At 35.7% G+C, this 59,172-nt stretch overlaps 2 protein-coding genes across 4 annotated transcripts; one reads left to right on the forward strand and one right to left on the reverse strand.

Moving 5' to 3' along the window:
* Positions 1-2,555: 2,555 nt before the first annotated feature.
* LOC123877521 lies at positions 2,556-14,543 on the reverse strand. Its single transcript, XM_045924324.1, has 4 exons — positions 14,485-14,543; positions 13,874-14,083; positions 10,559-10,674; positions 2,556-2,753 (listed from the first exon to the last, which is right to left on the reverse strand). The coding sequence occupies exons 2-4, from the start codon at positions 13,998-14,000 to the stop codon at positions 2,556-2,558; spliced, it is 441 nt and encodes a 146-aa protein (XP_045780280.1). The 5' UTR covers positions 14,001-14,083; positions 14,485-14,543.
* Positions 14,544-25,120: 10,577 nt separating this feature from the next.
* LOC123877546 lies at positions 25,121-54,308 on the forward strand. Of its 3 annotated transcripts, XM_045924358.1 has the most exons (5): positions 25,121-25,610; positions 38,955-39,074; positions 47,068-47,263; positions 51,914-52,167; positions 54,092-54,308. In XM_045924358.1, exons 1-5 carry the CDS (start codon positions 25,274-25,276, stop codon positions 54,169-54,171), a joined length of 987 nt encoding a protein of 328 aa, XP_045780314.1. In that variant the 5' UTR covers positions 25,121-25,273; the 3' UTR covers positions 54,172-54,308. The 3 variants fall into 3 exon arrangements, with proteins under 3 accessions (XP_045780314.1, XP_045780312.1, XP_045780313.1); XM_045924356.1 differs by lacking the exon at positions 54,092-54,308 and having other exon boundaries at positions 51,914-53,404; XM_045924357.1 differs by lacking the exons at positions 25,121-25,610; positions 54,092-54,308 and adding an exon at positions 35,977-36,059 and having other exon boundaries at positions 51,914-53,404.
* Positions 54,309-59,172: the final 4,864 nt, after the last annotated feature.

Below are 59,172 nucleotides of genomic sequence, written 5' to 3' on the forward strand. Positions count from 1 at the left end.
TAGTGAATAAAGAGGACATTTTTATCGAACTAAGCTGCTAGTATGTAAATAAATCACAGTCACTTAATTCTATATTATTTACTGCACAATGAAAAAAATAATTTTCATTTTAAAAAATATAATAATAATAATAAATAATCGGTTTTTCTAAAATATCCCATTTTACAACCCGCAGATAAAGTTTATTTTACGAAAAAGACCTTATGATAGTTTTTGTACTGGGAACCTGTCAAAATGTCAAAATTTTCCTTAGACAAAGTTTATCAGGCGGTTGCCACCTAATTAACTTAATAATATTTTTTTATTAGCTGGGGACCTCAATATTGTAACTAATTAGGATCTAGGGATCATTAAGGATCAATCTATATTAATGCATTCCAATTTTAAATGCCTACGAAATATTTCAATACCCTATTGAGGTTCCTAAGTTATTACTTTTTTCCCAACGGTACCCGGATGCGTCACGATTGGCCTTGTTAGAAACTCTATATGAGCAATCACTACTTTTTATACAACTTACTTGTGTCATATACTTATTACTTACTCTCTTCAATGCAAAATGTTATTTTTTGCAACCTATCTACATATTATTACGGTTCACTAGATACAGCCCGCTCACAGACAGACGGACGGACGAATGGACGGACAGCGGAGTCTTAGTAGGGTTGGCATCCTTTGGGTACAAAACCCTAAAAAGCTAAACTTGTGATCTAGTCTCTCACATACTGTCATCTATGTCCATCAGTATGAACTACTTTGTTATATACGACTTTCGCCATCTATGTTACGTGCTATATACTTCTTTAAAACTTTTTGTGAATTGTTCAAGCTTGTTTCACACAAGCACAGAAATTACACAGCTCGATCTAAGAACGTGCGTTTAAATACTGCAGTTTTCTGCTTACCTAATTTAAATTACAAAAAATCCTTAGTTCTCAATAAATTATTTAATTATAATATTTATAACAGAATATAATTTACGTTATTTAATTTTAATTCAAGGTTATCTTTTATTATTACCGCCATCTATATAATAAGGAGCGAACTTCTTGACAACTTTGTATGAACTGATTTAAACAAAGTTACATAGATGGCAGCATACGTTACTAAGGTTTTCACCGCTGAGTTTTTTTTTTTTTTTTTTTTTCTTTAAATCTGGCTTTACTCTGATTAGCCAATGTCAAGTTTGTGATATTTTCAAGTTATTCACCGCTGAGTTTTCTATTTGAACACATTCTTGGGCAAGGCAATTTTCAGTTTTTCTCCAAAATTCTTCAATTGTTCAATTCTAATTTTAAGTTGAACTATCCATTGTACTAGCTTATTAAGTACTTCTAGCTAACTGCCCGCGACTTCTTCCGTATATATTTTTTTAAAGATTACATTTTTTAGAATTCTCGGGCTATATAATCAAGGAATTTTTAATTATATCTATATTTCGACGATTTAGAATGTGTGTTGCCTGCCAGTCAGTCACAGTACCTATTTATATTTTACTTTAGTCAATAGATGTTTTAAGTTTGTCTAATCCATAAAAATGAATCCCTATAATTTCCCTTAGTCACGCCATAACTTTAGAACTTCTGGATCAATTGGATGACTCTTTTTTGTTACGTTTGTACCTAATTGATACCTCCCCCGTTCACACACTGCCCGTGTGGCATGGGAAGGAGCGAGGAACGGAGGCAGAGACGTAGTATGGCCGCGTTACTCGCGTGTTCCTCGTTCATGCCCATCGCTCCCTATTTTGTCGGTAAGTATGCAATAACGCGCACGCTGCCACAGTTTCGACGTCCATCGCGTTGCAAAGGCAAGTGACCTAGTGCGGCGGAGTAGCGATTGATTACGCGAGTAGAGCAGTGTGTGGACGGGGGGTTAGGACAAGGTTTCCATGGGGAAAGACAGTTCCCGGACGCGGACGAAGTCGCGGGAAACTGACAGTAATATTGTAAATACGAAAATGTATCTGTCTGTCTTCTAATTTTTCCCGGCCCATCCGTTTAACAAAAGCTACAAGAAAGCTTGCAGAATCCCAAAGACGGAACTTGGCTACTTATTATTCAAACCCCTAAATGCACGTGAACGAAGTCGCGGGACATCAACAGAACTATCTGGCGCAGAGATAGCTTACATACTGGAAATGTAGAATGTACACTAGCTTCTCCTTTCGGCAAAGGTTGCCTGGTAGAGATTGCTCTAAGCAATAAGGCCGCCTTTGCACACGATTGTTTTTTTTTTGGTTTTTTTTCCTTTTATGTTGTGTTCCTGTTTATGTTATTGTGTGCAATAAATATTGCATATATCTATCTATCTATCATCTATGTACCTATAATACATAGTAGACAAATTATATGCCGCAAAATCAAAAAGTTCCCACATGGTTAAACCCACACATCATAATATTAAATTGCTTGATAATAATGAGGTAAGTACATATAAATGATCTTATTAGAACAGAATATTTTTCAGAATTAAATAGGTTAAAAGAAATACGTAAATGCACAATAAATATTTATTTACACAATAAATTAAAAATTAATAACAATTTGATACATCTAATCCCGTTTCTTCACATCCACCCATCCTTGGTATGGCAGCGCCTGGTAAGGTAGTGGTGTATCCCGTCTTCGCCTGTGGGAGCCGTGGTGACCCGCGTAGATGACCTGGTGATCCTCGTGGTCATCGTGAGAGGTCAACTTCTTGACCCCCACTATCGCAGACAGCATAAGCGCCAGTGCAGATACCGCTAGGGCCTGAAATTTGAGATTTAGACATGTTAGATTATTTTTATTTGGTACTATCTGTGCCCGCGACTTCGTTCGCGTGGAATAGTGACTTTTCGCGCTTTATATAGCCACGGACGCTCAGGCGCGAGGTGCCGTGATTCTTTAAATTGACATAACTTTTTTATTTATGAACCGATTGACATGAAATAAACACTAAATGTTAATTGAAGCTTACTACAATATATTAGTGAAAACCGTATCTAAATCGAATAAGCCGTTTCTGATATTAGCGTGCAAAAACACACAGACAAACAGACAAACAGACAAAAAAAAATTAATTACAATTTCGGGTTCGGCATCGATATAATAACAACCCCTGCTCCTTTTTTTTATATATTTCCATTGTACAGACACCACTTTTCTACAATTTTATTATATGTATAGATCAAATTCAAAATATTTATAACGGTAGAACAATCATCACACTAATGTAATAAGTAAATGTGAAAGTGTGTTGGTTTATTTGTCTTTCAATCACGTTAAAACGGAGCAACGCGAACGCCATAATACAACGGAACAACAGATCAGATCAGTTGCCTGGAGAGGAGTGACAATAAGGACATAGGCTACGTTTTATCCCGGAAAATCAAAGACTTCCCACGGGGTCCTTCAAGGCCCTCCATTTAACCGATTTATATGGCTACATAGTAGCTTGCTTCCCACAAATTGACATAGGCACTAGGCAACTTTTTATCCCGGAATATCAAAGAGTTCCCACGGGATTTTTAAGAAACCTAAATCCACGTGGACGAAGTCGCGGGCACCATCTAGTAATTGATAAATTGGAAAATTACAGGGTAATAAGAAATAACTGTTATTAAGTAATTAACAGCTAATACGTTTACTACGAAAATTCCGTGTGGCAGGGATCTCTCCGTCACTCGTTTCATACAATCGTAGTTCCAGTTTCATTTGAATATTAAGCAACCAAAGATCATGAAATTTTGCAGACATATTCTAGAAACTAATATCTGTATCTGTGGTGTTTTAGATTTTTCTAAAAATATGTAGTTTTAAAATTACAGGGGCTCAAAGATTTGTATGAAAATTTTTAAGACCGTGTAACTTTGAAACCGAATATTTTAACAGAAATCTGGAAAACCACAGACATAGATATTAGTTTCTAGAATAGGTCTGCAAAATATCACGGACTTTGGTTGCTTAATATTCAAATGAAATTGGAACTACGATTGTATGAAACGAGTGACGGAGAGAGCTCTCTGTGGTTTTTGCGTGAAGTGTGGACAAGTAAACACATCGACAGTAGTACAATTATATACTAAAGAAGACATTAATGTAGGTAGTATTTTGTCCAGCGTTTTATAGCTGTAGGTATCTAATTATTGTAGTTTCAAAGTCGTAAAAGGTGTTCCTCATTCGCAACAAACTTGGTTTGATAGTCTGATTCGTAGACGTAATGGCAGTCGTAAAAGACACGGCACTACAAATTGTTTGAACCTTCCGTTAGACTATGAGCGAAAAAATCTTGTAGCAAGCATAGGTAGGCACGTACATGAAATGACAAAGCTTTATTTAGGTCAACTCAATATGCACTTAGGCACGTAAGTGGGGGCGGAGATATGCTGAGGCATTAACAGGGCTCTCTCCGTCACTTACTCCATACAATCGTAGTCCCGATTTCATTTGAATATTAAACGACCAAAGTCCATGAAATTTTGCAGACATATTCTAGAAACTAATATCTGTGACTGTGGTGTTTTATATTTTTCTTAAAATATGTAGTTTTAAAATTACAGGGGCTCAAAGATTTGTATGTGAATTTTTAAGACCGCATAATTTTGAAACCGAATATTTTAACGGAAATCTGGAAAACCACAGGCATAGATATTAGTTCCCGGAACGTTTCTACAAAATTCCATTGAGTATGATTGGTTAGTATCCAATGAGAGACGAACTACGTTTGTATGGAGCGAGTGACGGAGAGACCTCTCTTAAGACAAATACAAAAAACAAAGGTGTGTAAAGTCTGTCAATCCGCACTTAGCAAGCGTGGTAAACTATGGCCAAACATAGTATGCTGAGGCATTCAGACAAATACAAAAAACAAAACCGATTTCGTGTGTGAGCTATACACGAAAACGATTATGTTTTTTTGCATTTTCTAACTCGTAGTTGTAAGTTTAGTTTAAATATTGGAGTTTTTAACATCTTTTGTATTTTTATTGTTTATTATTCTGTGAGCTAAATAAACCTTTAAATATTAAAAAATAATGTAAATTATTTCGCCTCTTCCTTTTCTGATCGGAGTTCCGTGCTTAGTAGTGAGCTGGTGATGGACATTATTCTATTGAAGTTGACCAAGTCTTTTAGCATTATAGGCTGATTAAATCTATTCATAGCTTTTGAGTAGAATTATTAATTATATATTTTATAGCATCGCTTGGACAATACGACAGGTTACGAATGTTGATTTTCTGTGTACGTATTTAAATGAAGATCGTAAAGGAGATCCATGTTTGTGGAATCGTGTCTATTTGTTGATTTTCCTCTTCCTAAGGGTATTTTTAGCTTCTTCCTAGCTTCGACCGATCGCCGGCCCACTACTGAGAACCTGTAGTCTCTAAGTCAGAGTAATAATAGCAGGCCTCGCTGGCTAATGTGAATTGGAAGACTTCATACACCTTATTATGGACAATTCTCAGGCATGCCGGTTTCCTACTTTTCGGTTAACCACTTCGGCTATCACGCTATTTTTCTGTAGTTTATAATTGGAAAGGGGTCGCAACCCTCAGTAATGAGAAATACCTACTAGGCGCAGGGTCAGGGTTGATATTTTTTATTTCATAGGTACTAAAGTCTATGAGTAGTACATACAAATGCTTATTTAATATCCGGGTTTATTCAGAGAAAACAATAGGTAATAATAATATGATGTTTTGTATCAATGAAAATTGGAACTGTTTCAGGAAAAATGTTTCGATCAACCGGTGACCCCGCCGTACAAACGAAGGAAGCACAACTATCGACCCACTATCGACCAAATCTCTGTAATTACACGTCACGCACACAAACTCAACATAAATTCTACGAAACTGGTCACTTAACACCTTCCGATACGCATTTGACACAACGTAGTGATTATATTTTTTTGTTTGACACTTCAATGAAATAATTTAATTTTAAATCGTATCGTAATCGTGCTGTGCAAATTACACAACTTCAAATTGAAGTCTAGGGTTGTCAGAAAATAAATGGGGTAATTTTGCCTAAAAATGAGCAATTTTTTTTTCATTATATTTAGACAAATTTATATTTTATTTTTGATGACAATCATAATATAACTAAGCGAAAAAGGCTGTTTTGTTAATTAAAAGATTTTAAATTGATATTGAAATTTAACTAAAACAAAACTTATTACTAAATTGTAGTACATTTAATATACCAGTCTCCGTCATAATAGCTGCATGCCAAATTTATCATGAAGTACCTAGGTACCTACGTAATTGGTGTACGTACGTTGGACAGATAAAAACATACGTTTTTATCTGTCCAACGTACTTACCATGTTGTCTTCTATGTTTTTTGTAAATGTATATGTTTGTGTGTGCAATAAAGAAATAAATAAATAGGTAATCAAAATCTTACTACATTAATAATATTATTTAGTTATAGTTAGTCCATGATAGGTTGTTTTGGTAGGCACCCACCAAAACAACCTTAGCGACGAACGGAGGACTCGTCACGCGTGATGTGGTCAAAGATGGGACGCTATACGGATAGCTAGAATATTTATCTTTATTTAGGTATTTTTTAAGGTCATAAATGTCAGAAAACACAAGACAAATAAAATATGAACCCATTTTGAATAAATAACTTTGAATTTGGCTTAGAGAAAAAAAAAACCGCTACCCAAGAGCCGCTTTGTGTAATTTGGTAAGAGATCTACGATATAGGGATGTAAACTTGCCCGGTGTATAACACCAAAAGTAGTGAATAGTCTACTAACCCTGCGAGATACGCTAAATAAAATCGCTAACTGGTACATACTTGGATTATTATTAAATATTTTTAGTGAATATATTGCGTTTTTATATTTGACTTTTTAACTTTTTTATTTTTAACTGTCAGGATACGATTATATAGTAAACATGGTGATGGGCACCCTGTTAAGCAGAGATTTTCAATAAGGCCAGAGGCCCTATACTGTAATTAATCAAAATTATGTAAAAACAGAGTAGGTAAATTTTAATACGTTGCAATCGATAAATTATTATTTTCTAGCATCGAACATCCATCGATTTGTAACTATCATAATAAAGACTAATCTAATGAGATCTCATTTTTTAATAATCATCGTGAAAGGGAAAAATAGGAAAATAGGCAAATTTTCATATGTGAATGGTATCATTCCATAACGCACACATACTCATCAACTGACAGTTCCCCTGCTTCATTTGACTTTTCGGAGCATACCATCCTGAGTATTTATTCATCCAAGGTTTCGATATGAAACGCTTTGAAGTAGCATTTGCAGGTAACTACCTACTGAAATATATTTACCTGGGACTAAATAATATTGCATCGAGTTTAAATTTAAATTGAGTCTGCATTTTCTTCATCCCTGTATTTTATGAATTGCACTGAAAACGGAATGCATACTAATGAATTGGAGTGATAGAAGGAAAAATACATAGTGTATTTTTTTAAAACTTGAAACTGTGATTTTTCATGTTTGACTTATGATTCTTTTGCTTTAGACGGACAGACACCAATTACCGAGATGATTCCTAAATTAATATGTTATTTTTTTTTTGAGAATGGTTTTTTTAGATTCCGACTTAAAATCTTAAAACAGTTTAAGTAAAAACTTATAGAATCTTTATTTTGTGCTTTATCGAGGCAAAAAGATGCTTTTTAGAATGACTCTACACTTAAACCCATTCTAAAAATGGAACACAAATTACTTCACACTTCAGATAAGTTAGGATTAAGGATTAAGGAGATGAAATCAAATGTAGCTGGCTGGAAAAAATCGAATTATCTCTAAACATGTAGAATACCTATTATCATAAGTGGCTTTGAAATCGGTCATCTTTCGTTTTTTCCCCAAAATCATATAAAATACGCTTTCGTTATAATAAAACAAAATTATACAATTTCAACAATATTTTCATTCGTTTTCTTTTCGGATTGAATGAATATACTTTTTTTGTACACCACAAAAACTCAATAACGGTAAAGGAAAACATTGTAAGGAAATCTGTGTGTCTTAGAGTTCTCCTAATGCTGTGAAGACTGCTAATCCGCACTTAGCCAGCGCGGCGTGCCCTGGCTATAGTCTAAGGCTAGATCTATAGAGTGAACTTTGTCTTTGCAGACTTAAGACACTGTTAAAACGAGACAGTGTTATACCGCTGGCATAAATCTGTCTCGTTTTATGAAACTTAAGTCTAAGCAAAGTCAAAGTGCACTCTATAGATTTCAACCGAAACCTCTCTTATTCTAAGTTGGGACCCGTGGTGAGTATTTGATGATAATGGATTGAGGTGATGATGTATTTTTTAACCCCCGACCCAAAAAGAGGGGTGTTATAAGTTTGACGTGTGTATCTGTGTATCTGTCTGTGGCATCGTAGCGCCTAAACGAATAAACCGATTTTAATTTAGTTTTTTTTTGTTTGAAAGGTGGCTTGATCGAGAGTGTTCTTAGCTATCATCCAAGAAAATCGGTTCAGCCGTTTGAAAGTTATCAGCTTTTTTCTAGTTACCTTCACTTGTCGGGGGTGTTATAAATTTTTAATTTACACTTGTTAATTGAACCAATTAAATAGGCTTTCGTTCAATTACGACAGTTAATACTATTGTCATGAATTCAACAAATACTATTATTCATCGTGAAAGAAACTCTAACGGTTTCAGAGTTCCGTACCGGAAGGATGCCAACGGGACCTTATTACTAAGCCTCCGCTGTACGACTGTTTGTCAGTGAGAGTTAAATTTCATGAACGTAGAGAGTTAAATTTTTCACAGAATGTGTATTCCTATTGCCGCCGTAACAACAAAATAATAACAAGATATAGTCAAAAACTAAAACCCGACTACGGTCGTCTTAATAAACGCTGAAACATTAAAGTAAAATTGTTTTTCTATCGCTTGGTATATTTTAATGTTGTTCTTATTTATATCTATGAGCTCAGAATTTTTTCCTCTTTCATTTGATACCTCACTCGAAACAATAGCAAAAAAAAATTTTTTTTGGAGACCCCCCTTATGTAACATCCGTTGGTCAATTTTTTTTGTATAAAATATAGTCTATGTCAACCGGACCTTTACAACGAATGAATTGACATCTCATTCATCAAAATCGCCCCAGTACTTTAGGCGGAACACACAGAATCTGGATACAAACACAACCCTTCCTTTTGGCTTTGCCGTAGTCTGGTAAAAATTTCAAAATGGCCGCTATGAAACTTTAAAAAATAAAAAGTTTTAAGTGTTTCTTGTGCCATCCATCCATACCATTCGAATAACGTACGTTGTACGCTTGTACGGATGGTACGGAACCTTTTATGTTCGCACTTGGCCGGTTTTTTTTTGTCGCCGGTCGGTAAAACAATTTTCCATTAAACAATTCGTTACGCGTGCGAGCAAAGAGGTTTCCACAAGCATTCACTCTTTCCAATTATTATCGACGCTATCCAATTAGGTAGGTATCAATTGAATTTAAAACCATATACTTAATTGTATTGACAACTAGCTGTGCCCGCGACTTCGTCCGCGTGGAATAGTGACTTTCGGCAGCATTTTTAATTTTTAGGCTAATTATTTAGCAAATAAAACACACACATACGTTACAATAAGCTATTTACAGTATTTTACTTCGAATAGCTTATTTGTTCTATATTTTTATTTTCTAGACCGTAAGCTTTTTTGCCGACGTGAAATTTTTTTACAAACTTTGAATGTCGTATTTATTTATACCTAATTAAAAGCTTAAAAATAAGTTTCGAGCTTCTAGCTTTATCATGTATTAGCTGATGCCCGCGACTTCGTTCGCGTGGATGTAGGTTTTTTAAAAATCCCGTGGGAATTCTTTGATTTTCCGGGATAAAAAGTAGCCTATGTGCTAATCCAGGGAATAATCTATCTCTATTCTAAATTTCAGCCCAATCCGTCCAGTAGTTTTTGCGTGAAGGAGTAGCAAACATACACACACACATACACACAAACTTTCGCCTATACAATATTAGTGTGATTTCCATACAAACTTTCATCCCCCTTTTTTATCCCTGAAGGACACGCACAGATAGAGTTACTTTTGCATTTATAATATTAGTAAGGATTATTTATTTGTTCTGATTCTCACTAGCTTCGCAGGGGAGGCCTTCCGCCTTTTACACTTTTTTCATCGTACCTATTCGAAAAACGAAAATTGACACAAAAAAGAGTACAAAATTCCGTTTTGTTCTCATGAGAGTTACTCATGGGTAGTGATGAAAGATAGTGTGTGTCCCTCGGGGCCAAAATATTTTGTTTTCGGATGGTGTATATATTATACTGAATTCCTATACTTATTGAATATTGATATTCTCCAAACCGTTTGGGGCCATGGTGTACTGGCCGCGCCGCGCAGTTACCTCAGTCGTCAATCAAACGGTAGAGCTGGGTATACATTGGAAGTAATATTTGAAGGTACAGTCAACAGCCGTAAGTCGTTTAGCACCATAATGATAATATTCGCGTGGCACGGTGACAGGCTTTTGATGCAATAGTTTCACGGAATTGCTACTCGAATTCTGAGGGTGACCGTACCTTCATCGTAAGAAGTCCCAAGCCTCCGATACCAGCTGCTCCCAAGGTCTTGGCGAACATCAAGCCAAGCAGCGCCAGGGAGCCGCCGCCATCTCCTTTGCTGCCTCGTCCGGTTACTGAAAAAAAAAACAGACACTGAATTGCCTCCGCCTTGTTGGAATTGCTTAAAAATATTGTGCAATTTGTCTTCAATTACACTATAGGTAAGAGAAAATAGTTTTTCATCCTTTTTTTATTTGTTATTGAACCGCCCACAGAATTACACTTAAATTACATACATATATTATGTATTATTCCTTGAGTTCTATAGGTATCATAACGCACTCGGCCAATATTCAGCGAACGCCAAACATGTACAGATCCATTTGGCACCCATTAATTGTCGTATGTGGCCGTTGGCTTATGCTGACCTTTTTAGATTTTTCAACTCTGAAAAGTTACAGGTGCGTGCCCGAGATCGAACCCACGACCTCCCGAAGAAGAGGCGAGGAGGCCGATGTCTTAACCAATAGGCTATCGCCGCTGTATCAACACAAATCCTAATCACACTTCACACTAGTCACACTTTCACACTAATTCACACTATATAATATTATAAAGGCGAAAGTTTGTGTGTGTGTGTTTGAGTGTGTGTGTGTGTATGTTTGTTACTCCTTCACAGAAAAACTACTGGACGGATTGGGCTGAAATTTAGAATGGAAATAGATTATACCCTGGATTAGCACATAGGCTTTTTATCCCGGAAAATCAAAGAGTTCCCACGGGATTTTTAGAAAACCTACATCCACGCGAACGAAGTCGCGGGCATCACCTAGTAAGATTTTCTAATTCCCGGAAGGACGGACACGCATCGGCGGTACCTCTGGTGCTGCAAAAGTTCATGGGCGGCGGTGATCACTTAACATCAGATGACTCGCCTGCTCGTTCGCTCGCTATATAACCCTTCAGTAATGGTAATGAGTACTAATGGGCCTTCTGCCACAAACTGGACAGTTACTTTGTTGGCGAGCCTATTGAAAAAGGTGTGAAAGCTTATCGCCTTCGTCACTTTCCATCGTGCGATTGTAGTCAAGCGTTAGTCAACAAAAAATACAATAAAATAAATCGATAACAGCTCGAGTAAACTAGAGTGAAAGGAATGATAGAGCAATCGAATATAATCGAGATTGATCGAGATACGCAGCGATATCGATTATATTCGTTTCTCAAATCAATATTTAGAAAGGAGTAGGCTTTTCAATTTTTACACGACTTATACGTAGATAATGTTTTCAGGATTCATATAGGTATGTAGGTAATAATAGGTATGTATGTATGTGAGTTTCTTATTTCACCATAACTTCTAATGCCTGAATTTTGGATGTATGGGGGTATCAATAGAATCCTTGTATCATCCTGAGTGACGCCAAGTACAATTTTTTTGAAAAAAAGGCAGGGTTTTTTTTTTAAATTACAAGAAGACTTGTTTTAAAAAGACCTTTTTAGTGCACCATAGAACTGAAACTTACTCATGAAAACAATTATACTAGTTCAAACACCTATGACTTTACTACCATATTATTATGCCATAAGGGCATTTCTGTGCTCATCTTCCATCTCTACCATCAGTCTCATAGTATTTTTTTAAAAATACTATGAAATCCCATCTCGGTCATCAGAGACGCTCAATAATGGAACCATAGTCAGTCCAACAAAACAATATGTCTGATTTCCAATTCAAGTGGTCAATAAATAATTATTATTAGTAGGTAACCTAATAAATAAGCGGCCAAGTGCGAGTCGGACTCGCCCATGAAGGGTTCCGTAGCAGCAAGTAACATGATATACTAAGTTCTTGTAGTTCGTTGTAACTTTGATCGATGTTTTAATAATAGTGTATTTTTTTAAATTAAGTTTTATTAAAAAAAAACTACTTACTAGATCTCGTTCAAACCAATTTTCGGTGGAATGTAAATCATATATTTTTTTTAGTTTTGTCTTTCTCTTATTTTAGTAGTTACAGGGACACATTTTAGCACTTTGGAAGCGTCTCTCGCGCAAACTATTCAGTTGAGAAAAAAATGATACTTATTAGAAACCTCAATATCATTTTTGAAGACCTATCCATAGATACCCAACACGTATGGGTTTGATGAAAAAAAAAAAATTTGAGTTTCAGTTCTAAGTATGGGGAAACACCAAAATATTTTTTTTTCTTCTATTTTTGTGTAAAAATCTTAATGCGGTTCACAGAATACATCTACTTACCAAGTTTCAACATTGTAGTTCTTATAGTTTCGGAAAAAAGTGGCTGTGACATACGGACGAACAGACAGACGGATAGACATGACGAATCCATAAGGGTTCCGTTTTTTGCCATTTGGCTACGGAGCCCAAGAAGAATTTGACTTTGACTGTGTGGAAGCACCTTGAGTATTTTATTTTTAGAGTTCCTCGCACTGCTCTGATAAAATTATACAAAACAATTAACAGCATCGTTCAATAATAATATATTATTACAGAGAAGGAAACGATCACATCCGGTGAATAAAAGAAGTATATATAACGGTATATCCGGTGTGTTGAACTGATGTACAACACAAGTATCGCATGTCAGGAATAAGCAATTTTGAACTGTTTCCTGAACTATACATTCATTGAGGAAATATTAGTAAGTTTTGATCAACGAAGTAGAAAAGTGTCATTAATTAATTAATTTTTGAGAATATTTTACTTACCTACTTAGTATTTTACTGTTGCACAATGAGAGCTTGTATTAGTAAGTGTAAGTAAGTGCGGGTTCTACACTCACTAAATAAGTAAATAGTTATTTTATTAAATTGGTCTACTGTCTCTGAAAAAACTTTTTTGGGACCTCAAAACTAATTTTATTTTGTAAAGTTTTATTGCTCATTCCTAAACTGTGCTAGATAATATCTATGCCTGTTGTTTTCCAGATTTCCGATAAAATATTCGGTTTCAAAGTTACGCGGTCTAAAAATTCACATACAAATCTTTGAGCCCCTGTAACTTTAAAACTACATATTTTTAGAAAAATCTAAAACACCACAGTCACAGATAATAGTTTCTAGAATAGGTCTGCAAAATTTCATGGACTTTGGTTGCTTACTATTCAAATGAAATTGGAACTACGATTGTATGGAGTAAGTGACGGAGAGAGCCCTGTTAACTACTTATTTATCTTGTACCATGGTACGGAACCCTTCGTGTTCGAGTCCAACTCGCACTTGCCCGGTTTTTTTTGTTTAGATAAAGCATTCATACCGGATTTTAAAGCACATTTATCTACGTTACTTAAAATAAGTAGGTACTCACCATTTTTTTCCTTATACGATTCGTCGATAGCTTTCAAAGACTCCGAAAGAATCTTGCTAAGTTTGTCCTTTTCAATCAGATTCGGCAGTTTCACGTGAAGTTCGTGGTTATGCAAGAACTTCGCCATCCTGTATAACGGCGTATCACCGATAGACCTCCCTTCATCGTCCAAACTGTTATCCGAAATACTGACTAACTTCACACCATCCGCTATTTCAAAATCACCGCTTAACAAGGAACTTAAAACTACATTAAACAAAAGGGTTGAAACAACTATGGTTTCTCGATACATTTTCGTCAGAGGTTCGTTTGTGAATTAAGTGAGAAAGGGAGGCAAAAATGCTTTTATAGTGATAGCTTTCAAAAAAATGAGAACCAAGCAATTGCTTCGAGTCGGAGCGAGGAGTGAAGTAAAAAAACGACCATAGTAGAGTCATTCTACAAGCGGTTAGATATTTTCACAGTCTGGTTGGTTTTGTAATTAAACGACATGACAATTTTCTTTTAATATGTAGGTGGTATGGTTCTTTGAACTTAGTTAACGAGTTCTAAGGTTCTGTTGTGGAAAATTAAGCATTTTGCAAAAAAAAAAATGTTATTTATTTACTTACCCTTGGAATAAGTTTGTATTGTCTTTCACCGCGTGGTTTTCTCTGAAACATGAAATTCGTATGAACTTCATACAAATTCCTTTGCGAGCAAAAACAGTTGTGAAATTTCGCAGTGTGGGCTTACCTGCCTTTGTGATTTCAAATTTGTTTTTTTAATCTTGTTGTTTAACCTGAGTTACGCTCATTCTGCCAAAGTATTTTGGCAGGATATTATTAGGGTTCCGTACCTCAAAACGAAAAACGGAACCCTTATAGGATCACTTTGTTGTCTGTCTGTCTGTCCGTCCGTCGTGTCTGTCAAGAATACCTATAGGGTACTTCCCGTTGACCTAGAATCATGAAATTTGGCAGGTAGGTAGGTCTTATAGCACAAGTAAAGGAGTAATCTGAAAATCGTGAATTTGTGGTTACATCACAGAAAAAAAAATGTGTTTTAATTTGCAAAGTAAGATACCAAGTGGGGTATATATGAAAGGGCTTTACCTGTACATTTTAAAATAGATTTTTATTTATTTTTAAGCATGATACCTAGTTTTTGATTTATCTTATAATTTTATGAGATAAATCAAAGAGATATGAGACTTCTAATTTTATCATACCATAAAAAAGTCGTTTAGTCGTTTAAGGACCCTGGGGGAAAAAGTATGGTACGCAATTTACGTGTTTTTTTTTAAATTTTTCATACGTTTAATAATCATGTCGAGATAAACATTTTTGAATTTGCATTCTGTTGTAGAATGACTCGTCAACGACTCTCGGCATTGAATCTTAACAAATAAAACTATAACAATAGTTTACACTTTATAGTATTCGATGTAAAACTACTGGATGAGTCCAAAAACTTCGGCCGTTATTCATTAAAGTACACCAAGAACTTTTTTTAAAGCTAGTTATAGGTATGCCTTTAACAAGCCACAGGGTAAACTCAAGAGGCACAAGATCATATTGTTTTATGGTAATCCTTGTAAGAGAATACTTGAAAAGAGGATTATTCACTACTCTTCCCAAGTAATAGGTCTCTACTGACAGTGAACTAACAAAATCACTCACTTAATGGGGGTCTTTTAATAAGCTACTACGGTCTGCTGCACAGACCGAATTGCGACACCTAAAACTGGGTATCCATAATATTACCTTGTTCAATCATAGTATTTATTCCAAATGTTATATTTAAGGAATGTATTTATGGAATTGCAATAAACTGAAATTGAAATTGAAAGGTATACCTAATGTACAAAGTCAAAACAAAGCGAAAACGCAGTGAAAATCAAGCTTTAACCTCAGCAATAACAGCAATTTATTCCTACTAGCTTACGGGTATCCGTAACATAAGAATAAATAGGCATTTTCTAAATACGCGTTTTATCCTAGGCCACATCATCACTTTCCATCACATATAATTGTGACGTATGCCAATAGAGAATAAAAAAAAAATAGCGTGCACTGTTCAAATTATTTGTTGCCTAAATTAAAATCCAATGTATTAATTAGCAACACTCAACGACAATAACAGTACTAAACAGTAACAACAACAGTTAAACGAGATCAGTACCCAAGGTACCAAACGGATCTGCACAAGTTTATCTAGCACAGATCTACATCTGTGTAAAATTGTGTACTTACACAGTTTTCGCCGTGGGCTACCAACAAACGCACTGAGTTTTCTTCTTTTTGATTTAGCGGGTGAGAGTAAGGGCATTATGATTGGAAATGAAAGGGCTGGAATGGAAAACGCTGGCTAACGAAACCAGATTGAAGGCAAAGAAAATAGATTATAATCTTCTGTCTGTCTGTCCGTCCGTCCTTCCGTCCGTCCGTCCGTCCGTCCGTCCGTCCGTCCGTCTGTCCGTCTGTCTGTCTGCTATCTTTTCACGGCCCGACAGTTTAATCGATTCTGACGAAATTTGGTACAGGGTTAGCTAATATCCCGGGGACGGAAATAGGCTACTTTTTATCCCGGAAAATTAAACAGCTCCCACAGAATCCCAAAAACCCATCCGCTTAACCGATTTGCATGGGAACCGAGGTAGCTTACTTTATCGTACTTTACTGTTAAGGAATTTTAAAGAGCTCTAAATAAAGATTTTCAAAGATTTTCAAAGATTTCAAAGCTTGGGTCCCTGCAATTGACATAGGCAACTTTTTATCCCGGAACATCAAACCGTTTCCACGGGATCTTAAAAAACCTAAATCCACGCGGACGAAGTCGCGGGCGTCCTCTAGTATTTTATTACCTATTCTAACTTAATTCTTAAATCACCACATTTTGATCTAATTGTAACCCTAGATGGTCGCACAACATGACCACCATTTTATTCTGACTATGTGACAAAGTTTGTACTTGCTTTTATATTATGTACCTACATTTATAAAATACTAGAGGATGCCCGCGACTTCGTCCGCGGGGATTTAGATTTTTATCGATCCCATGGGAACTGTTTGATTTTCCGGGATAAAAAGTTGCCTATTTCGATAACAGGAACGCAAGCTACTTCGATACCAAATTTCATACAAATCGGTTAAGATGGGTCTTAAGGAATCCCGCGGGAACTCTTTGATTTTCCGGGATAAAAAGTAGCCTATGTCCGTTCCCGGGATATAAGCTGACCCTGTATCAAAATTTGTCAGAATCGGTTACACTGTTGGGCCGTGAAAAGGTAGCAGACAGACAGACAGACATACACACTTTCGCATTTATAATGTTAGTATGGGTTTGCACGCCATTGCATGGCAAAAGTGGTGATATTACTAAATGAAAAATTGTAATACCTTTGTTAACCTGCATTTAGAGCAAATAAACGATTGATTGATTGATTGATTCGAATAATATACCTAGTAGTGTTCAAATCTTTAGTTAAAGTTGCATTCTCAAAGGATCATTTGCTTTGTATGTAATGGCATTAGTAAATGAGCCACATACATCATAATGATTTATTTTTGCGTTGATATCGATCCATTTGTCAGCTCATTAGTTACGCAAGAGTTATGTAATTATATCAATCTGATAATTACTAGCTTGTCATTACTACGATTATTTTCTTTTTGACTTCAAGCAATATATAGTATTGAATTATGTGTGTTATTAGTTAAAGAAACATTGCTTTTTAAAAGCTTTTTATTAGTTTCGTTTGTCCGTATATGTAGTCATTCAATCGAAATTGGTGCTTAACAGATTTTTTGGCTAGGACTTCCAATATTGTGTTCAATTAATTTTTTTTTTAAACTTTTGGTTTGGATGAGCATATCTAATGATGGAGTGTGGAGGTGGACATTGGAACTGCATATGGCAGGACAGTCAAATGACTCATTTGTTGACGAGAGCCATATTTCAAATTTTCAGATCCCGGTCGACCCAGAAATTTCAAATTTTGATTTAGGCTGTCCATTATCTGTGAGTCAGTCATATAACTCAAGACCTACTATTTTATATAACGTAGATCACACTAATATTATAAAGCCGAAAGTTTGTATGTGTGTGTGTGTGTGTGTGTGTGTGTGTGTGTGTGTGTGTGTGTGTGTGTGTGTGTGTGTGTGTGTGTGTGTGTGTGTGTATGTGTATGTTTGTTACTCCTTCACGCAAAAACTACCAGACGAATTTGGCTGAAATTTGGATTGGAGATAGATAATATCCTGGATTAGCACATAGGCTACTTTTTATTCCGGAAAATCAAAGAGTTTCCACGGGATTTCAAAAAACCTAAATCCACGCGGGCGACGCCGCGGGCATCGGCTAGTATAATACACTAGCTGATACCCACGACTTCGTTCGCGTGGATGTAGATTTTTTAAAATTCCCGTGGGAACTCTTTGATTTTCCAGGATAAAAAGTAGCCTATGTGCTAATCCAGGGTATAATCTATCTCCATTCTAAATTTCAGCCCAATCCGTCCAGTAGTTTTTGCGTGAAGGAGTAACAAACATACACACACACACACATACACACACACACACACATACAAACTTTCTCCTTTATAATATTAGTGTGATAACTGCAATCACACAACGATCTCTATGCACGCAATCGCAGCTAAATCTACGCTGGAAATTTATTTGAAAAACTTTCGATTTACAAAAAAATGATTACCAATCGACAGTCAATGGCTGTTGATTTATTTTAAAAAAAAAACTAAAACTAAAGGCTTTCTACGCTAACTTTCACTATCATTACGAAAGCTGAAGCCGACTGAAATATATTTCACTCTTTCACACAAGTTGTATAGTATATTTCTGTCGCACTTGGTTTTTATTGTAAACAGATTATTTTAAAATCTATCGGCATTGGAGTGTTACACAATTTTCAGTTATCTGTAAATAAAATAAAAGTTTTGGAGTTTTGGCAGAGATTCGAATGTCAATCGAACAAGCAAAATGTTTGGATTGCATTTCCTATTGGGTTTTATTGTAGTAGAAATACCAAAAGAGAAGTGATTCTACCTATATTTAATATTTTTGATAATCCAAATGTGAGGAACAATATGTACCTAGGTAAGAAAACCGCACTGCCAAACGTTGAATTCTTATCTAAGCCACAGAATTGGGAATAATAGAAATGCCATCACCGCCACGTTTTGTGCGAACCACAAAATTGCTAACTAATGAACATTTTCGTCAAGGTAACAAACACGATATCACATTTTATTTACACATATTGTCACGCACCTACATATTATTATTGTAATAAATTGTCATAGAATATTCATTATTCAAAAGTAAATAGATGGATTTGACGATTCAAAAGTACTTGTAAAAGTTTTATTGAATAATATTTTTTTAAATCCGTACTTTTCATGCTCAGGAGGTAATAACCTGATTTTTTTTTTCAAAATTTGGTCTTTTTTTGATTTTACTATTTAACTGTGAAACTTTTTCAATTTAAATTATTGTCATAAATTAATTGCCTCATTTTAAAATTAAAATTGAATTCAAGAAGTCGGCTGACAATACTATGTGAGTTTACACGAACATTGTCACGCACTAATTGCTAAGGAGCGTCAAAGATTGTTTTCTAGAAGCGATAATAGGTTTAAGATTAAGTTAAAATACCAACAGCTTCTCAAGTTTACTTTAAAAAAAAATAGAGTCTTCATAATAATATGGTGTGATTCGAGATGGACAATTTCACAGACAGCATGTTAAAAATCACGTGAATAAAAATTTCGGTTCCAAACGAAAAACATCTAAGTTTAAATTGTAATTGTACGTAACTCTTTATTTTTTTTTATCTTAACGTAATGTTTTAATATTTTGATAAAATATTCCTTATTTTTAAACTCATTTTATACTTTTCAATTTATACTTATCAAATAAGGATTTATTTCGTAAGTTGCTTTTCTTTGATTGAAAGTATGTTATTTAATCCAGTTTTTTATTTTGTTTCTTACGGATTTTATGAATTTAACAACAAATTACAATAACAATAATGTTTGAAACTAAAAATTAAAACTTTGAAAACAATTGCGTAAACGATGGAATGTGGCAGTTTACAGGTAGGTTGGTAAAATAGAGATGTTTAAAGGAGATTGGCGAATTCCATAGAGTTGTAGACCCAAACTAACAGAACTGTGAGCCTCAAGCCCACGTTCACGAATCAAACTTCTCATGCTTGTTCTAGTAAACCAGTCTAACAAAAAGCTTCATCAAAGTCTATCTAATAAAGTTGGGAGAAACAAGATATTATTCACTTGTATTGCCATGTAACGGTTATTTATAATGTGTGCTTTTGAATAATTATATTTTTGATCCCCATCTTCTAAAAGTATCAGGCTTACACAGAAAAATACTCTGAAAAGTATTATTAAAATGAAATGATTTCTGAATCTGAGCGGTTTTTAAAAATGCTGGGTCCAAATTCGCCAACCTCCTTTGTAATCTATACTAATATTATAAAGAGGAAACCTTTGTATTTTTGTATGTTTGTATTGAATAGGCTCAAAAACTACTGGACCGATTTCAAAATTTCTTTTACCATTACTTAGAGGGATTCTTCCGAATCCGTATAGGCTATATTTTATCCCGGAAAATAGATAGGATTTTTCGTGGTAGTGTCCGACCGTGCGAAGCCGGGGCGGGTCGCTAGTGGTTAATATTTAAACTACTTCTACTCATTTAACTACTCTTTGAGCTAGGAAATCGACTATTAAAGTAGGCGGTTAGCGTGCAACGATGTTGTTCCTATACTTTTGTATATTTGCACTTCCTAATCAAGCATTCCGTGCCTCATTATACGTAATTGATTTAAATATTCCACATTATGCTATTTTTTCCACGAAGATTTGGCAGTTTGACTTAAATACCCACTGGTATTGATCTATGGTTAGAAAACTATGTTAATAATCTAAGATCCGGTGTAAGAAATATCTACCCTCATCTGTTATTAATTAATCGTGATAGAGAATATATGCTACTACCTACGACGAGGATCTTTTGGCACTTGAATGACATTGACAGGAGAGCTTAATTGTTGAACCAAGGCTGTCAACAAATAAATGACCAATCTCCTATGTGCCTCCCTCAAGCTACTCGACATTGGCGAAGTACATTGTGCTGGTTTGGCACTACAATAAGCCACCAATCAAGTGAAGAAGAAGAAAATCTCCTCAATTTTAGAGAATATGTTGAAAATGCCAATCTTGAAAACCGAGTAAGTTTAATCCAATATTGTGAATGAGTGTACCAGACTATGGCCGGTAGAGAGAAATGGCGAATGCTCGTGAGGCGTATTTACATTATATGCCCCCAAAATCGCCACTTCTTGAGGTCTACGACCGCTCTGCCAGGAGTGTTACGACGAAGAAGAGAAATGCTACCCATTTCTCCAAGAATTAGCTGGAATTAGGTCTATTTGGTCACTGAATTCTTGAATCCCTTTGATCTCAGCCTTTTCGGAATATCTTTCTTTCAGCCAGTAAGAGCTTCCAAAATAAATATATTTCAGTATTATTTCAGCTTATATAAATTACACTATTATCATGATCGCTCATCTGTAAATAATAATTATCTAGACAGGCTAGGTATTATTGGCGTCACTCAGAAAAGCAGGTATTATTTAAATATTTTTTTATCGAATTATTGGAATGTCCTCTCCAAAACCAACACAAAAAACAACAAGTTTAATGTGTAAGGTTATCCGAGAGTTTTAATCTAAACAAACTAATGCCAACATAAATAATTTAATTAGAGCGTGATTGCTATCACAACATCTAATTATCCAGTTCACAACCCAAATACCGAAAATATGCGATATCGCTCCGAATCTCAGAAGGAGACTCAACTAAAACCATCGAAACACCCGTATTTATGCAAGTTCAATCTTGTTGGCCTCCTAGCAACAGATTGTATGACATCGAATGAGCCAACTATCGATTTTATCAAACTACCTGCATTAGATAAATTAATAATTTTATATTATTGTTGACAATTCAAATCACTTTTTAAAAGTAACCTTACAGTTCGGCCGTCCTGAATTTAACACGTCCTCGTGTTTCTAATCAATCTTGTCATGTCAGTCGCGGGCTTCCTTGCCCTAAGTCAAGTCCAAATCATGGGCTATCCTGCCCTCCGTCAAATCATTAAAACCTACCCTTGAACTGCCGAACTCTCAGTTTTAATATTCAGTCAACAATAAATCCTAACGACTAACTTCTCATTCGATGTATACAAAATCTGAACCAATTATTGCAAATTACTTTCCACTTCACAAAAGACTAAATTATTAAAAAAAAACTAAAAATTTTAATCACCAAATCAAACTCAATAAAAATTTTAATCAAATGTGGGTTGTTTACAAAAAGATACCAAAGCGAAATTAAGACAAGGTGAGACACGTCCCGCTTCTGAATTATTGGCGTCACTCAGAAACGCAGGTATTATTTTAATATTTTTATCGAATTATTGGAATGTTCTCCCAAAACCAACACAAAAAACACAAGTTCAATGTGTACAGGTTATCCGAGAGTTTTAATCTAAACAAACGAATGCCAAAATAAACTATTTAATTAGAGCGTGATTGCTATCACAACATCTAATTATCCAGTTCACAATCCAAATACCGAAAATATGCGATATCGCTCCGAATCTCAGAAGGAGACTGAACTAAAACCTTCAAAACACCCGTATTTATGCAAGTTCAATCTTGTTGGCCTCCTAGTAACAGATTGTATGACATCGAATGAGCCAAATATCGATTTTACCAAACTACCTTCATCAGCTAAATTAATAATTTTATATTATTTTTATTATCATAGACTCTCCAATAATGCAATAGCGACGCTTCAGCTAATCAGCCTACCCTCAGGCACTACCCCCTCAAATATCCATTCTTCCCCACCCTTAACAGGGCTCTCTGCGTCACTTACTCTATACAATCATAGTTCCAATTTCATTTGAATATTAAGCAACCAAAGTCCATGAAATTTTACAGACATTCTAGAAACTAAGTAATATCTGTGCATGTGGCGTTTTAGATTTTTCTAAAAATGTGTAGTTTTAAAATTACATGGGCTCAAAAATTTGTATGTGAATTTTTAAGATCGCGTAACTTTGAAACCGAATATTTTAACGGAAATCATCTGGAAAGCCACAGGCATAGATTAGTTCCCGGAACGTTCCTACAAAATTCCATTGAGTATGGTTGGTTAGTATTCCAATGAGAGACGAACTACGTTTGTATGGAGCGAGTGACGGACGGACCCATCTTAAGTCTATACGTATAGGTTCGTTATATTATTATTTTGATTAGTTTGAGTGTTGCTTACTTACACAAACATGATGAAGAGCATGAAGATATTAAAGTCAACATAACACTCACACAAACGCAAGCGTAGTTCTTTGATGGGTGTGTCAGTTCGTGATATAATATCTTCTGGCATAGTGGCGTAAACTGTGGCTTTTTAGGTAATCAGATCATAGGTTTGATGTTCGGCTGGGTCTGCTTCAGTCGCCCTCCAGCACGATGGACCGACGATATAAAGCGGCTGGCGGGGAGTGGCTGGATGAGGAAGGCTGAGGACCGGGTGTGGTGGCGCTCTATAGGGAAGGCCTATGTCTAACAGTGGACGTCCAAGGGCTGATGATGATGATGATGATGATGGGTCTGCTTTGGAATTTATAACTTTTTCATTAGCTTAGGTCTGGTATATGGTCTGGATAGGCTATTGCGTCTAGTTGCATGTCACACTTCGATGAAGAAATACATAAGTAGATTCTATATCGATGCCACCACGCTACCCTACTAAGTTAGGTTATTTTTTTGTCTACATTATAATGTTACTAGAGGATGCCCGCGACTTCGTCCGCGTGGATTTAGGTTTTTAAAGAGCCCGTGGGAACTGTTCGATTTTCCGGAATAAAAAGTTGCCTATGTCAATGACAGGGACGCAAGCTACCTCGGTACCAAATTTCATATAAATCGGTTAAACGGATGGGTTTTTGGGAATCCCGTGGGAACTCTTTCATTTTCCGGGATAAAAAATAGCTTATGTCCGTCCCCGGGATTTAAGGTAACCCTGTACCAAATTTCGTCAGAATCGGTTAAACTGTTGGGCCGTGAAAAGGTAGCAGACAGACAGACAGAGAGAGAGACAGATAGACACACTTTCGCATTTATAATATTAGTATGGATATGGATAAGCTTGCGCTTGACTGCAAGCTTAAGCTTGACACTAAACAGTAGAAGATTATAGGCTAAAGTAGAGCAAACAAGTAAAGATTTTTATATAAACCTGTGGAAAAGATACTGCCATTGGCGCTATTAAAATGCGATAAGCCTACTTTGTCGTATTCGTTTACAAATTGCGAAAAACCAAATTAAATTTGAATTTCGCGGGCAGGCCCGTCTAGTGCACCTTAAACAAACGTATTAAACAACGAACAAACTGTCCGGTGAAGATTGTGCCTTATGTAAAGACAGGCAAAATTGATATGGCACATGAATTGGAAAAAGTGTTGCAAACACCAATAAATGAATAGATAGGAACAGACGCCTAGGGTTGCCAGATGTAAAATCTAAGGCCTGACAAAAACACTGAATAATCGAGACAAGACCAAGATACTTTCAATGACTTCAGGCGAAAAGAGCTATGAACGACAGTGGAAGTGATATGTGTCCATCTGTTGTTGACAAAATTTGGCACAGATATGTGGCATCCTGAAAAAGGCCATAGGCCATTTTATCCAAAAAAAACCGATTTAGTAAATTATTTTTTCTGTGAACATATTTAAAAATTGTGATGCAACCACAAATTCACGGTTTCCGGATTTTATCCTTTACTTGTGCTATAAGACTTACTTACTTGCCAAATTTCATGGTTCTAAATCGACGGGAAGCACCCATAGGTGACAGACACGACAGACGGACAGACAGACAACAAAGTGATCCTATAAAGGTTTCTTTTTCCCTCTTGAGGCACAGAACCCTAATGATTAAAAAAAAAAATTAAAACCTAAATGAATGAATTAACGAGCATCATCTAGTTTGTATAAATAAAGCGAAAATCGTTACATTTTCCAATTCCTGCTGAAAATCCTGTCAAATATCTTAAAATCCTGACAAGTCAGCACAAATCCTGAAGTCAGGTGGTAACCCTACACACGCGTGAACGGATGAACAAAAAATAATCGCACACACGCTCAAGAGGAACCAGTGCAGCGTGACGGAGAATAAAAATCATAGACGGGTAGGAGAAGGACCCATTGTCGAACAAACCACCGATGCATGTGGAGTGGTTGTGACCCACAAATGGATTGGTGACGTTGGTGCAAGTGTTGGTGATACAGACAGAGTGATAGCAGAATGACTTGCCTGATATACCTCGTGGCCTTGGCGCTGTTGGCCCAAGCCAGGTCAGAGGTGGTCGAACTGAACTGTAGTGATAATGCCACGTGTATAGACCATATGGCGAGGGAGTTCATGAGGAGTTTAAGGCAACAAAAAGCAGTGAAGCTGTTCGATTTGTTCACGATAGAGCCTATAGAGAGTCAGGCGAGATCAAACAAAGGCCCGCTAACGAGATTTTTAACTTCGCACGCGATAAGTATCGACTGGAACGATTTCACGTTCAGATTCTCCAATCCACAAGGCAGGAGCGACGCGATGGACTTAGAAGTGCTTGAAAGCAGATCAGCTAAAGGTTTGTACTAAGTTATACTTAAGCTAAAAAAAAATCGCTCAAAAATTCACACTCACGTGGAATTTTGCCAAAAATAGTGGAAAATTTGACGATTTGAGAGATTTCCTATAGAAAAAATAATAACCTCTATATTCCTCAGATAAAAGTTATTTGATGATTGAAAATCAACCCTAAGATAATTAAAATGGCATGCAATGGCATGAAAATGGCGCCATACAGCCACCATATTGCATTTTTTTCCAAGAACTATAACCAGTATCACTCGGAAGGATTTAAGAATTTTAATGATGCCTCTTAATATATCCAAATCTATTCAGGTATTAATTAGAAGTTATGGATAAAGAAACTTACATAAACATGAATCTTGAGAAAAAATCGCTTCTTTTTGGGTAGTCATGTTATAAGCTACATTTTCGCAAATATTATTAGACATACTGATGAGCTATGCATAAAAAATAAGGCAGCCTTTTTATGAAATGACACCGCCGCGTTGCTCAAAGAAAAACATTTTTGAAATAAATTTTTTAGAACTAAAGTTATGTGGCAACCTACAGTTAAATATTTACGTTTTTTGTCTAAATACCTACTTATAAGTTTTAATAAGAGCTGCTCCTATTCACTAAGTAATCACTATAAAACAACGATTAGTTTGTGAGAATAGTCTTTTTAACCCCCGACCCAAAAAGAGGGGTGTTATAAGTTTGACGTGTGTATCTGTGTATCGGTGTATCTGTGTATCTGTGTATCTGTCTGTGGCATCGTAGCTCCTAAACTAATGAACCGATTTTAATTTAGTTTTTTTTGTTTGAAAGGTGGCTTGATCGAGAGTGTTCTTAGCTATAATTCAAGAAAATCGGTTCAGCCGTTTGAAAGTTATCAGCTCTTCTCTAGTTACTGTAACCTTCACTTGTCGGGGGTGTTATAAATTTTTAATTTACACTTGTTAAACCTAGAATTAGGTCGCCAATGACGCAATCTGTTGGACAGCACTTTAGGTACCCTAGGAGACAAGTCTGAGCTATCTAACATTTTTAGCAAGGTTGCTAGAATCGTAAAGTTTTTGGAATGTTGCTCGTAAAACTTTGAGTGCATGCTGCGAAGTTGGGCAGGTCTAGGAAAAGTGTCAAAACTTTTTGTTTTTAGCCCATCCAAAGTTGGTAAAGCATTTTATCATGCAATTTTTAACCCCCGACCCAAAAAGAGGGGTGTTATAAGTTTGACGTGTGTATCTGTGTGTCTGTGTATCTGTGTATCTGTCTGTGGCATCGTAGCTCCTAAACGAATGAACCGATTTCAATTTAGTTTTTTTGTTTGAAAGGTGGCTTGATTGAGAGTGTTCTTAGCTATAATCGAAGAAAATCGGTTCAGCCGTTTGAAAGTTATCAGCTCTTTTCTAGTTTTCTTATAGTGGTTTTTCTGTCGAGGGTTTTTTAAATTTTGAGTTATATCTATATTAACTTAAAAGTAATTCGAATTAAGTGCTTGTAAGGAATTGAGTTTTTAGGAAAGAAAACATAACTTCGGGGTAAATGTGCCATTTTGTATGGTCAGCTCACAGAATTCAGAATAAGTAATAGAAGTATTAAAGTATGCAGTTACCAATCAGTGCGTGTTCTTAAAAATAGATGAAATAGCGTTATAGTTTCCTGCCACGTATAACCTAAATACCTTCAATGCAAGAGTGAATAGGCATCTTTTAGGCAACCGACCTTAGGGTGAGATCTATAGAGCGCGCTCTGCCTTTGCTTAGACTTAAGAAAGAGTTAAAACGAGACAGAGCTATATCTCTCACATAAATCTGTCTCGTTTTAACTCAATCTTAAGTCAGAGCAAAGTCAAAGTGCGCCTTAGAGACCTTATCGTTGCTTCTTACTACGCATAATTTCATCAAGCGCAAGCCTATATTTGTATTTTTTTTAAATTGTATGATAATTGGGGTCACATTTCCCGGTATAATATGGTAATTCTATTTACATATTTTTTAAAATTGTATAATTTAGAATACCTATTCAGTTTAACTCAATATCAGATTATTACACAAACTGCATATAATAATGAATGAAGAATAATACCTGGCTTAACTAACATAACTTTTCTAATAGAAAAGCGTGACGATGAGTGATTTAAGATAACGGAGCATATAATAATAACTTATATTTACGATCGCGATAAATTAAAAGTAAAAGGTGTAGTAGGTACTATCATGATTGCTGCATTAGAAGCGATGATAAGAACCATGCATGGTTATTTACCACAGAATTTTCAATTACGTAATAGAAGTGATATGAATATGATAGCTAAAATATCAATTTTCGTGGATATCACTTAAAAACATACAAACATTTACCCCCTATTCAATTCTACCCCACCTTAGGGGAAAAATTTCCAAAAATCCTTTCTTAATAAGTGTTTAACTAATAAAACGGACATACTCTCAAAATTTCAAGTTTCTAACCCTAGCGGTTTAGGTAATACATTGATATTCAGTCAGTTAGTATTTTTATAATGTATAGAAAGGTTGGCAATTATGAAGGAATCAATAAACCGACAAACAAACTGAATGCGTGCGTGAACAGGTAAAAGAAAAGTCTTTTTCCGGTTTCTATTTTCGGTGTTAAATGATGTTTCGTATACCCGCACCTACTAAATCATGTAGTCTGTTTTAATTTACATTGATTACTGAAATCAAACATTCATAATCGCATGTATTGGTATAATTTTATTATCATAGCGTATCTTACGGCGGGAACTCACTAGGCGAATATAGGACGTATGTGACGTGACATAAATAATGAGGCGGATATGAAATAAAATGTTTTATTTTGTTATTTATTCCATTTCGGTACATTAAGAGCAAATTCACAAAGCGCTTAAGTTAAAAATAACACAATATTTCATATAGCATAACTTGTACCACTTATGATCAAGATTCTACCACTGGATTGAAAAAGAAGTGTAAATTAAAAATTTACTTATAACACCCCCAACAAGTGAAGGTTACAGTAACTAGAAAAGAGCTGATAACTTTCAAACAGCTGAACCGATTTTCTTGGATTATAGCTAGGAACACTCTCGATCAAGCCACCTTTCAAACAAAAAAAAACTAAATTATTCATTAGTTTAGGAGCTACGATGCCACGGAGAGATACACAGATACCCACAGATACCCCTCTTTTTGGGTCGGGGGTTAATGATTCCACTGAGAAGAGCCGGCAAGATTTTTTTTGCCTGAGTTAGAGCCTAACATAATTATCATTTTCGGTGTCAAATGATATTTCCTATTCTCGTACCTACTATTAATCATGCAGCATGTTTTAATTTACATTGATTACTGAAATCAAATATTCATAATCGCGTGTATGCTCGTGTTATAGTCGTATCTTAGGACACGGCCTCACTAGGCGAAAAAACGCATATAATTTGAGGTGTAAGAGCCTACGTAGTCTTGCCTAAGTTAGCAGTTAGCACCCAATACTATAGGTTACTTTATTGAGCTTTACTAACCTGCATGCTTGAGTTTTCCACTCAAAGATGTGTGAAGTCTGCCAATCCGTACGCAAACGTGGTGGGTTAAAATAATTTAAGAACTTTGATTAAATTGAATCTTAAATGTATCTATATGCAACTTGTCTTCACTTTCAATGAACACATGATCATGGTCGCGACACGCATATACCAACTATACTTATAAGGGATACGGGTTTAATAAAAACTGTCATACCCCTTCCAGGTTAGCCCGCTTCCATCTTAGACTGCATCATCACTTACCACCAGGTGAGATTACAGTCAAGGACTAACTTGTATCTGAATTAAAAAAAAAGTGTTACATCCACAAAATAAACGCCTAGTGAGACCGCGCCCTTACTGTCGTGTTCACTAATAATTAGAGCGGTATAAAATTAAGTCTGTTCCGACTTTCCTCACTAAGAATTCCATTAAGAGTTTTCTTTTAGCGTCTTCGAAGATGACCGAAATATATTTTCAGTACGTATTTGTATATATTAAAAACTAGCTGATGCCCGCAGCTTCGCCCGCGTGGATTGGTCAGATCCCCTGCAGCCTCAGGATTGAGGAGTTGGACTCCAATTTTTTTATGAAACAATGTCGCGAAGTTCATCTGTCGATTAAAAAAGAAATGACGCAAATCGGTTCAGAAATCTCGGAGATTTCGGTGTACATAGGTAGAAAAACACAACTCCCTTTTTGAAAGTCGGTTAAAAAGTAGCCTATGTTACTCCCTGGTCAATTCTCTACTTGTCTGTGAAAACCCCGTCAAAATCGGTCCAGCCGTTCCGAAGATTAGCCTTTTCAAACAGACAGACAGACAGACAGACAGACAGACAAAAATTTTAAAAACGTGTGATTCAGTGTTGGTATCGTTCAAATAACCATATGAGCTTAATATGAGGTAGTTATTTCGAAATTACAGACAGACACTTCAATTTTATTTATTAGTATAGATAGTATAGAAAAAGCTGTGATAGCCTAGTGGTTAGAACGTCCGCCTGCTAATCGGAGGTCGGGGGTTCGATCCCGGGCACGCACCACTAACTTTTCAGTTATGTGCGTTTTAAGCAATTAAATATCACTTGCTTTAACGGTGAAGGAAAACATCGTGAGGAAACCTGCATGCCTGAGAGTTCTCCATGTTCTCAAAGGTGTGTGAAGTCTGCCAATCCGCATTGGGCCAGCGTGGCAGACTATGGCCTGAACCCTTCTCATTCTGAGAGGAGACCCGTACTCAGTAGTGGGGCGGAAATGGGTTGATCATGACAAAATAGTATAATGTAATTATTATTCATATTCTTCATCTTTTTTGTCGTAACACTCTTGGCAGAGTTACTCTCACGCCGGGAGATATGTCCAATCAGCTATCCTAGTCTTCTTATTATCTAAGCAGTATAATATATTTAAAGGTTGTACACAAGTCATGCCTGCGCAAAATTCTGATAGCAAAAATAATTTCCAAATCGGTCCAGGGGTCTTTAGAGTAATCGGGGAACATACATAAAAAAAAAGATTCCGACGAATTGAGAACCTCCTCCTTTTTTGGAAGTCGGTTAAAAATACTTATTTACGTAATATTATTAACCTCTGAGCCTAATCCGTTGAATTCAGCGTCCCTATGTCTCGACATAGCCACAAAAGTGGTCTGTAACTTGTAAATGAAGTTTTATTTATTTGGAAAAGACTCTTTTCATTCCACGTCTCCTTGTAATGCTTGCAAAAGAGAGAGGTCGTTCAGCCTGTCGACTTTACAGGGCTGATACCTTCTTTAAGGGTTCCGTACCTCAAAAGGAAAAACGGGATATTAAGATCACTTTGTTGGCTGTCTGTCTATCTGTCTGTTCGTCCGTCCGTCCGTCGTGTCTGTCAAGAAAACCTAAAGGGTACTTCCCGTTGAACGAGAATCATGAAATTTGGCAGGTAGGTAGGTCTTATAGCACAAGTAAAGGAACAAATCTGAAAACCGTGAATTTGTGGTTACATCATTTAAAACAAAAATTGTTTCAATTTTCAACGTAAGATAACTATACCAAATGAGGTATCAAATGAAAAGGCTTTACCTGTACATTCTAAAATAGATTTTTATTTATTTTTATGCATATTATTTATCGTGTAAAATGTCGGAAAAAATACCCGAGTACGGAACCCTCGGTGCCTGACTCGGACTTGTCCGGTTTTTTTAATAAAAATAAATAAAAATACTCTTTATGTCTTTTTGATATGCCAACTGAGCCAGAGAGTTCGTTCACCTTGCAGACATTACAGGGCTCAATTCATAAAGGGTGACTAAAAGGGAGACAGGAGGGGAGAGCACTAAATGAGCGAACCTGAGTATTTCTACATTCATTTCATTATTCATAAGATCAAATAACATGGCATAAAGACGTGGTTTTTCATGTATGTTTAATGAAATACGTGTTTCAATGTTTCTAGTTACACAAATATCATCTATCTATCTAGATAAAAGTTTTAAAAAAAACGATTGGACTTTTGGTTCCGTACTGGGAATAACACTTTTTTTTATGGCAGCCATTTTCAACTTTTTACTATATTTTGTTATTGTAGCGGCAATAGAAATACCTACACATTCTGTGAAAATTTCAACTTTCTACCTATAACGATACAGCCCGCTGACAGACGGACGGACGGACGGACAGCGGAAGCTTAGTAATAGGATCTCGTGCCAACCATTCAGGTATGAAACCCTAAAATTTGGTTGAGTGTTTCTCAGAACACATATAAATAAGGGTTCCGTACCAAGCCATGCTACTCGCTAAAATCTTAGGCGATCATTATTTCTTAAATGTAAATTTTTTTTTTTTTTCAAAAATGCCTTTTTCCTAAAACTGTCTAAGAACACTCACAATGATTTTAAAATACGTATTTCAAGGTGTAATTTTTTATTTTATTTTTTATTTTTATTTTTTCATTCACTATAGGTAAGCGCTTGACCACAATCACACCTGATGGAAAGTGATGATGTGGTCTAAGATGGGACGCGTTTACCTAGAAGGTGACTATTCACTCTTGTTTTAAAGATACCCGGATTGTAATTGGTAGGAACACAGATCGCGGAAGAGTATTGCAAACCTTAGCCTTGCATATGTGGAATGAAGACGCAAAACGTTTCGTGCGTGTAGATGGAATGTCTACGACATAAGGATGGACACTCGCCCGACGTCTTGCGGTTCGGTGGTAAAATGGTGAAGGGGGGACAAGATCGAAAAGCTCCTGTGCACACTCTCCGAAATATATCCTATAAAACACCGATAAGCCGGCGACCTTACGGCGTGGTAAATGAAATATTTCGACAACATGCTTTTCATGTTTCTTGTTCAGTAGGTACTTATACGGACTTCGTCTGTGTTGGTGTTAGCTGGCGGGCGTGCTCTGCCTTTTTGGAGTGTTTTTTTTTTTGTTAAAACTGACTGGAAAGGGAAAGCGCTCTAAGGGGGTGCCGTGCGTGTGTCGGCGAGCGCCGGCACAGACGGGGTCCATACTTGTATAGTTTAACTAACTAACTTGTTACAAATAACTACAAACTTGCCATTGGCTAATCTTTGTAAAGCCAGAGAGAGAGAAAAAAAAGGTACTTATACTGATTTTTAATTTATTTAAAAATACCTCTGGAACCTGTGTATCGGTTTTTATGAATCTACAAAACTTTTGTAGATCATAGGTCTTATAGCTTATTTTTGAAATGGCTGTAATACTGACAGATCGACAGATGGAGGGACTAACAGACGAACTAATGAATAGATGGAGTGGATGACACAATAGGGGTTCCTTGTTTTACTACGGAACCCTAATCACTAATCGTTCCTCCCTGTGTTGGGGGCAACGCGCAGAAAAACTTTCAGTTTTTATAAAATAGCGAAGGTCTGGCACGCGCTGGCTCTTAGTCCATACTTTTATTTAAGTTTACAATTATTTTACAAATACCGTCACTGTCAAACGTCATTAGAGAGTGCATAGAGCAGAGATATGACATAGAGTTTCCCAAAGCATAGACACCTAGAAAAACTGTTAGAGAGGGAAGTTAGGACGTATCTAGATTCTAGACCATCAAAAAATCCATCAACAATAGGTACTTAGTTACATATTCCTGAAATAACTTTGAAACTATCCTTTAATGGAAGTCGTTCTGAATAATACGGGCCAAGATTTGAGAAATAACATTATTATACAGAGACACAATGTTCATTTACAGAATTACACTAAGATAACTGAATTATTATACTGAAACAGCAATTCTAATGCTATTTTAGGAATATGGGACAGAAACTTGAAATTTCATAACGAGCAAAACTAAAATTAATGCCCCCGTCTTAGGGATCAGTGCTTTCTCACTTGTTATCATTGTTTTTGGCTCTTCATAGGCCTGGACGCGTTTGGAACCCCGCAAAGTCAAAGAGTCCCCAAAGGATTTTCAAAATCCTAAATCAACGTGGATGAAGACCCGGCCATCTATTTAGTTTTCATCATAGCACAAAATTAAAATAGATATACCTAAACTTTTCTCTTATTACTGAACTTTAATTAGTTTACCGTTTTTTTATCAAGAGACTAATTTATGTTTTACAGGCTTCTTCTTCATATTATCATGATAAATACAAAACTGTGTCTGCATATCTGTCTGTCTGTATGTCTGTCTGTTGACCTTTTCACTACCCATCACTTCCACCGAATTTGATTTATTTGTGATGCTGCAAGGTACTGAACTCCTAACCCGCGTGCATTTGAAAAGTTTTGCTAGTGAATTGAAATTTTATGTACCACAAGCACTAACGAGCTAAAAATCTTTAAAAAATAAATAAAAAAACTGCCTTGAAGTCGGACGGACATAATAAAAGAAACATTTCAAACTCGCCCGATTTTAATATAAGTACATTTGTAGAAACAAAAATAAAATTCTTAATACTTTGTAGTAATTTTGGAAGTCGGTTTTTAACTATGGAAAATCAAAGAGTTCCCGCGGGGTTTTTGTAAACTAACTCCACGTGGACCAAATCGCGGGCATCTAACACTAAACGGATGTTCAGAGATCTAAATAACAAGGTGTAATGAATTATTCAGTTAATTGTTCAATTGCATGCGAGCCGGACGGTATATATACGACTAAGTATGTTATAAACACAATTAGTCCAGAAAAACTAGACATTGTAACGATGTGATATTAATTACATCCGGTCCTTACTTCGACAATTATTTTCTGAACGGATATCGCTCATACGGTCGAATACTGAAGGTTTTCTTAGTGCTTAGGAGCCCGTTAAATATTGACTATTTTTTCACCATCTATCAACACAATAATGGATGCAAAAAACCGGCCAAGTGGGAGTCAGACTCGCGCACTGAGGGTTCCGTACTCGGGTATTTCTTCCAACATTTTGCACGATAAATCAAAAACTATTAAACATAAAAATAAATAAAAACCTGTTTTGGAATATACAGGTAAAGCCATTTCATATGATACCCCACTTGGTAGAGTTATCTTAGAAAATTAAAACACTTTATAATTTTTTTTAAATGATAAAATCATAAATTCGGGGTTTTCAGATTTATTCCTGTACTTGTGCTATAAGACTTACCTACCTGCCAAATTTCATGAGTCTAGGTCAACGGGAAGTACCCTATAAGTTTCTTGACAGACAGACAGACAGACAGACAACAAAGTGATCCTACAAGGGTTCCGTTTTTCCTTTTGAGGTACGGGACCCCAAAAACGCGTTAAATCAAAATAAAATTTAAGTTTTTTTGACTTTTTGAAGAATTTAGAGTGCTCCCCAGAGCTTTTCATATAATCATAGTCAGTTAGTTAGTTAGTCATTTTGACCGTGACTGGAAACTACATAGATATTTGTTTTTAATATGTCTACAAGATTCCATTGTTTTGTCAGTTTATATGGAAAGCGCTGTAGAGTACCTACCTTAACAATGTTAACAATATAACAAACCCAACCTAAAAATAACCCTTTGATCTTTCGCCCTTATAGGTTCTAAGAATGCCAAGATACGTGTAATGTAAATACGGATAGTAAAATTTAATGGTATCGTAAAATTTACGACCAATCCTTTTAACACCTACGTAGAAAGTATTATCTAGGGTGCCCAGTGTATTATCATATTTAACGACGGATATTTACAAGCGTCCTAGAATTTATATCGGATTTAACCCTGTGCTGAATGTACCTAACTTCTTTGAACACTGTTTTTAACCCCCGACCCAAAAAGAGGGGTGTTATAAGTTTGACGTGTGTATCTGTGTATCTGTCTGTGGCATCGTAGCTCCTAAACTAATGAACCGATTTTAATTTTGTTTTTCCATGAATTCACGAGCAATTTGCACCTGCACTATTTTGCGTTACGGCTTGAGCAATCGTATGAGTAACAACTCAAATAAATAAACGAAAATGCCTCATTGTTTTTGGAAATATGTAGTTAACAGGGCTCTCTCCGTCACTCGCTTCATACAATCGTAGTTCCAATTTCATTTGAATATTAAGCAACCAAAGTCCATGAAATTTTGCAAACATATTCTAGAAACTAATCTGGTGGTGGTCTGTGGTGTTTTAGATTTTTCTAAAAATATGTGGTTTTAAAATTACAGGGGCTCAAAGATTTGTATGTAAATTTTTAAGACCGCGTAACTTTGAAACCGAATATTTTAACAGAAATCTGGAAAACCACAGACATAGATATTAGTTTCTAGAACATGTCTGCAAAATTTCATGTACTTTGGTTGCTTAATATTCAAATGAAATTGGAACTATGTTTTTATGAAGCGAGTGACGGAGAGACCCCTCTTAATTCTCAGCGAAATGAATGTGGTTATTCTTGATTTGCAGAAGGGTAAAAGGTTTCTTGACATTTAACGGATAAGTACTATTATTGTATTCAGTACTACCTAGGTTTTGCGGAGAGTCACAAATATCGAGATAGGTACGCGATTCAATTTCTCACCCATTTAGATCTCAAACTGTTCTATCTTTGTCAGTCGCTCGGGAATTAATTTTGTAAAGGTCTACTAGGTGTCGGTCCACAAAGGGTGTTTCAAACGGAGGTTGGCATATTGGAAACCTATAAATCAAGAATACAGTCTCCCTTTCAGCTGAACTAATGGGAATCAAATTAATTCGCCAGAACGTTGTTTATTAACCCCCGACTCAAAAGAGGGATCACACTAATATTATAAAGGCGAAAGTTTGTATGTGTGTGTGTGTGTGTGTGTGTGTGTGTGTGTGTGTGTGTGTGTGTGTGTGTATGTTTGTTACTCCTTCACGCAAAAACTACTGGACGGATTTGGCTGAAATTTGGAATGGAGATAGATAATATCCTGGATTAGCACATAGGCTACTTTTTATCCCGGAAAATCAAAGAGTTCCCACGGGATTTCAAAAAACCTAAATCCGCGCGGGCGAAGTCGCGGGCATCGGCTAGTGTTATATAAGTTTGATGTGTGTATCTGTCCGTGGCATCGTAGCTCCTAAACTAATGAACCGATTTTAATTTAGTTTTTGTTCTTTGAAAGGTGGCTTGATCGAGTGTTCTTAGCTATAAACTAAGAAAATCGGTTCAGCCGTTTGAAAGTTATCAGCTCTTTTCTAGTTATTACTGTAACCTTCACTTGTCAGGGGTGTTTAATTTACACTTGTAGTCAAACATGCTAGACAAAGTAGGTAGGTATCTACTCGTACTAGCATGGAGTAAGGACGCAATAGTCCGGTAATCTATACTATTATATTATACTATATAATATTATAAAGAGGAAACCTTTGTATTTTTGTATTTTTGTATGTTTGTATTGAATAGGCTCGAAAACTACTGGACCGATTTCAAAATTTCTTTTACCATTACTTAGAGGGATTCTTCCGAATCCGTATAGGCTATATTTTATCCCGGAAAATAGATAGGATTTTTCGTGGTAGTGAAAATTGTGGAGTAAGGCGTCGAAAAAACTGCCGTACGTTAATGATACTCGCGAACGCTGCCTAAATGGTTAGAGATGTATGGTTGACTTTTATAGAAAAGTTGTAGAACTCAATAATGCCTAAAATAAAAAAAGTCCGCGATAGTATAAACCAAACATTTATATTTTAGCCATTATAACCACTTTTCCATAGAACACCCGTGCGAAGCCGGGGCGGGTCGCTAGATGTACGATAAAGTGATAATGCATTCAGAATGCTGTTGGGGCTGCCGAGGGACTGTAGTGCAAGTGGCCACTATGAACACCCATTTCATAGTGGCCAGCACTGATGGTTTCAGGCCATTATCCGTTAAAAAAATGGCCTCACTCCTACAGCGCCTTCGTAGCAGTCACAACGGCATTCTGGATGCAATAAGGGATAGGATAGGCTGCTCAATAACGAAACATTGGGAAGCTGTGGCCAACGGGCGCCTAGAGTAATTGCCACGTTAGGCTTCTTTATTTATTTTCTTAGTACTAACATTACTAACATAACTATAAGGAATTATTGGTACTAACATACTAGGTTTTTTTTATATATTGTATTAATATGTCCTTTCATTCTGAAATAAAATATTATTTACTTTATTTATTCATATAATGAAACAAACGATACATTTTGATCTTTTATTGTGAAGTTGCACTTTTCTTTGCACTAAATAGTGATATAGCCCCTTGGGTAAAACGTAGGCGTCCTTTTTTGAGATCATTTACCAAAGTCTTTTTTAGATTTCCCATTTTCTTTCCTTCTCCTTCTTCTTCGTCGTAACACTTGTCAGAGTGATAGTGGTCATCACGAAGCAACGTCTTTGAGGGCAGATGTTATACGCCTCACGAGCATTGCCACTTCTCCCTGCTGGCCAACAGCCTGGTACACTCGTGCAAGGGACCGCCCACAGCAGACAATAATTTGGTCGGTCCATCGCATGGGCGACCTTCCTCGTAGTCATCCTCCTTTCTTTCCTAGCCAATATACAAAGTCTCAGTGAGTTGATTACAGCCTAAAACGGTTCAAGATATATCTTAATTCTCGGTTAACCGTGTCCTGAGGCATTTTCCTTGATTTATGACACAGTTCTGACTACGACCTATTTTATTTACGATCCTAGCACAGCGGGATAGCGGGTTATATTATTTGAAGCTATAAATTATACAATACATGTATTATACGCGTACATCGTATGTGAATATACAAAGCCTAATACAAAACTTGGGCTTTTTAGGAAAGGAACCCTTATAGGATCACTTCGCTGTCTGTCTGTTCGTCTGTTCGTCTGTCCGTCTGCCTGTCTGTCTTTCCGGCTGTCCGTCTGTCTTGTCTTGACCTAGAACCATGAAATTTGGCAGGGAGGTAGGTGTTACAGCACAAGTAAAGGAGAAAATTCGAAAACCGTGAGTTTGTGGTTACATCACAAAAAAAAGTATCTATTTCAATTTTCAAAGTAAGATAACTATCTTACTTTGTTAAGATTTACTTTGTTGTTAACTTTCTGTGTTTAAAAATCCCGTGGGAACTCTTTCTTTATACTTTTTTAATCATATTTGATTCTGATTTAAATATAATTACTACGGAGCACTTTATCAGTTTTTTTTTTTCGGGAAAACTATTCCCTAGGGACTTTTGCCTGCTGTCAGGATGTGTCTTACTGACAAGGACAGAAAATTAATTCCCCGGGTCCCCTAAGTCAACACGAAACCATTTGACTTTTTCCTTGTGCCAACCCTTGAGATGTTTGTCTCTTTCTTTCTTTTTCTCACTACGCCTCAGCAATGTTTGCCTACATTTCCACTAACCAATGACGAACGGCAACCATAGGGCTGGCACATGCGTTTTATAATCCTTTTAATTTTTTTTTTCTCTTTTCCAGATGATTCGGATGTGATACCGAAGAAATCGAAAAGCACAGAAGAAGACGAAGTCATCGATGACAAGTCCGGACAACACATACAACACGTACATGCTAAACCTGTTAGGGTTAAGCCCATTAGTAAGTTTGTTTGTCAATCAATCAATCAACCTATTTGCGTCCACAGCTGGATATTGGCCTTCCCAAAAGCACGCCACCACACACGGCACTTCGCTTTCCCCATCCATTCACTTTCTGCCCCAGTAGCCCTCGGTTTCTGCCCCAGCGGCCATCGGTTTCTGCCCCAGCAGCCGCGGCGAGTTATCAACGAATCGAACCCGGGAACTCCCATTTTTAGGGTTCCGTACCTCAAAAGGAAAAACGGAACCCTTATAGGATCACTTCGACGTCTGTCTGTCTGTCCGTCCGTCCGTCCGTCCGTCGTGTCTGTCAAGAAAACCTATAGGGTACTTCCCATTGACCTAGAATCATGAAATTTGGCAGGTAGGTAGGTCTTATCGCACAAGTATAGGAATAAATCTGAAAATTGCGAATTTGTGGTTACATTAAAAAAAAATATAATGTGTTTCAATTTTCAAAATAAGATAACTATACCAAGTGAGGTATCATAATTATGAAAGGGCTTTACTTGTACATTCTAAACAGATTCTTATTTATTATTATGTATAATAGTTTTTGATTTATCGTGCAAAATGTCGGAAAAATACCCGAGTACGGAACCCTCGGTGCGCGAGTCCGACTCGCACTTGACCGATTTTTTACCTATATAAGACCAAATTGTGCTCACTGCTCACCCATGCACCACTGCAGTAAATTAGTACCAAACGAGTTTAAGCTTATACTTATCCTCCCATAGGTAGGTATTGTGTTTCACAATTTAGTATCTACTTAGGTATTTATCCCATAATTTGGTTTTCATAAAGCAAGGGAACTTAAGTGGGTTTTCATGTATCTTTAGCGAACATGCCGTACCATAAACTGTAGATTGAAATGCAAAGTATCCATATCTGAAAATAATATTTTATGAAAATATAAGGGTTTGTTATGAGATTTTCGGTCGATTTTCACTAAAAAGTTTCAAAAATCTCTAGCAATCGAAATTCGCATAAAAACCTTTTACACTGAACAAAATTCCTGTCTTTCCTTCTGATTTTTTCTTCAAAAGGAAGAAATTTTCCGTTCTAGATTTCAAATCGGAAAACTGCGGAGTTCTCACCGAAAACGGTAAGTAAAGGAAATGTTAACCCGTTTGAAAGGAAACGCTTTTTGAAGGAAATCAAAGGAAATGCCTCAAAACGGTTTAACCTCCACTGAAATTTTTGTCTCTATCATTTGTATGGCACTACGTAAGAGAGAAAGCGCTATTCTAAATTTCGCGGATACAGTATAGTTGAACTAAAATTGAACTCTCATAATATTATAAAAGAAAATAAATTATGAAGACAAAAGATAAACCATTAATTAAGAAAACTGTTCACTTAACTAACGATAAAAGTCTATTAGTTTTATTAAGGCTTCAACAGACAAAACGAGTCACTCGCAAGAGGTTTTGATAGGAATGAAAATTTTTAAAGTTTATCACTTAAAAAAAACTTTAGTGCGTTTGAATCATTAACTGAACTAGCTTATGGCCGCAACTTCGTTCATGTGGACTACACAAATTGAATGTTCAAAAATTTTTTCTTAGCGGATGACCACACCCACGTCATATTTAATCGTCATAAAGCTACCTGTATGCCAAACAGCCGATCCGTTCAGTAGTTTGAGTCGTACGTTGACAGATCCATCAATCAGACAGTCGGGTTAGATTTGCCACTGGTTCAGAATACCCTCGCTACCAAAAAGAACCAGTAAGGATCTCAACTTGTCCAAGCTTCAATTTTAAACTTCCTAACTAATAACAATCATCATCATCATCATCATCATCATTTAAACCCATCTCCGGCCCACTACTGAGTATGGGTCCCATCTCAGAATGAGAGAAAAGGTCAGAATGAGCAGGTTTTAGGCTCTATCTACTACGCTGGCTAAGTGCAGATTGGCAGACTTCACATACTTTGAGAACCTTATGGTAGGAGTATTAGCCATGCAGGTTTCTTAGCTATGTTTTAACTAATAACTTAAGCCTTTTTTTGTCAACGTTACGAGTATGAAGTAGGAAAACTTTGAATGATTTTTTCTCGCTAGAGATTAGCGTTTGGTGTGGTGGATATAGAGGTTAATTAATATTCTTTGTAAAATTTTAGAATTTGCTTCTCTGCCAATGTGTATAAAGCCTAAACTTCCTGTACAAATCGTACACGCGTTCAGTGGTTTTCTGTTATACAGCTGCCGTTCCGCGGTTCGTTTGACCAAACCTTTATATATTTAACAGCTTCTGTTCTCCAGTGAATGGAATAACACAGCGTATTTCAGGATAAACTCCTATTCACCGTATTATTTCTTAAGCCGATTCTTTTTATTTTTCTTTACGCCCTACCATATTTATTACCCATCATCTTATTGTGATTTACTAAGAGCACACAGACTTGAGACACTGTACTTAAATAAGATCAATGTCTTGGTTTAGTTTTGTGTTGTTTTTTAGGTTTTCGTACCTCAAAAGGAAAAAAGGAACCCTTATGGGATAACTGTCTGTCCGTCCGTCGTGTCTGTCAAGAAAACCCCAGTGTGCTATTTACTTTTTAAATACGTACAATTTCCCTACAACTTCATAATATGATTATCAAAGTGTGAACATAATATGCAAAACGTTTTGGAATAAATAAAACTTTCATATTTTTAACCCCCGACCCAAAAAGAGGGGTGTTATAAGTTTCACGTGTGTATGTTGAAAGGTGGCTTGATCGAGAGTGTTCTTAGCTATAATCCAAGGAAATCGGTTCAGCCGTTTGAAAGTTATCAGCTCTTTTCTAGTTAATGTAACCTTCACTTGTCGGGGGTGTTATAAATTTTTAATTTACACTCGTTGTTAATTTTTAGTTCCATTAAAATTTTATATTTCTCTCGCTCTGAGTCGTAAACGGGTCTTTTATTCCTAGGTGTTTTGAGCATCACATTAGAGGTACTTTTAAATAATAATGCTCTGTTATGTGTAGTGCACTCCCATGTCCTCCAGCGCTCAATTTCAAGTGTTTTTTTTTTATAATAATATAATATAAATATAATAAATTATATTAAGATGACTTATTGAGCTCTTCGAGACTTCCAAGTTATCATCCATCCAGTAACCAATTTGACTCAATGTTGCTTAAGCAGCTCAATCGATTTGCAGTGCACTTGTCGATGTTTTAATTAAGTGTTAATCCGCTGTAATATAGAATTTTTGAAAATCGCGTACTTTGATAAAAGTAAAGATAAAAAGTAGTCTATATCTTTCTCCAAGATGCAAGGATCCCTTTTGTCACCAGATGCCATGCGCTGAAATGTCTTAATTTTTTTAGCACTATGACTCTATGGCCCAGGATTTTTACCCGACTACGGCAAAGCCGAAAGGAAGGGTTATGATTTTAGCAGTCTATGTATATATGTATATATGTGTGTATGTATATATGTGTGTATGTATGTTTGTATCCAGATTCTTTCGCTATAAGTAATTTTTTTGTCTTGTCTTATGTCTGAGCAAGTAAATTGTTTACGAGACAGCTCCCTTTCGATTTACCATTCGTTTTTCCCTGAAATTAATATATTAGCTTACTTACTTCCGGGACTTGTTATGTACATGTTTGTTCCTGTATTTTTATCAATAACTCGTAATTATGTTTTATGAAGAAGGATATTACATAAAAAATGGAAGAAACTCGTCTTCAATATTGTAATTTTTTTTGTGTTTTTTTTAAAAAGAATATTAGCTATTTTTAATCATGACTAACATTCCCTTTCCCCTCCAACTAAGCGTTAAGCTTGTGCTAGGAGTGGGTACGACAATAGTGCAACGGGTGGGGTTATTGTAATATTAATGTAAGTTCAAGTATTAATAAATAATTAATATTACGTATTAATTGGGATAAAAATGGGATAACAATAAACTATGTGTTACTCCTTCGTATTAAAGCTCGTTTTTCATTACATCATTACAATTACCTAGAGCCGTAAAACCAGTTGAAAAAAAATTATTACATTTTGTTGTAGAAATATAATGATAGTAATATTGCGGAGTGATAGAAGAACAAACCAACCGACACACTAATAAACCAACAAACAAGCACACTATTGCCATTATAATATGGATAGTTCTTGTACTAAATAAAAAAAAGGAGACACGTCTGACTGACACAATAGGAATGCAGAGCTTAATTGAGGGGGTGATATAGGGGTCGGAAATCGTAGAAAAATCCCATATTCCCTGTGGTTCAAAAAGGAAATTATATTTTAGTCCCTCGGGTGAATGAAGTTGCCGGTTAACCGTTAGAATAACAACTAAGAATTATTTTTCCTTTCGCTACTTTTCAAAGGAAATTTATGACTCAACGGAATAATATTATTATCCGCTTTATACTAAGTAATCGTCTTAATAATTTTCCTAGTGCTAAGATAAACCTTAACTTTTAATAATTGAATTCAAAACGTCCCCCAATATTGCTGTTATCATAATTTCTTCTGACTAAAAGTGTAAATTAAAAATTTATTACACCCCCGACAAGTGAAGGTTACAATAACTAGAAAAGAGATGATAACTTTCAAACGGAAACTAATTTTCTTGGGTTATAGCTAAGAACGATCTCGATCAAGCCACTTTTCAAACAAAAACTAATTTGTAATCGGTTCATTAGTTTAGGAGCTACGATGCCACAGACAGATACACAGATACACACGTCAAACTTATAACACCCCTCGTTTTGCGTCATGAAAATGAAAAAGAAACATCGGTACTATCGGATACCTTTTATCATAATAGCATGAAACAATTTTTTTTATTTCGGCAAAGGAATATAATATTTAGGCCTAAAATTGAATTAACTCTGAGTGATGTCCCTTAGATTATTTTCCACAAGAGGCTGCCAACAGCTAATAAATCTGAACGATTTACATAAAAGCGTCACAAAATAACCTATTTATAGCGGCAACTCGATGAAGGGCAGTAAATTGTAATAAAAGTAAGCAACAAATATATTTTTATGTGATATTTACGATCTGATTCATGAGATTGACAATTTGAATAACAAAGCGTTTGTATGAGTTCGCTTTTTATATGATCAGTTTTATTTGATTCGTCTCTTAACTCTTAGGCCTTCTCTCTATTTTAATTTTTAATTCTTTTTGGGTCGGGGGTTTTTAACCCCCGACCCAAAAAGAGGGGTGTTATAAGTTTGACGTGTGTATCTGTGTATCTGTTTGTGGCATCGTAGCGCCTAAACGAATGAACCGATTTTAATTTAGTTTTTTTTTTTGTTTGAAAGGTGGCTTGATCGAGAGTGTTCTTAGCTATCATCCAAGAAAATCGGTTCAGCCGTTTGAAAGTTATCAGCTTTTTTCTAGATACTGTAACCTTCACTTGTCGGGGGTGTTATAAATTTTTAATTTACACTTGTTGATCAACCCTTACATCGCTACTTTTCTTCTTCTTCGTAGTAACACTCTGTCATCACTAAGTGACGTGTTTGGGGGCAGACGTACGAGCATTAGACACTTCTCTTTTTATGTCAGCTAAGGAACTAACACTTATATAACGTCATTACATTCGTATAAGAAACAAAGCCAAATACATGAGGCATGCGATAGGAAGCTGTATGCAACGAATTAAATTCCTATTCTGATCTCAACAGTTCTAAGCGGTTATTTGTAACACCTATGGATACCTGTGTTTCAAATTACCTCGCTCCTATCTAAAATCCAATATGTATGATCCAATATAATGGTCGATATATCTAGTCAAAGGCTTGGGAAATTGGAAAATTCCTAGCGAATGAGAATACTGACCAGAGTAGCCTTAGTATAAGTTTTACATCTCACCAACATTGGCAGGGTTCGAGTGTAGAGACACTTCAGAGTCAAAGTAAAATGAGCCTTCAACTTTTGCTTTAAAGCTCAAATTCATCCATACATTTCTAGGTACAGATAGGGCTTTAAGCGGAAGCCTTGGTAAATCAAAATGCGTGGTAGTGAATTTTTGATTTTAAATCTAGTAACATTAGGTCCATTTTACTTGTTTAACGACGCTAAACTTCTATCAACGTTTACCTTGGTGAATAAATAAATATGAAATCTCATACTAACCACACAGATGCAAATAGATACGTATCTATTTGAGTTCGGTTGTTTGAGACCGTATTAATTAGTTGGAAGCCTCAATAGCTCAACGGTTAAAAAGCGGACTAGAACCTGAAAGATCAGCGGTTCAAACCTCACCGTTTCTTCTATAGTTGTATATACTCCTGGGACAAACTTTACGCTTAGTTGGAGGGGAAAGGGATAAGTCATGGAAAAAACTATACTTAGGTTTTGCAATCTTCCTTCAGTCACAGTTATAACTGAGGAGCTTCTATTAAAAACTTGATTATTCCACTTTTGGCAGAACAATTTTTTTTTGTTTGGTAACATTGAATTTAAAACTTGAACCTCAGGTTGTTTTAATCCAAAATAAGATTTCTATTACCTAATTAGTTTCAGCAAAACAAGCATTATCCACAGTGGTTTAAATCAAACATGAAGCACAACAAACTTGATTATTCCAAACAACGTGCCAAATCTTTTTTTCATAAAACATCCAAAAAAATCCTTTTTTCATAAAACATCGGGCGCTTGCATGTCGATGTTAACGTTAATAGGTGACATGTTAAGCATGTTTAAAACTGACGTTAATAAATGCAATGATATACTTAAGTTTAATATGTTAACTTTACATATTCAATGGGTATTTAACATTTCAATCGGAATTTGTTGTTGATTTTCATCAGGCACAGTTTACCCGTCTACTTTTAATATAGGCTAACTGTGCCCGCGACTTCGTTCGCGTGGAATAGCTCTCAGCGCGCTTTATATAGCCACGGACGCTCAGGCGCGAGGCGTGTAGTACGTACTCTGTACGTTAAAAATGTACGCCGTGATTCTTTAAATTGACATAACTTTTTTATTTATGAACCGATTGACATGAAATAAACACTAAATGTTAAGTGAAGCTTACTACAATATATTAGTGAAAACCGTATTTAAATCGAATAAGCCGTTTCTGATATTAGCATGCACAAACACACAGACAAACAGACAAAAAAAATAATTACGATTTCGGGTTCGGCATCGATATAATAACAACCCATGTTACTTTTTTTTATATATTTCCATTGTACAGACACCACTTTTCTACAATTTTATTATATGTATAGATATAGATTACCTTCAAGTCAAGAGTGAATAGGCAAGTGCGCTCCACCTTAGGCTGCATAATCACTTGCTGGCTGAATCAGATTAGATTAGAATGAGATAAACTAATGCATTGTTAAAAAATAATCACTTTCCTTATAATTAATTTTTTTTTAAATACCTATATTCTAGATCTGATATTAACTTCTTTTATCATCCAAAGCCATGCCATTGGTATGTTATCATAGTTTTATAATCGCTTTGAATAAACTCTTGCTAAAAACTTATCAGAACTGTGCATACATTTGAGATTGCAGTTAACAGGGCTCTCTCCGTCACTCGCTTCATACAATCGTAGTTCCAATTTCATTTGAATATTAAGCAACCAAAGTCCATGAAATATTGCAGAAATATTCTAGAAACTAATATCTGTATCTGTGGTGTTTTAGATCTTTCTAAAAATATGTAGTTTTAAAATTACAGGGGCTCAAAGATTTGTATGTAAATTTTAAAGACCGCGTAACTTTGAAACCGAATATTTTAACAGAAATCTGGAAAACCACAGACATAGATATTCGTTTCTAGAATATGTCTGCAAAATTTCATGGACTTTGGTTGCTTAATATTCAAATGAAATTGGAACTACGTTTGTATGAAGCGAGTGACGGAGAGACCCCTCCGGCTAACTTCTAATGGAATTTTAAAAAATCGTCCTTTTTTTTAAATTCCATCGTAACGTAAGTGCTCGAGCTAAAACATTGTTTTGTAAAGCTTTAGTGATGTTTATTAACCGAAAAATATTGTCTAATTACAGAACGAAGGGGATCGAAACGCAAAGTGATGCAAGCAGTCATCCCAATGCTTATCGGCATGAAATCAGCAGGAATTGCCATTTTCGGCCTTTTTATGGTCTCCGTCATCACAATCAAGGCTTTCATGGCCAGCAAGATGGCACTTCTAGTCACAGTTGGTATGGCAATGAAGAAACTCTATGAGAGTTATGGCAATGGGTGAGTTGTATATTTAATTTTACATTAGGTATGTCTGTTATTAAAAATAAATTTATAATTACGATGGAAGAATGTATAAATTTTTACAAAGTTGGTACTTACGGTAGTATACTGAAACCATCGATGTATAACTGAAACGTGTTAAAGAATTGACATAGTATTAACAGGGCTCTCTCCGTCACTCGCTTCATACAATCGTAGTTCCAATTTCATTTGAATATTAAGCAACCAAAGTCCATGAAATTTTGCAGACATACTCTAGAAACTATTATCTGTGTCTGTGGTGTTTTAGATTTTTCCAAAAATATGTAGTTTAAAATTACAGGGGCTCAAAGATTTGTATGTAAATTTATAAGGCCGCGTAACTTTGAAACCGAATATTTTAACAGAAATCTGGAAAACCACAGACATAGATATATTAGTTTCTAGAATATGTTAGCAAAATTTCATGGACTTTGGTTGCTTAATATTCAAATGAAATTGGAACTACGATTGTATGGAGTAAGTGACGGAGAGAGCCCTGTTAAAGTATCAAGAAACGTTTCAGTATGCGGCTGTAATCAATCAAAGATATTATTCTGAAAGACACAATTCGCTTCGTATCTCTTAATTGGGGGCCAGCCATCCATGCAAATATGCAAATAAATGTATGATAAAAAGATTATGTGAACAGGAAAAAATAAGACTATAATTTTTTTTCGTTACAGTAGGTATAAATGTGTACTTCCAACACACCTAGTTTCTCCTTTCACCAAAAGTTGCCTGGTGGATATTGCTCTGAGCAATAAGGCCGCCTTTGCAGACAATTGTTTTTAGTTTTGTCTGTTTCTTCCTTTGGTGTTGGTTATTTCATGTTTTGGGTACAATAAAGTTATGATCATAAATCAAAAACTTTACACAATTAAGGCAACATCAATTATTATTGATGCTAATGGAAAACAACCATTAAAATACTGAAAACTTTTTTGTAAACAAAATAAGTGAAGTAAAACTATTGAATTTACTATTACTCTAATTAAGTAAATATAACTTTTAAAATTAGTAATACTTTCAATAGCTAAAATTTGGTTACTTTATTTAATACTTAACTTACTATTTCCTGAGGTAATTTAATTTTTGCTCTCTAATTTAGAAGTCTTTTTTGTTCCTTATTAATAGAATATTTAGCGGACTCTGCAAGATTTATCTTTATATTTTTTGTGGGTCATTTGTTATAATATTTTGCCCTGAAGAATTTTATTTCTGTTTTTAGACCTTTTGTTATCTAAATGATTAATTGTAATTTATTCCACATCGGCCTACGGTTTCATTATGTAAATCACTTGCGGATTTCCAAAATTGATTTGTTTTAAAATTATTCAATCTTAATTTAAATCTAGTTCATTCCCCAGAATTTATCAAGATGTAGAATTGTTGTGATTATAAATTGAATAATTGGACAATTTTGGTTGGAAATACGAAGCTAGTTGAGATCTTTCTGAATAATTTTGGTTGTCAAATTGGTGTAATATGATATCACGATTCCCGAGAATCGTTTAGGGTCAACGCACACTGAGCAGCAAATTAACAGGGCCTTAATAACCAAATTCTCCTTCAGCTTTCTTTAGTTTTTATTATATCCTCTACCCTAAGGTTGCCTGGGAGAGATCGCTATTTAGCGATAAGGCCGCTTATTGTACAAAAATCTAATTAGTTATAAATACATATAATTTGGTGTACATTTCTTTTACTTTGCTTCTCTCATGAGAAAAAGCGAAAGCACTTTACAGTGATAGCTTGTATCCCGAAAACGGACAGAGGCAACGTACTTTTTAGTTTGGAAAATCAAAAGTTTCCACGGAATAACTACGTAATAGGTACAAAATAAAAGAGCGAGCGAAGCGAGTGCATTTATCTTAAAATATTTACAAATAAAATTGGTAAATTCAAGAATTAGTGTAACATACATTTTAATAATGTAATTTTACTTTGTGTCTGGCATTTCGGGCAGCTCCAACCCCCCAATTGGTTATGGCCATGACCATGATAATAATTATTATCTCTTTTAACTTCATTTTACTAAACATCCAGTACTTAATTGATCTTTAATTTTGTCACGGAAATAATGTCATTTTGCTTCACAGTGTGCGTTTGTAGCATTTGCGAAGCTTGTCTTCTTTGCTATTTCTAATATTTATCATTACTATTAAGTAGTGTTCAGAAGCCTCTGTAAGATGTATCTTTTCAAGTTATACAGATTAACGTGAAATGAGTATTGAGGTAAAGTCATTTTGTTTGGACGACTTTTTATAATTTTATTATGGTATAATCTTTATACCATAATTATATAACATAATTTGGGTATCACGTTTGTTAACATGAAAATTTACACTCAGGGCGTTTATTACAATATAGCTGAAATATATTAAGGTTCAATTCAAATCTAGAATATTTGAAAATACTAATTAATTATACTAACCAGTGAAAACAGAAACAATAGTATTTAATTTAAATACTCGTAGTTCTAACACGTACCTCTCAGCTATAGAATTTTGCTTTTGATAACGATGCAAACTTTTTGAATATAAAGTTGAATATATTAGTCTGCCACATCAGTTTGAAACTTAATCTCATTAGTACGTATAATATTCAAATTTCAAGCATCCCTCGAATGATGTTCCATCCATGCCATCCATGCAAAGCTGGAGCAAGTTAAAGTAGTGAAAAAAAACCGGCCAAGTGCGAGTCAGACTCGCGCACTGAGAGTTCCGTAATCGGGTATATTTTACACCATTTTGCACGATAAATCAAAAACTATTATACATTTTTATGTAAGCTTCACTCTTGGATTTCTAATTTTGTTTTAGTATGCTCGCTCGACTTCATACCTAGGTACATTACACGTGTAGCTAAACAAAAGTTATTTTTTTACTTTTTAGTGTTTGTGGTTTTAGAAGTCGGTTTTATTTTTCTTTTGAAAATTTTAATAAATAATTTGATTAAATATAATTTAATTTATGCATAATAGTTTTTGATTTATCGAGCAAAATGTCAAAAAAAAAATCGTGACTTTAGGCGCAATTCGTGAGCGAGCCTGTCATTTTAGTAAAGCACACTATTTAGAGTCTTTAAATTTTAAAATTCATTTTCCGTCCTATTTTAGTCATATTAAAAAGAAAAGGATGCAGATATACTCTTAATTTAGTTAGAGAAAAACATCAAAATCGAAGCCACTGTGTCAAGTAAAACACAAAGCTGCCAATAGGTGGCGCCTCTAGAACGTTACATTGCGATTTAAACAGCATTTGATGTGGTGTATAAACGATGGCATAGCCATAGTGTCATTAGAAACAATTCTGACTTCAGATTAAACTATTTGCACTTAATTTTTGGAGTTGATACCATTTTGGTATCAATTAATAATCATAAGGGCGATTACGGACTCAACCGATGTGTCCGATGACCGATCCGAGTCCGTGGAAATAATATCTCTCTGACATCCGTGACAATAATAACTCGGATGTGCCTCGGATTCAAATCGGACGTATTATACGGTGCGGTTCTGTAGAATGATCACATCGGTCAGGCAACTTACAGTATTTGTTGTCCTATTTAAAAAACGGTTAACTGCAAAAAGTAGTTTTTGAGTTATCGCCAAAAAACATGCGAATTTTCAAAAACTGTCGATTCTAAAAAAGAAAAATAAAACCGACTTCAAAAACCACAAACACAGTCACAGATATTAGTTTCTAGAATATGTCTGCCATGGACTTTGGTTGCTTAATATTCAAATGAAATTGGAACTACGATTGTATGGAGTAAGGAGAGAGCTCTGTTAAGACACTGTTAAAACAAGACAGCGCTATACCACTGGCATAAATCTGTTTTGTTTTAACTGAAATAGATTTCAACCATAGAGCAAACATGGCGAGACCATTCTTAAAATGTATGCACCATTATAGCCAATATTAATTTGTTGCCAACATGGCAACAGTACGGCAGTACAATTTCTAATTAATCATCCGAATTAAAATCGGAAAACGGCAGGGAAACGCAAAAAAAGTTTGCATCGATATCTGGTCTATGGAATGTTAATAAGTTACTCGCATGACTGTACTGACTTTTTACTGTACTATTTACCGACACGCACTAGAACGATGTACATATGTAATTTATGAGATTTCACCGGACTCTGACGTGACTGTACTACTATTCCACGATGGAATTTAGAAACAAAGAATTGGAGAAAATTCTATCGGCAGCTTTATTACGGATTCGAACGATATCATGCTGATAATTTTTTTTTTGTACGATTCTAATAAATCATTTATCGTTTTCTCTTTCTATTCATTTTTACTTTATACGGCTTAAGTGTTTAGTGATTAATATTTACTTTTACTTTTTTTACGACACTAATAATCAAACGTTTTTTAAACTAATTATTACAAAATACATAAACATAATCCTATTTTTTATATCAGCAAAAAATAAAAACCTTATGCAATGAATCGTAAATGACTTTTTGTTACTATTAATATGATGCGATGAACTGAATAAAGGACTGGACTTTACACTGAAGAATGACTGAGATTGAAGGACTGGTAAGATTGACTGGACAGATATAGACAAACTGGCAACTTATTTAAAACGTAATGTTTATTTGCATTCCAGCGCTGGTTTGCAAAACCAACCGTACCTTTACTCACAATATCCGATCGATTTTCCAAGCGCCGGGTCGCACGCATACTCCGTAAATGGAGTGAGTCCTCAGTTTGCGTCTCCGGAGTTATACAGCCCCACAGCCCTCGGCTCACACTCCCAACAACACGAGCTGATCCAACAAAGTGATGCTAGTGCTCAGCAGTCGCAACAGGCGCCTACGCAGCTCCTCGTAAACGCAACACGAGCGGCGGAAAGGTGGGATGGTAAGTCAAAACTGTTCAAACTCTTTGAACCAGTCGTCGACACTATCAGGAGCTTCGTCGATCCAATTGCCAACGTCTTTTACGATGCCATACCAACGTTCAGAGGGCTCAGTTCTGATGCCTCCACAGCCAAGAGTGTAGATCCAGAAGTTGATCAACAAGTCGAGGAAAAGAAGAGGCCCAGAGAAATTTTGATACCTCAACCAAGATTTATTGCTCAGAGGAAAATGTCGTACAGAAAAGCTCCGAGACACAGACCAAAGAAGTATGTTGAATTAAACTTAAACTTAGATAGGCTGAAACATAATAAAGATTATCTCGAGTATATAAAAACAAAAAAGTACCAATACAACTACCCACATACGTTTTATTACCCCCGTATCAAGTATTTTGTAAATCCTAACACTTTTCCTCCAGGGCCTAACAACAACAGATTTTTACCTTATAGAAAACCAATTTTAAGACGAAATATTTTAGTTAACAGTAACAATGTAACTGAAACAACTACCAGTAATATTTTACCATTAGAACCAACCGATTGGAAGCCAATAATCGTATATAACGTGACAGATTCAAATTTAGATCAGAGTAAAATTCGCAAACACCGAAAGAAGGCAAAAAATGTAGGAAAATTTCGAAGAAGGAGAGTAATGAAAAAACGTAAAAGAGTCAAAAGAAGTTTGGATTCATATGAGTTTACAAATATAAATTCTTTTCCAAGGAAAACGTCTGATAATAAAATCAACAATAAATTAGTGACTTCAGGTAGAGGACTATTTGATTTTTCTGAATACTTTACTAATCCTTTTGAATTACTATTAAAAACAATAGAAAAAAATGTAGCTGATTACGCGGGAAAACTTGTTCCAGTCCCCTTATTGAAGTCTGCGTTAAAGTCCAAAGAACCTCCAAAATATTATACAATTGCCTACAACATATTAATGTTTTATTTAGATGCAATGGATGGTTTAATGGCTGTTAATGAAGCAATTACAGATTATATGAATGATAGTGATGTTAAAACAAAACGAAAAAAGAAAATTAAGAAAAAAACCAAAAGGAAAAATCTGTCACAGTCTAAGGTTCAGAGTAACGAAACGGTTCCTTTAGAGTAAAGTGATGACGATTATAGAAAATAAATACGTAGTTAGTGAAAATGAAATTATTGCATTTAGTATGGTGGCGGTTTTATGCGCTGTTTAGTTATAGTAGGTATATTTTAATTAAATATGTTGTTGTTTTGGGTGTTTTGTAAATATCAATTGAAATGCTAAATGGTTGTAATATTTCTTAGGAATTGTTTAATAATTTTGAAACTGAAATAATATTTCTTTTGCCCCCGAAATCTATAGAGAGCTTTGACGCTGCTTACACACCGAGAATTTACGACATTTCAACAATTGATACGCTCCGTGGTTTTTATCCTAATTGGATCATCAATCCCATACAGAGGAGTCTAGAGTTCCACATTTGGCATTCTGTGCAATGGTTTAACTCTACATAAACAGAAAAAGAATGTGGCGGTCAATTTCTTTTTTGTGTGTAGACCAAGACGTCACATACATTACAGTGATTCCGAAATGCAACTCTAGACCGTTAGCTATGGGATTGATGTCCATGGTGATGTATTTTCATTTTATAGGCGTTTATGATCCCGGTGTGTACGCTTTTTGAAGCTATCAACAGCAAATTGAGTTCCCACAGCCAAATTAAGGACAGATTTTTCAATCTACCTGATTCTACCTGAGGAATAGTTTTGATAGTTGTTGCATTTTGTCAAAATGTTGAATTCATTAAAATAAATCTGTCATAAAAAACTAATCCGTCAATCAAAGTATATTCCTTGATTGAAAAGTCAGTCCTAACAGTAATTCAAATTGATATTTGCATTGTTTTGTGTAATAACGAGTATTGTATTACGCAGGATACCGGAGACGTCCAATGTTCTATGGAACCTCGCGCGCTACTTCAGATTCCTATTCGGCCTACCGGAGACGCCGCTAAGCGCACCATCCATGAACATGCCCATGTATGCCCTGCCCCAGATGCAGGACATGCAAGGCATGCAGGCCATGCAGGACATGCAGAGCCAAATGCAGAGCCAAATGTTCAACCCGACAATGGGTATGCCAACGGCTCAGTAACACAATTTTGGACATTTGTAAAGGATCAAGTGGCGTCAATTAATAACAGCAGCTAAATGTCAGATTACCACGTACCGTTTACTTGATCCACTTGACTTTTGGTACGTGGTGGTCTGACATTTAGCGAAAGTAAACGCAGGCGCAGTGTTTTAAGTTTCTGGGTCGAACTTAAAATTCTTATTCTTGTCCGCCTTAACGTCTTGGTCGTCCAGAAAATTTAAAACATTGCGAACAACTGCTTGTATTTGTTTTAAGACTGAATCTAAATTATTTAGTTTGCTAGTCTAATTCTGAGGTATTATGAGCGCGAGCCCGTCGACTTTATTTATAAAATAGTAAAGATTATAATTTATTTAAGTAAGTTCGTTGTTAAGGCTTATTTATTCAGCACTACGTGGAATAAAAAGAGATATAAAGAAACTGGGGTTTGTTTTATTTAATTAGATGTTATTCGGCAAATGTAATAAAAGTTTATGATAACAACCCCTGCCTTCCCTTTTATAATAGGCTTTGTTATTAGCGTGTTTCATTTTATTTTCCCTTTTTACCTTTCCTCCATTATTACATGAACAACGATCAGAGAATGAAAAGGTTTTGCAGCCTATTTATTATTTACTTACTTGAAACATTTTCGAACCTAAAAACAACTTTGTTTTTAGGTTCCTACCTATACATACCTACTTGATATACGTATATAAAGTAAGTATATGTTTTAACTTGATGCCAATTGAAAATAAGTACAGAATATTATGCTATCAGTCTGGGATGGAATAAACAGATTAAAAAAATGGCAAGGCAAAAGACATTTGCATTTAGACTAAGGGCCGGGGCACATAATATGGCGGAGCGCAGCGCAGAGTATTTTTCACAGTCAAAATATCAACAACTAACCATATAGTGTTGGTCGTATGTTATTTCTACTTATCTATTGTGGTAAATAGCAGCCACTTCCCTTCTAACTTTGTCAATACACTGTAACGGCCTACTTATAGTTTCATGTATGAGTCGTTTTATTTACAACAAGCTTTTGCTCATGGAGTTTACTAAAATGGGCCTTTAAAAGCTCTCATACGTTTGTACATAATTTCTAACCCCCGACCTAAAAAGAGTGGTGTTATAAGTTTGACGTGTGTATATGTGTATCTGTCTGTGGCATCGTAGCTCCTAAACTAATGAACCGATTTTAATTTGGTTTTTTTGTGTGAAAGGTGGCTTGATCGAGAGTGTTCTTAGCTAGAATCCAAGAAAATCGGTTCAGCCGTTTGAAAGTTATCGGCTCGTTACTGTAACCTTCACTTATCGGGGGTGTTATAAATTATTAATTTACACTTGTTCATCAAAGCTTATTTAATTTTGTACTCGTGCCGAGTCAGTAACAAATAAAACAATAAATAGGTATTCAAAACATCTTTTAATTAGGTATATATAGGTTTTCTTCGTAGTTTCTCCATCCATTGCTGTTGCCATTCCTCCTGGTGTAGTAGTAGTCAATGGTTGGCACTGATTTCCAATCTTCGCGCGAATCGATGTACACCTCGTATTTGAGGTTGTTTTTCTGTTTGTTGTTAATTTTATTAAGACTTCAGAAATAAATGAAAAAATCGGTCAAGTGCGAATCAGACACGCATACGAAGGGTTCCGTACCATGGGTTAGTAAATAACTCTTTTTACTTTTTTTTGTATTTGATGCTGATCATGTTAAAATCTTTATTGTTTATTGTTATACTTAGTGCAATATAAATACACATTCTGTGAAAATTTCAACTTATACTATTACGGTTAATGAGATACAGCCTGCTGACAAGCAGACGGACAGACGGACAGCGGAGGCTTAGTAATAGGATCCTTTTGGCACCCTTCGATTACGGAACCCTTAAAATAGATTTAATTACAACCCCTAAAGCCTACCTGAAAGTCACCATACCTATAATCGTTAGAAGTAGAAGTAAGCGCTGAAATCTTCAAAGTCAGAGGTCTCAAGTTCGATTCCCGGGCGCAATCAGGAATTTATTGTTCCTAAATTCGCTCTGCTTACTGATTATTATCTAACTCAGTGTTTAAGGCAGGCTGTACATGGACCACTTGAGCAGTTAATCAGTAATCAAAATACACGGACCGTTTGGCCAGTCACTGATCAACAGCTTGAAGCTGGTATTGATAACTGCTGCAGCAGTCGTTCAGTCGCGGTCGGGAGGCGCACGACGCGGAGGTACGATGTGGGCGGAGAGGGTAACTGCGCGATAGCAGTCGTGAGTCGACTGCTTAAGAAATAAGTGTATCCCTGGTAACTGCTTGACCGCACGATGAAAATCGTGCTGCTGATCGGCCGGAACAGTCGCAACTGCTCGAGTGGTTACATGGGTGTACGCAAATAGAGACTGCAGTTCACTATGCAGTCGCTTGAAGCAGTCAACCCTGACTGCTTCAAGCTGCGCGTGTAAGGCTGGCCTAACACTGAGTGATAGCCACCGAACTGATTCAACATTAAATTTTGTTTAAACCATTGAAGATTTTTTATAAAAAAATATTTTAATCACTCAGTGATGATAATTCAGTTTCAGTCAGTGGATTTTTAAAATCCCGTGGAACTCTTTGATTTTTCGAGATAAAAAGTAACCTAGTCCCGGGGGTGCAAGCAATTTGTACCTACATACCTTTTGTCAAAATCGGTTAAGTGGATGGGCCGAGAAAAGGTAGCAGATAGTTAGAGACGCTTTCGTATTCATAATATTAGTAAAAAGTTAGTAGTAGGTACTCATATAATTATTATTATATTATTTTGTATATCTTGAATTAACGTACAAATACTATTACATTATAATACACTAGAGGATGCCCGCGACTTTGTCTGCGTGGATTTAGGTTCCCGTGGGAACTGTTTGATTTTCTGGGATAAAAAGTTGCCTATGTTAATTACAGGGACGCAAGCTACCTCGGTACCCATACAAATCGGTTAAGCGGATAGGTCTTTAGGAATCCCATGGGAACTCTTTGATTTTCCGGGATAAAAAGTAGTCTATGTCCGTCCCCGGAGTATAAGCTAACCCTGTACCAAATTTCGTCAGAATCGGTTAAACTGTTGGGCCGTGAAAAGGTAGCAGACAGACAGACAGACACACTTTCGCATTTATAATATTAAGTATGGAAGTATGGGTTTCCAAGAATATGAACAATAAACCCCTTTATCTTCACATGATTGGGCATTGTCATAATATGTCACAATAGCACATACTATGACAATTCAATACCAAAACGACAAAGACTCATATTGTTGGTGCAGCGAGCTGAGAAAATGAAATATTGTATTTGGAGAAAATCTCGAAATACTTTGAGTAGGATGTATCCGTTGCATTCTTATTGCTTATTGCCATTGATTTGAACGCTCTTTTGGAAATCTACTATGTATACGAATAACTAGTTGTATCCCGCGACTTCATCTGTAAGGATTTGGGTTTTTATGGTCCCGTAGTAAAACAAGGAACCCAAATAACTTCGTCTGTCCGTGTATCTCAGCCATTTTAAAAATTGACTGTACCAGAGAGATGTGAAGCTTATATTTAACACAATAACAGAAAATAGTTACCATTACTATCTAGCGGTAACATAAATGTAAAAAACTAAATTTTTACTGGTGCATACCTCCTGGAGGTGAAAAGTGAAAATCAAAAAAAAAAATATTTTTTACTCCCTCGACTGCAGATACCTCGTTAAATATTTTAAGAGGGCTCTCTCCGTCACTCGTTTCATACAATCGTAGTTCCAATTTCATTTGAATATTGATCAACCAAAGTCTATGAAATTTTGCAGACATATTCTAGAAACTAATATCTATGTCTGTGGTTTTCCAGATTTCTGTTAAAATATTCGGTTTCAAAGTTACGCGGTCTTAAAAAATTTCATACAAATCTTTGAGCCCCTGTAATTTTAAAACTACATATTTTTAGAAAAATCTAAAACACCACAGACACAGATATTAGTTTCTAGAATATGTCTGCAAAATTTCATGGACTTTGGTTGCTTAATATTCAAATGAAATTGGAACTACGATTGTATGAAACGAGTGACGGAGAGAGCCCTGTTAAAGTAACTATGAGGTGACAGACAGTTATTTAGGAAATACATGTCTGTCAAAGTTTTTAGCAACTAGCACGGCTACGGATCCCTAACTTATGCGTATTTTGACTCGCACTTGATCAGATTTTCAAGATCCCACTGGAGTAAATTAAAAAAAGCCTTTCTTATTTGGGCCCTACGCTATAAAGAAAACGTACCTACTTTACCTAGAAAACCCCCAAAAATCTAGATTTTACATTTATGTAGGTTTTCTCTATGATGTAGGTAGACCTTCTACGAAATGATATTCTGAAATTCTACCCAAACGAAGCCAAGGCGGGTTAAGTTATCATGCATAAAATATCTAGGTAAAGAGCTAGGTATATATTATTTTCATAAAATTACAATTTTGAATAAATTAATGTAAGAAAAATAAATTGAATTTTCTTTTAAATAAAACCTACCTTGTATTTCTTCAATAATTATTATTGAGTCTACTAACGGCTGAGCAAACGAAAATATAAAAACTACAATATTATGTAGGTACCTAGTATGTTTACGCAAATGATTTTATTATTTGCGAAAAATATGTTGACAGTAAGTATTTATTTTTCTTTTACTAAATTAATTGTTTACTCAGGTACGTTAGTATTGACTATAAAAAAAATACAAAACTACTCGGGAGATTACATTATTTAGTTAGAGCATTCACACGCGACGGTTTTTCACGCGCAGTTCAAGTAAGAAGCAACTAAAAAACGCGATACAGTTGCAACTTGTTACTCTCTCAATGCATGTACAAATTCAA

The sequence above is a fragment of the Maniola jurtina genome, chromosome 24 (assembly GCF_905333055.1).
Source record: "Maniola jurtina chromosome 24, ilManJurt1.1, whole genome shotgun sequence".
NCBI lineage: Eukaryota > Metazoa > Arthropoda > Insecta > Lepidoptera > Nymphalidae > Maniola > Maniola jurtina.

Coding starts and splice junctions, on each gene's coding strand:
- LOC123877521 (XM_045924324.1), bottom strand. CDS start 14,000: ATGGCGAAGTTCTTGCATAACCACGAACTTCACGTGAAACTGCCGAAT. Junction 10,675..13,873: donor ATCGTATAAGGAAAAAAATG/GTGAGTACCTAC, acceptor TTTTTTTTTCAG/TAACCGGACGAGGCAGCAAA. Junction 2,754..10,558: donor TGGGACTTCTTACGATGAAG/GTACGGTCACCC, acceptor CTCAAATTTCAG/GCCCTAGCGGTATCTGCACT.
- LOC123877546 (XM_045924356.1), top strand. CDS start 25,274: ATGACTTGCCTGATATACCTCGTGGCCTTGGCGCTGTTGGCCCAAGCC. Junction 25,611..38,954: donor TGAAAGCAGATCAGCTAAAG/GTTTGTACTAAG, acceptor TCTCTTTTCCAG/ATGATTCGGATGTGATACCG. Junction 47,264..51,913: donor TATGAGAGTTATGGCAATGG/GTGAGTTGTATA, acceptor TTTGCATTCCAG/CGCTGGTTTGCAAAACCAAC.